The sequence below is a fragment of the Pollachius pollachius genome, assembly GCF_949987615.1.
Source record: "Pollachius pollachius genome assembly, chromosome: 19".
NCBI classification, from domain to species: Eukaryota; Metazoa; Chordata; class Actinopteri; order Gadiformes; family Gadidae; genus Pollachius; species Pollachius pollachius.
This window is the reverse complement of record NC_136952.1, coordinates 18,031,392-18,103,480: the sequence shown is the minus strand read 5'-3', so window position 1 is coordinate 18,103,480 and position 72,089 is coordinate 18,031,392. Positions and strand designations below refer to the sequence as shown.

General features: G+C 46.8%; 2 protein-coding genes across 2 annotated transcripts; both read right to left on the bottom strand.

Annotated features, from left to right (window-relative positions):
- Positions 1–4,660: 4,660 nt before the first annotated feature.
- Positions 4,661–17,593, bottom strand: mss51 (MSS51 mitochondrial translational activator; the record flags this gene model as incomplete). The annotated part of the gene is made up of 6 exons (XM_079756879.1): positions 4,661–4,847; positions 5,700–5,793; positions 12,774–13,340; positions 14,351–14,475; positions 16,112–16,261; positions 17,460–17,593. 6 exons carry the CDS (start codon positions 17,591–17,593, stop codon positions 4,661–4,663), a joined length of 1,257 nt encoding a protein of 418 aa, XP_079613005.1.
- Positions 17,594–20,751: 3,158 nt separating this feature from the next.
- On the bottom strand, positions 20,752–55,075 carry capn15 (calpain 15). Its single transcript, XM_079757015.1, has 12 exons — positions 54,746–55,075; positions 30,825–32,463; positions 27,486–27,694; positions 26,813–26,996; positions 26,497–26,720; positions 24,735–24,860; positions 24,155–24,307; positions 23,429–23,590; positions 22,458–22,687; positions 21,945–22,123; positions 21,442–21,620; positions 20,752–21,065 (listed from the first exon to the last, which is right to left on the bottom strand). Exons 2-12 carry the CDS (start codon positions 32,439–32,441, stop codon positions 20,888–20,890), a joined length of 3,441 nt encoding a protein of 1,146 aa, XP_079613141.1. The 5' UTR covers positions 32,442–32,463; positions 54,746–55,075; the 3' UTR covers positions 20,752–20,887.
- Between the last annotated feature and the right edge of the window lie 17,014 nt (positions 55,076–72,089).

Genomic DNA, 72,089 nt, shown 5'->3' with positions numbered 1-72,089 from the left:
CCGTGTACCTGGTCCCTGTCTCACCCACCTGATCACCAGCCTGGTGCCGTGCACCTGGTCCCTGTCTCACCCACCTGATCACCAGCCTGGTGCCGTGTACCTGGTCCCTGTCTCACCCACCTGATCACCAGCCTGGTGCCGTGTACCTGGTCTCTGTCTCACCCACCTGATCACCAGCCTGGTGTGCACCTGGTCCCTGTCTCACCCACCTGATCACCAGCCTGGTGCCGTGTACCTGGTCCCTGTCTCACCCACCTGACCACCAGCCTGAGGTTGTGTCCCTGGTCCCTGTCTCACCCACCTGATCACCAGCCTGGTGCCGTGTACCTGGTCCCTGTCTCACCCACCTGATCACCAGCCTGTTGTGTCCCTGGTCCCTGTCTCACCCACCTGATCACCAGCCTGGTGCCGTGTACCTGGTCCCTGTCTCACCCACCTGATCACCAGCCTGGTGTGTCCCTGGTCCCTGTCTCACCCACCTGATCACCAGCCTGGTGCCGTGTACCTGGTCCCTGTCTCACCCACCTGATCACCAGCCTGGTGCCGTGTACCTGGTCCCTGTCTCACCCACCTGATCACCAGCCTGAGGTTGTGTCCCTGGTCCCTGTCTCACCCACCTGTTCACCAGCCTGTTGTGTCCCTGGTCCCTGTCTCACCCACCTGATCACCAGCCTGGGGTTGTGCACCTGGTCCCTGTCTCACCCACCTGATCACCAGCCTGGTGTTGTGTCCCTGGTCCCTGTCTCACCCACCTGATCACCAGCCTGGTGTTGTGTCCCTGGTCCCTGTCTCACCCACCTGATCACCAGCCTGAGGTTGTGTCCCTGGTCCCTGTCTCACCCACCTGATCACCAGCCTGGTGTTGTGTCCCTGGTCCCTGTCTCACCCACCTGATCACCAGCCTGGTGTTGTTTCCCTGGTCCCTGTCTCACCCACCTGACCACCAGCCTGGGGTTGTGTCCCTGGTCCCTGTCTCACCCACCTGACCACCAGCCTGGGGGTGTGAACCTGGTCCCTGTCTCACCCACCTGTTCACCAGCCTGAGGTTGTGAACCTGGTCCCTGTCTCACCCACCTGATCACCAGCCTGAGGTTGTGAACCTGGTCCCTGTCTCACCCACCTGATCACCAGCCTGGGGTTGACAACTTGGTCCCTGTCTCACCCACCTGACCACCAGCCTGGGGTTGTGAACCTGGTCCCTGTCTCACCCACCTGACCACCAGCCTGGGGTTGTGCACCTGGTCCCTGTCTCACCCACCTGACCACCAGCCTGGGGTTGTGAACCTGGTCCATCTCATACCAAACTGATAAGGCTGGGCCATGTCCAAACCCTAGTACGGTTCAAATGCACAAACCCTTCAGCACAAAACCCCTACAGCCGTTTGAAACTGGATCCTGTGGCACCCCTCGACCAGGCCCTGTTCTATAGCCGGTTCAGACTGGATCCGGTGGGACTGCTCTACCAGGCCCTGTTCTTCAGCCGGTTCAGACTGGATCCAGTTGGACTGCTCTACCAGGCCCTGTTCTACAGCCGGTTCAGACCGGATCCTGTGGGACCGCTCCAGTATGGACTGGACTGAGCCTGTTGATTGCTGGTTGCTGCATGGAACACTGGAAATGGAGTGGCTCAAATCAATATAAGTCCCTATGACGGGAGCAGGTTAAAGGATCACATGGTCCATCCCACGGTGTCATTTAAAAGGGGAAACCCATTGTGTGCATGGTATTTGTATGAATGTAATCTATAACTTGTATCTGGCCAGCCAGGGTCCTCTGAGAATAGTGAACAGAACCCAGGAGAACCCACTTCATGTAGGATTGATGTCTCAGAACCCAGTCCTTCAATTGTTTCCTTAATCTCTGATGATTAAGGACTATATCCTGGTCATTGTATGATTTAGTAGAGTATGTTTGAAAGATATAACCCTGCATTAATTTTTTATTGAATAATAATATTTTGTTTTTGTTTTTTATTACCAAACAACTCTGGGACAAAAATATGATTGACGATCACACAGCAGAATAATAATCAAGCAAAATCCTGCTGGTTCAAATGACCCATGCAGTTTGTAACCATGTTAATTAACATTTTAATATATAATAACCCTATGTGTTTGGGTTAACATTTAATATGGTCCGCTGGAGCCTTTCTGCTTGCCTCCGTGGCAAGTCCCTCTGCTCGACGGTCGCCGGGAAATTGGAGGAACTGGAACCTCATTGGTTTGGGAATTTATCTCAAAGCAACTGGCATAGGAACTGAGAACACCTTTAATCCTCTTACCTCTGAGGGTCTTTTGGAGTCAACTCTTTGACCAGCCCAGGCGGAGACGCTGGATTAGTTCCCGCCGGGTGCTGGGACGGATGGATATAACAACCTGTAGCTTTTCTTCTGAATAGTTCTGTTCCACATCCAGACACTTTTCGGGCAAAGCAGGAATGGGAGACGTCACTAGTCAAAAAGCGTTTCAGTCTATGGTCAAAACAGAGCAGTCATTAGACACCCCTAGGTCAAATAAGGTTTTCTGTGCATAGGTCGCCAATTTTTTTATATGGACACACTTTTAACTTTTTTATTTTTCAGGTCAAGTCGTGATTCTGCCATGGAAGTGGAATCTGTCGATCAGATTGTAGCTTTGTTTAATATGAAAGTTCAAGGTCACGGTTCGGAGATTAAGTTTAATTTCTTAATTGAAGGTCACTAATGAATTAGCTAATAGGATTACGAGATGACGCTCCATCGATATTCTACCTTACTTAGCCTATTTTCCCAGGTGAATTGGTGTCATGCAGTGGTGTGACTAGGCTGTTTTATTCGGGGCTAAGGCCCCGGATATTATTTAATTAGCCCTGAATATAGTCTTAGGGTAAAAAAATAAAGTAAAACATAATAATTCAATATTTATTGGTGTATTTACTGGTATCTATGGAATGCATTAATTCAATTCAATATAGGAGTGATGAAATGATTGTAGTCACTAATGGTAGTTAGTTATTTAGAAAGAAACATGGGGATTCCAGGGACATCTCAAAATGAAGTAGCTTAGTCCTTCTAGATAGTGCTTCTGGCAAGAGAATAAACTGTTTAAAAAGATAACCAGACTGTTTACCACCCCAAATGAATTAACCTATCCTATCCGCAGTCAGTTCCATATATATATATATATACCGGTATATAAATAAGGTCTGTCTCACATTTTACTCTGAAATAATAAATATTTTAGATGTTGGGAAGTTGGGAATAAGCAGCACAGCAGTCAGGTAGCTATTTAAAGCTATGATAAACTGCATATTTAGTTTATTTAGGTAAAGAATTGTGAAAAAATTTGCATGAACAATTAAGCATACAATAAAATTGGGGATAAGCAGGACAGCAGTCAGGAAGCTATTTAAAGCTATAATAAACTGCGTATTTTGTTTATTTAGGTAAAGCATTATGAAAAAAATTGCATGCGCATTTTAACAATATCCATTTTCATTTGCCCTCTTGGCTGAGCCCCGGATGTTTATGAAACCTAGAAAGGCCCCTGGTGCTATGCATTGCTCTACCCCCTTCGTGTTTAATGCGTGCAGTTACACATTTCTCCCAATAGAGGACAGCATGAGGCTAAAGCAGACGGTAACAGAACTAGCGAGACTGCACCTCTATTGGTGGGTACGATTTATTTCAGCCCGAGTATCTCATCATGTTCTACCCTTTGAATATAGGTTTTAAATTGCCATTTTAGTACTTCACTAGGAAAAAAAAAAAAGATAAAGCGAAAATATTTCTGAAAAATACAGACTCATATAAACATCAAGGGCCGACAATAACAAACATATGCAGGGCCAATAATTGGTTTTGAATTGAATTAGGAAACACTTTCAGAGAGCACAGATTAGACTGAATACGTTCAGAGAAGTACTACCAAGAAGTATGAGGGATAACATTTGGCCCCAAACTGCAGAAGGGTAGGATGAGAGAATCCGTTATGTCCTGCAGAACCATGATGACCTCATTAAAACCAACCCAAGCAATGACATTAAATCAATGGTTCGTAGCGCCCACTTTGCTCCGCAGCCCTGGCTCTACATCATTGGTTCACAACCATCTCAGGGCTGGCCCGTTAGTATCCCAGCCACACATTCAAGGCACACCAACTCAAAGTTGCAAGGAATAATTATGAAAAATGTCACACACATTATTAATGGTATTAGTAATTTCCACGATAGGGTGGCAAAAAAATAATCATGGATTCAGGCTCATATTAATCAGACAAACAATTTTTTTCTTTCTCCAAAAATATAAATAAGAATATATATATATATATATATATATATATATATATATATATATATGAATAAACAATTAAGCAAATCCTAAATAATGCCAATTATATTTTAAATAGGAACTTTTTCTCGTACACAACCGGCCTGGTCGGGAGCTTCTGTTCTGGAGGACAGCAGCAAAGCTTCTAACCCTGATGCTGCCATTTTCTGCTAGCTGTGGGCAGGCCCTGATAGCAGAGGAAGGCCCCCGCAGGCCCTGGTAGCAGAGGAAGGCCCCCGCAGGCCCTGGTAGCAGAGGAAGGCCCCCGCAGGCCCTGGTAGCAGAGGAAGGCCCCCGCAGGCCCTGATAGCAGAGGAAGCGGGAGTTGCAGTCGATTCAGGTCCTGATGTTCTGCTAGCTGGTGGCAGACCCCAGCAGGCCCTGGTAGCAGAGGAAGCTGGAGTTGCAGTAGACCAGGGGCTTGTTGGGACTGGACTGGACCATCTCAGGCTTGTGGGAGCTGAAGGGGTTGGGTCCGCTGGCCAGGACCTTGATCTCCATGTCATGGAGGATACCGAGCGAAGCCTGGAGCTCTGCATCGCTGGGTAGACAACAGACACTGAGACAAGGGTCTGGTGGTGGAGTGAGGTGTGTTATGTGTTGTGGAGTAGTGTGTGGTGTTGTATTATTGTGTGTTGTGCTGTTGTATTATGGTGTGTTGTGCTGTTGTATCATGGTCAATGACGGATTACCGCATGGGCATAGTGGGCACATTTCCAGGGCCCTGGCCAATGTGTGTGTGTGGGGGGGGGGGGGGGGGTTGATATATATATAAATATATTTATTTATTTTATTATAAAAAATTCAAATGGCCCAGTCTTTGGTCATAAAAGGATTTGAATTATTTTGATTAGCAAAATAAATATATCACATTTAAAAAAAGGCGTGACAATGTCGTAGTTCTTGGTCAACGGTCAATTTCACAGTGAAAATGGAGAAACGTGTGCTAAGCGGGTCGGCATAGCGTAAACGAAAGAAAGAAAAAGACACTAAAGATACTGCCCTGGTACAACAAATACCGTCCATCTCAAAAAAAATGAACTTGTTAATTTGTTAAAGGAAGTCATTAGGTGCTTTTAAAGTCATGATGTTAACCTGACAGATTCCATGTTCTGCTGTTAAGACGTTGACTGGCACTATGCCTGCAGCCGCGGGGTTAGATGATCTCTCTCTCTCTCTCTCTCTCTCTCTCTCTCTCTCTCTCTCTCTCTCTCTCTCTCTCTCTCTCCCTCTCTCTCTCTCGCTCTCTCTCTCTCTGTATTTTGTATGTATATGTTGTATTATGGTGTGTTCTGCTGTTGTATTATGTGGTGTTGTATTATTGTATGTTGTGATGTTGTGTTGTGGTATGTTGGGTGTGTTGTGTTGCAGCATACTGGGTCTAGGGACTGACCTGAACATGCTGAAGAAAGTAGGGATGTTGTAATCGCTCAGGAGTAGCAGAGTGGGCATCCAGCCCTCTAGAAGACCAGGGTTGGCATGGAAACCTGGATGGAAACCACCACACAACAGGTAGAAGAGTTGCTTAATAGTGTTGATTAGTCACTGTGGGTCTCTTTGCCAGTGCTTGTATTTATGATGTGTAGTTCTATTTTTGGATAGGTGTGGGTAAGGTATGGCAGCAGTCACTTTTAGATAGGCCACGTAGACAACAACTTTAATAATCCCCTGGAGAGGAAATTCCTTCATTACAACAGCCCAGCAGCAGTGGAAAACACAGGATAAGATACAATACAATAACCATACAAAGGACTGATGAAAACAAAAATAGATGCTAAAGTAAATGCCAAAGTAAAGACCAACAGAACAAACACGGCAAACAGAACAGACGGTATAAACAATATCAATTATAAATAATAAAATGGTAACAGTACATCACAGTATATTAAAGTGTATAAGAAGGCACTTTTAATCAAAGGAACTTACACTGAACATGCCATTTGGCAGGTAGGGGTTAGACGGAGACTGGTCATTAAGGAGCAGGTAGGGGTTAGACAGTGAACATAGAGACAGGTCATTAAGGAGCAGGTAGGGGTTAGACAGTGAACACAGAGACAGGTCATTAAGGAGCAGGTAGGGGTTAGACAGTGAACACAGAGACAGGTCATTAAGGAGAAGGTAGAGGTAAGACAGTGAATACAGAGACAGGTCATTAAGGAGCAGGTAGGGGTTAGACAGTGAACACAGAGACAGGTCATTAGGGAGCAGGTAGGGGTTAGACAGTACAGAGACAGGTCATTAAGGAGCAGGTAGGGGTTAGAAAGTGAATACAGAGACAGGTCATTAAGGAGCAGGTAGGGGTTAGACAGTGAATACAGAGACAGGTCATTAAGGAGCAGGTAGGGGTTAGACAGTGAATACAGAGACAGGTCATTAAGGAGCAGGTAGGGGTTAGACAGTACAGAGACAGGTCATTAAGGAGCAGGTAGGGGTTAGACAGTGAATACAGAGACAGGTCATTAAGGGGGCAGGTAGGGGTTAGACAGTGAATACAGAGACAGGTCATTAAGGAGCAGGTAGGGGTTAGACAGTGAACACAGAGACAGGTCATTAAGGAGCAGGTAAGGGTTAGACAGTGAATACAGAGACAGGTCATTAAGGAGCAGGTAGGGGTTAGACAGTGAACACAGAGACAGGTCATTAAGGAGCAGGTAGGGGTTAGACAGTGAATACAGAGACATGGGTGGGAAAATTTTACTATACCCTTAGAAGGATTATAACTTCTAGATATGTATTCTATGTGAATGAGATATGCATTGAAAAACACAGAGTGGAATGGACAAGGGTATTCACAAAGGTGAAAGGATGAGGGAAGCTGGGTGAAGGGTATCAACGAAGGTGAAAGGGTGAGGCTGGGTGAAAGGGTATCCACCAATATGTGACAAAGGAAAAGGAAATGGAGCAGGGGCAGGCCCGGAACCCAAGATGACACAAGTTGTATCACCCGGAGAGATCCCAGCTTTGTTCAGATAGACAAAGCATCTGTGCTCAGGGACAGGTTACCCCCTTACCCCAAGAGTCTGTACAGTTGTCAGGGCGAGCAGTCAGGCTCTCTGTATATTAAGCTTCCCTGGACGCTTAGCTGCTAGCTGAGACACTGCTGATCCGAGCAGCACTGGCTAGCTCCTCTAGCACTTGGCTAGCCTCCTCCCGGAGCTATTTAAAGCACTGCATGGCTACCTGATCTGCTGCATGCACCTTGGTGCATTGGATTTCTAGCACATCAGCCCTTACCTCAGGGGCTGTTTATGTCATATATTAATTTGTATGGGATGGTGGTACTAATTGATGCAATACACTTGCAGAATTGTATTGTACAATGTACAAAGACAGAATGTAGAGGTGCCCGATATGTTTTACATAAGTAACTCAAAATAAGTGATAGGACCTACCATAATCCTTCTTACTTAGGAAGGTTCCCAAATGGCTGAAATGAAACGGAAGTACCTTAATGGCAGTCATGATAAGTGCTGTTTGAATTCCCTTAATGCTAAGGAGATTTGCCTTTCTTATCTCCTTTAGAATTAGGTACACTGGATCATCCTTTACCAAAGGAAAGGCGATAAGGCCATCCCACAATTGCATGCCACAGGAGCATTTAAAGTGACTCACCATTCATCCATTCACAAAAACAGTTAATCCTTGTTTCAAACCCTGTGGAATTGTTTTAGAGCGAATATGCCTGGGGCATAGGGTTGCCAATTGTCCCTTATTAGCCGGGCTGTCCCGTAAGACTCCGATGCAGCCTATGCAGCAGATAATGCCAATGCCCACTTTGGAAGACACCATTCCATTTACAGTTATCGAGCAGTGCCAACAACCCATTCTCAAAGCTTATTGCCCAGCTCATATGGTTCCAATCGCCTGCAGGCACGCCTGCAATCAGCTGTCAGTGGAATTCGACTGTGTGCATTTTCTGCCTTTGTGTACATTGAATGGTGTGAAATTCTGGGTCATGTTCAAGTCAGCTCTTACGTCAATCTTCAATCCTCTGGAGTCCATCGTCACTGAAGAGGATTTTTGAGGATGAAGAAAAAGCTGGAGCTGCTGAGATTATCTGTGCTTTTTTTTTTTTCTGTCACCACAATGCTTGTGTTTTTGACCAACTCATAAAAAGCTACAAGACCCAAGGCTCTGCATCACAGATGTCAAGGAGGGAGGCCAAGGGGCTCCCCGGTAGAGCGCATACCATTCCGGCTTAGTCCTGATCGCAGCGACCCAGGTTCCATTCCTGCACGTGGTATTTGCTGCATGTCCTCCCCTCTCTCTCCCATTCCTTCCTGTCTATCTCACTCTATCATAAAGCATCAAAAATGAAAGTTCAAAATAAAGAACCTTCAACAGAAACAGAACAGCTCTTTTGGATAACAGGCCGAGTGGCTAATGGACAGACTGTGTCGGTACAGGGTTAGCCACAAATGGAATGGTGAACCTGAGAGCAATGGGCTGCCATGAGGAGCTCTCCTTCACTGAATTGGAGCAGGTGGTGGCTGCCCTCTGAAATACTGAGACAGAGGTATTGGTTCAACTCTAAGAATAGTTGTGTTCTTGTCAGGAGGAAATACCGAAAGCCAGACAGGATCCCTCAAAATCCACCAGTGAGAGGTGGGTGTCAGTTTTGTAAAACAATGCCAACTTGATCTACATATTCAGTATTGTCTTATTTGTCCTCAGCGTTCTCCAATATCTTTGTAGAGCGGATTTCTCTCTGATGACCATTAAATGGTCGGACTTAAGAAACATGCAGCACAGATCTCCTCGCCAAAACTCCTGACTCATCTGGGAGGTACTTCCTATGAAAAAAATGCAACATGTAGTACAACATGTAGTACGTCCATAACAGCAGGTTCCTAACTAAGACTGTGCTTAACTACAGTAGGCAGGGCTGTTTCAAGCTATCTGCGCGCCTTATGTCAAGTGTTGTTTCGGGGCCCCTATTTTGTGGATGCATGATTCAGGGTTTCCAAACCCTCTAAGGTGGTCCAATGGCATTCATTTAACATTTAAATGCATAAATCTGGTGCACATCATGAGGAAGAGAGGCAAGATCTGTGAAAAACATTAATTTCTCTCAAATTCAAGCTAAACAACTCAAGTTGACCACAGCAATTTAAACATACAGAAAGGAAAGAAAACACTTAACACTTAGAACACTTTAAATTGGAAACACTGGGGCTCCCCTACAGCAAGAAGTTCTTGAAAAGTTGCAGGATTTACCGAATCTGCATTGTAACATCTCACAAATGTGCATAAATTAGACAGATGCTGTATTTTCCTTAAAATGTTTTTTTCAAAATGTTAGGAACAAAATTGTTAAGGAATCAAAAATAAAGGCATCATTGCAACTGATTATTACTAAATACATAAAAATATCTCTTATCCACAAAAAAAACTGAATAAGTTATTTTGTTACATTACAGAATGAACATAAATGAACATAAATAATGACAGTATAATCTATATAATAGTTCAAATTATAAAAAAAACATAACAAACCAATAATATACATGTTTGTTATGTTATATATATGTTTTGGCTAATGTTGAACTATATACATGTAACGCTAACCCCCCTTCATGACCATTTTGGGTCTGTTACTTGTGATTCAGCAGGTTGTGGCTAGTATCCCCTCGCTAGCAAAGATCTGTATGACCACAGTCAATAATGTAGTCGTACGATAGCTGCTTGCCGATCTCCTGATTGATGCTGATTATAGCGATCCTGTCCCAGGAATGACCCTCTGATAGGTTTTAATGAGCTTTAGTTGAAAAGCTTCTCTCTGCTGAGGTCACGGTCATAGGGAGAGTGCAGGCATTCCCAGGGCCATCCACAGATCGGTTACAGTTCCTTCAGCTGCTTTTTGTGGATGAAGGAGAGACGCTCCAGTGCAGTCATGTCACCGAAGGCGGGCTTGGCAAGTTGCTGATTTCAAGAGCCAGTTCCTTTCAATCAATGTCATCTTCGTCTCCAGTGCTGAAAGTGCTGCATTGATCGTTGCAATTTCTAGCCTCCTCATGGCATCTCAGATAGGCTTCATAGGCAAAGTATTTCCTTGTGCTTCTCAACCATTTCTATTTAAGCCTCCACATTAATCTCCTAATATACATCTTTAGCAGAGTCCTGAGCTGCAGCAAAGCCTGTGTCTCTATATCTTGTCAGTGAGGTTTTTTACCTTCATGATGAGGTCAACTGCCACATCAAGCAGCATTGTGGCAGACTACAGGAGCATGCTCACATGGTTTACTTGGTTGAGGAAATCATACTATACCACTGTGCAAATGTGAAGGCGGTATGACCCAAGCTCCTCTGCCAAAGCTTGAGCTTCAACCTTGGTCAGGGCATTTGCTGCTTTCACATGGTCCACAAGATTGCCCAAGATTTAAGATTCTGTACATTGCCAAACTGGCTGATGGCACTGCAGACCCTTTTGCTGCATCAGCCACCACCAGCTTCAATGTATGTTCCCCACATGGAACATACAATGTGCAAGGATGTTTCTCCAGCAGCCTTCCTTGAACACCTTGATTACTCATAACTCTAAAAAGTTCATTTAGTCTAACTTGATATATTAACTTGTATGTTCATGTAAACAGACTAGTATTAATTTGTTTGTACCTGACATGTTTCGACTACTTCCTGCAGTCTTCTTCAGAACCGTCAGCTGTCACTTCTGAAGAATACTGAACACTAGTCTGTTTACATGAACATACAAGTTACCATGGTTCCTCCACTTCATTCGTCAAAAGTTGTCAAAAATAATATACAGCTCCTCAAGCCGGTTCAGAGTCAAATATGATACTGTAAACCGAGACCTGTTGTTTGGGAAGCCACACATACTAGAAAGTGTTCCTCGATTTCCAGATTGAATTTCTTTCTTAAATTAAAAAACCGAAAATTCCTACATCTACTGCCCTATAGGACATATTGTGTGTTCGAGATGCCTCGTACACCACACGCAAAAGTTGCTCTGTGACATAATTTCCTGGCTTGTAGCACTAATAGCGTTCATGTTTGTCTTTGTGAATCATTTGCCGGTCATTGTTATTGTTAGCTACATTAGCCTTGTATTGCACGCACAGCAAGGCCGTGCAATGCATAAATTGGTGGCCGTATTAAAGCAGCATTGTAATCAAGTGTGTAAGAGAATTTAAAATCAACACTAAAATTACCAACGTGGTACAAATACAAAAAAAATAGATTTCTTTATGGACGCAGCCATCTATGTTTACCGAGTGGTACGGTCAACCTCACTGAACTCGGTTGACTCTCAGAACCCAAGTGGGACCGACCAAAAGTGGGCATTCCTCTTCGAAATGCCGCAAGAAAGCTGGGAGATTTCCCACTTTGCAACTTGTGCAGATGGTGTACGAGAGGACATTAGTCATTGTACAATGGAAAACAAAATGTTAATCTTTTTTTAATTATTTAAAAATTTAAATATGATAAAAATGACACAAATACTGAGCCTAATGTGGCTAAATTACCTTAAAGAAAGTCAGATTGAGTTGAAGTTCATACCATTCACACTGCATCATAAGGACATGCTATGATGAGGATAGCAAGTCTCAAGGAATTTGAGAAATATTTTGAAAAAATCTGAAGAGGTGAAATTTAGGCGAAAACAAGAAATTAATGAGGCTGGATGAAAGGGATGAAAGAATGAAGCAATTTCCCAGTTTGAAAATGAGTTGAACTAAATGGGCTTAATGTATCTTAATGTGTCTTAATTTATCTTAATGTGGCTTAATGGCCTTTAACTGATTCAAAGAAATCTGAAAATAAATAGTTAATTTCATCGGAACAAGCCAAAATAACAGCTTAATTTGAGTAAAGGACCTAAAGCCAAGGCAGATTGAGATGGAATTCCTACCTTTCGCACTGCACCACGAGGACATGCTCTGAGGAGATGGCATGAAGTCAATCCCAATCTGACTTCGCTTTAGGTTCTTTAATCCATTATTTTGTTCTATCCAGGTGGGGACGATAAAAACCCGATTCTTTACTTATGAGGTCACCCAACCCATAAAACCAGACACCCCATTAACCAGATCAAAGTTCAAAATGTCAACCAGGTCTAAGTTCAAATTCTCATGAATCATAGGTCAGTGACTCTGGACAGAAGGTGGTAAACCCTCATGTGGTTCAATCCTGACACAAGGTTTATTCTCTCCTGCCATCCCAGCCTATGTCTGAGGCCTGGTAGCCCTGAATCAATACCACCGAGTCTGTATTCAGTGATCCGCTCATTTTTAGAAACGCTGTCTGTCAGAGGCTACTGACGACTACACGGCCACCAGACAGGAAACAGATGTTGTAAACCGGCCCCAACACGCTACCTCCTCGGAAACAGAGCGCCGCATGTAACAGGAAGTGCCCAAATCTGGTGAACCTATTTACCAGCATGGATCAGCTTGCCACATGCTGCTGATTAGCATTAATGTCAGGGTAGCCGGGTGAGTCTACGTACCGGGATGGAAGCCGATCACCAGGTCCGGTCTGGCCGCCTTCTCCGTCTCCACCAGCTCCTCCCAGAACTTGTGGTAGAGGCCCTTGAAGGCGCTGATGTAGACCCTCTCCTCAGGGCCGAACGCCCTGAGCGGGGGCCTGATGACGGGGCCCTCCACCACCTCCGGCCCCACCAGCACCACCTCCACCCCCTGGTGTCCGGGGAAGGCGCGGTTCAGCTCGTCGTAGTCCGTCAGACGGGCCCCCATGGTCTCGTTCAGAGAGGCCCCTGCCAGGTGGATGGTCAGGGGCTTGTCGCGGGGGTCCAGGCCGAAGCGCTGCAGGGCGGCCACCACGGTCAGCACCCGGGAGAGGAACTCGCTCTGGACGCGCCACACCGAGTCCCGCAGGTCGGCGGCGTCGGGCCGCGGCCGGTCCACGTTGCTCCACAGGGTGTCCATGTTGGGGGAGATGAGGACTCCGTCCAGGGCTGCGTTGAAGCCCCCCTGCAGGGCCAGCCAGGCCTCCCAGCTCCCCACCTCCGCCACCGGCCGGCTCCACTGTGGCTCCGTGGGGACGGGGAGGTCTCCTGGGGGGACACAGGGTCGGGGCTCACACAACATGTCTGGTTTTGGATAAATGTTTATAGATACAGATATGTAGATTTATATATATAAATAAATATATTTGGGTGCATATATAAAGATATATTAGTGTATATATATACATATATATATATATATATATATACACATATATCTATAGAGATATTTGACTGTTTGTCTAATCAAGGTTGCCTCGATTAGACTGCAACTATTTGGCATTGAACCCAGAACCTTTCAGCTTGGAATCAAACTCCCTACCTACCTTCTACTATCCGCTGAGAGTCAAGGGTAAGAAATTAGGGTCAGGTCAGAGGTGAGGGTCAGGTCAGAGGGGAGGGTCAGGTCAGAGGTGAGGGTCAGGTCAGAGGTGAGGGTCAGGTCAGAGGGGAGGGTCAGGTCAGAGGGGAGGGTCAGGTCACAGGGGAGGGTCAGGTCACAGGGGAGGGTCAGGTCAGAGGTGAGGGTCAGGTCAGAGGGGAGGGGAGGGTCAGAGGGGAGGGTCAGGTCAGAGGGGAGGGTCAGGTCAGAGGGGAGGGTCAGGTCAGAGGTGAGGGTCAGGTCAGAGGGGAGGGTCAGGTCAGAGGGGAGGGTCAGGTCAGAGGGGAGGGTCAGGTCAGAGGGGAGGGTCAGGTCAGAGGGGAGGGTCAGATCACAGGGGAGGGTCAGGTCAGAGGGGAGGGTCAGGTCAGAGGGGAGGGTCAGGTCAGAGGGGAGGGTCAGGTCAGAGGGGAGGGTCAGGTCAGAGGGGAGGGGAGGGTCAGAGGGGAGGGTCAGGTCAGAGGTGAGGGTCAGGTCAGAGGTGAGGGTCAGGTCAGAGGTGAGGGTCAGGTCAGAGGGGAGGGTCAGGTCACAGGGGAGGGTCAGGTCAGAGGTGAGGGTCAGGTCACAGGGGAGGGTCAGGTCAGAGGGGAGGGGAGGGTCAGAGGGGAGGGTCAGGTCAGAGGGGAGGGTCAGGTCACAGGGGAGGGTCAGGTCAGAGGGGAGTGTCTCTCACCAGTGAACATCAGCCACTCCACCAGGCGGTCGATGGCCACCAGGCGAAGCTTCTTGCAGGCCTTCTTGTGGTCAGGCCAGTCCTCCTTCTGACACGCCTTGCTGCAGTAGTACACATTCAGACACCTGGGAGGGGAAAGGAGGGGAGAGAAGAGATAGGAAGGGAGAGGACGGGAGCGGGAGGAAGAGAAAGGCCAAGAGAAAAAGCTAGTCAGATCTCTACCAAAATCATTGTCTTTTTTGGCATAAGGAGAGCCTTTTATGAGGTCTGACTAAAATCTGCTATTATAAAGGGTCATCCGCAGGTCTGCAGATGAACTCTGAACACCCCAGCCACTCAACTGCCTCCGCCGGTCAAGAGCAGTGACTCACCGCTTTCAAAGTAAGAGCCAATTGGCAAAAGAGACGAGCCCCATGAGTGAGCTGGCTGCCGCGCGACCTGTGAGTGGCCGCTGAGGTGTGGAGCTTCTGTGCTGCTAATCACATGCCGCCGCTGGAAGGGGCCCGAGTGATTAGCAGCACAGAACGTGGAGCGTTCTGTCTCAGCACCGTGCCAAGATACAAATAGAGGATTACGCCATCGCCCTCTGCCTTCCTGTGTGACCTTCTCAGCTAGTGATGCATCACTCCTCACCTGCTCTCTCCTGACCTGCTCACCATACATGAAGAGAGGAAATAAACCAAACATGGTACATGGTATGGGGTGCATGGCTGACTATCTGTGTGTGTGTGTGTGTGTGTGTGTATGTGTGTGTGTGTGTGTGTGTGTGGTCTGTGAGGGGTGCATGGTGTACCCATCTATATAGGATGATATGTGGTCATAGACCACAAAGCGTGTATTAGTAACTCAATCCAGAGGTATGTCGGGGGAAAGGCCTGGTCTATGGCTCCAGGTTTTAGGAAAGGGGTTCCGAAAATGTTTAATGCCGTGACACATTATCTACCACAAATAGTGAGCTATTAATAATAACAATAAATAAGATTTATATAGCGCTTTTCCAGGACTCAAAGTCGCTTGTAAAACATATTCTATTGAAGTGGTGCATCAATAAAGTCAATAAATCTTGCTCCATCAATGCAGTTCTGGTTCCAGTTGTGCTTCTATTTAAAAACAGTGAAGAGGAAATATAAGGTAGGTAGGATTTGGGACACTGCTCTAGATAGAGCGATGTTAGGGATGGAAACCTGGCTAGCATATCCATGAGAGAGCTGGCCGGGATGCTGTCCAACACTCGCATGCTGTTGTTTTTACTGAGGCTCCAAGGACATGGCACCTTTTCAAACAGATGCCATGACATTTAACAGCAAACAGGCCACATTTATCCTGAGAGAATGCTGGACCAGAGGAGACCGGCGGGCAAAGCTCACCGTCAATGGGATGGTTCCTACTGATGCAGGATGGCCCTCATCAACTGTTTCTTACTTACTTGATTGTAGAACAAAATAGAGAAAAATTCATCACATGTGATGAAAAGTTCCTGCTCAGGTGGGACACATCTTTCCAAGTGTAGGAACCCCTGGTCTAGAGGTCAGGGTGTTGACCAGTCAAAAGGTTTGCAGTCTACCTGTCCTCTACCTCAAGCGAGATTCCCTTACTCATCCCTACCTTTGCCTTAAGAATGACACGTATCTGACAACAAATCCCATTTAGTGATTGACTCTAGATAGAATTTCAAGAGTCAGTAGTAAAGTTCTCAACACTATGCCCCAGCAACACTACCCATGTCGTGGAGGATAAACCGGCCCTAACCCGTGGACTTACTTCCCACAGCGTTTGAGGGTCTCTGCTCCAGACAGGTTGTGGGGCAGTTTGCTGCAGCCGGTGCAGAACTTAAAGGTCTCTTCCATCTTCTGGAACATCTCCTTGTAGTTCTTGAAGGAGATTCCTTTGGTCTTTCCCTCAACAGCAGCCCTGCAGGCAGCCAAAAAGACATATTGAATGCTGCATCAGTAGAGTGTATGTAATTGACCACAAAAGCAGTTCTTTGCATCTTGAGGGAGGAAAAACTGAGCTCTTCAAGTCCGTAGAGCAGATGTTATCGTTGGTCATCAAGTGTTTTGGGAAGTTTTGTTTATCAAGACAATCATTCAACACATTATTGCGGCTTTACATGTTTTTGAAGCGTGAATGCAATCAATAAAGTTAAAGGCAGACGAAAAACATAATGAAATTCTCCTAAAATAATCAACATGGAGGTCATAGACATACAATAAGTGGCACAAACACTGATTTTATGTGGGGGCACAGGATGTCTTGGGAGTGGGATAGAGACTGGTCTATACATCTATATGAATCAGGGCATTAAGGTTCACTAAAATTAGTAGAAAATATACTCTAAATCTAGCCCTACAGGAAGTGATGTAATCAGGTGACCTAGGGGTCAGGGACACAGCTTCTCGCTCCGAACAGCAACCTGGGCGGGCTCACTTTGGCCCGACCTCAGAGAATTTCTTACAGAAAGAAGGTTTGGGGCCGGTTGTTTGACAGAGCCCCTCATGAGCGGTGCCCGTTTAACCCTCTGGCTGTACCGAGCCGGTCTGGGCCGCTGCGCTGACTGGGATAGTGCAATCTGGGATATTGATTCCTGGGACCCAGGGGAACGTGTGTATGAATCTTTGCAGCATTCCTCATCTTGAAAGGTCATAAAAGGGTGTTTTGACCTCCGACCTTAGAGTAGAGGAATAACACAGCGTCGGTTTCAACTTCCCCATTCCCGGTGGGATGGAGTAGAAACTTGGGCCTTAAGGTGTGTTAAGACAGCCGGTCTGTGGACATCTAGTTTATATACGGGTCTGAAGGGGCCACGCCCCTTATGAGGAATAAAAACGTTCCTGTGCATTTCGCTAGTTATGGGTTAGTTTTCTATAGGATAAAGGTATTTTTCTTAGATATGCGCGTTGGATCGGTCGAGTGGAGGGTTTGATTGTTAAGATCCTGTATTGGTCAGATGTAGGTGTTCTTATTGGTCTATTTTGTGAAGATGATCGGATTGGTAGGTCCTCTTCTAACAGGTCTATTGTGAAAAGGTGTTAAGGAGTGTTTAAGGTCTTGGTCGTAAAGGTTTTAGGAGCGGCCTTCCTGTCACAGTTAGTGGGGTCTGATGTTGTACCTGTACTCTCCATAGTCTTTCATGTTGAGCTGGTCCAGGATGACCCCTCCCAGCCCGGGAACGTTGGATTCCAGTGCATTAAATCCCGTCTGGTTAGAGAAGACGCTGCCATGAGCTGGGCTCTGCGCTGCCATGCTGGGTGGTTTCTGTATTTCTACTGTCAAAGAAAAAAGATAATTGAGTGGTTGTTGTTTTTTTAACCTCAAAGGTTTTCTAATCTGACACACCTCAAAGAACTTAGAAGTAAGATGTATATGGTTCCCTGGACCCCTTGAATACAATAATTATCATAACTTCATTAGTAGTTCATACAATTGTTTTGAGTAAATTAGCATTTGACACCTTGAGTCTACAATATTCAACTTTTTCACAATATTCACATTTTCTGAAATACTGAATTTTGGGTTTTCATGAGCTGGAAGCCATAGTAATCTAAATCAAAACAAATAAAGGCTTGAAATATTTCAGGTTGGGTGTAATGAATCTATGTAATATGAGATTCACTTTATTAATGAAATTATCAAAATTAATAAACTTCTCCACAATATTCAAGTTTAGTAGTCCTTCAAGAATCAGTACATTTAATCCTTATTTTCCCCTTCCTAAAATAAGAGCAGTTTTAAGCCGACACTAAGCGAGCTGTGGCATGTGTCGCTGCGTTCTCAGTTACGCTGCATGTGAGCCTCAGAATGTGATGGTGATGAAACCCTAGCTGGCCCCGGCTCCGACCAGCCTCCCATGACTGTGTGGTGATCTCCATTCCTAGGGATACGACCCTAAGGAGGCCTCATCTCACTGGGCCTCTCCCCCGCCCTGGACCCTGCCCTGTGCGCTTCACAGCTGATATTCGGAGGGCTTTAAAAAGGGCTGGTTTAGCACGCAGAGAGAAGGCAGAGGTCTGACTGACGAGATCTCCAGCATTACTCTACTGCCTCTCTAGCCAAACTACCCAGTGAGACACCAGCCAGGCAGGCTGTCAAAGAAGCAGACAGAAAGACAGGCAGGCATACAAAGAGATAAAATAACAGAAATCTACAGAAGAAGAGAGGAAAATACAAACGGTACCTTGAGGTGCAGAAGGCGTTCTAGAATACTCCAATCTTAAAACAGGTCCCCTCGGTCTGTATCACTCTCTCACTCTCTGGGTCTCCCTCTTGCTCTCTGTCTGTCTGTCTGCCACTCTTCTACCCCCCGTCTCTCGCCTCCCACTCCCCAATGGTGTGACTTGGAGTGTGGGAGGTGTTTTGGGAGACTGCGGCCAATGAGGTCAGTGCAGGACCCCCCTCCCTCCCTAGCATCAGGGGGGTCTGCAGGGTCAGGGTCTGACAGGGTCTGTCCTGACGGGACACCTCATCACATACCTAATCTAGTACAAGGATTTCATCTTAATTATCTCCCCAATGCATCGTGGGAGAAACTGGCATGGAACATTTTCCGGGATGTGAAACATGGTCATTGAACGAGGGGGAAACTATTATTAACTATTATAATATTTACACCCAATACTATGCTACCCACAATGTAATCCAAAAATCTTAAATAAATACAATCATTTGGATGTGTCACGCATTATGTATACCATGTTTTAAATGAAAACAAAACATTTAATCTTTTAATTAAAAAAGAAACTTTATTTGGTCCAGGGGAACCTGAGAAAATCAAACATACAAGTTTTTACACAGATTCATATGACCCCCCCCCCACAAATCCTCAGAAAAGATCAATAAAATAATCTATATTTATATATGTAACATTCTATTCCAAGTTTGAGTTTCAAGTTTTTAATTTCACTTATTATTCAACATCTTTTTTTTATCCCAGGGAAATCAAAGTAGTCCACAGTCCGTCTCCTGTAGATTCTGGGTTCAGAGTCTGTTTACTTTACAAGAGAAGAGAACCCAATTCGTTGACAACCGCTTCACAAGGATGTCCACAGGCTTGCTACTGCCTCCGTCACCAGTAGGGAGCGCCAGAGACGGCAAGAAAACAGGACACATGACAAAGTATTGTACCGACACCAGAAAGACAAATCAAAGAGTGATCAAAACGTAGGATTAGAACAAAATAGATAAAAGAACATGTGAATGTAGAATCAATTCGATTTTAGTGTTTAATAACAGGTTTTTAGTTTGAATTATTTTTAATTAAAAGCTTGCCTCTCTCTGGGCAAATCTTACAATAAGCCCACAGCACCGAGAAGAGTCACATCCGCTTACATTCCTGATATCTTCCTTTAACCCACAGCAGCTTCAGTGTTCAACCAACAGAGCGACAGACAGGATCCCTAACCCAATCGCTATATTCACCCCTAAATCATCATTTATATATAAAATAATTTGTACAAATAAATTAAAAGCTGGGGCCAATGCAGCAAGGTTAAAACAGCCGTTGATGGCCATTCATCCATAAACCACCACTCTCTCATCTCTCTCCGCACTACAGTGGTGTCGGTCTGAGGGAAACACTCGCCCGTCAAAGCTCCACCAAAACACTCACACCGCTGCCTCCAACCTGGACTTAAAGGGTTTGTGCGCCGCTTCATGTTTATGATCTGTGGTAGTCTGCAACTCTTTGCTCTATGGGACCAATAACCTATAAGAACTGATCACTTCCCCCACCTATGAATGACTTAAATCAAATCCTGGAGTGGACCAGTCACTAGTGGACTGGAGTTAGATGGTGTTGGGACGGTGGGTCTGTGCAGAGCACCCCACCCCCTCCCTCAAAATGCTGGGGCCTGCTGATGAGTTTGGTATTAAGCTAGGAGAGAGACGCAAAGAGAGAGAAAGACGCAAAAAGAGAGAGAGAGACGCAGAGAGAGAGAGACAGAGAGATGCAGAGAGACACAGAGAGAGAGACGGAGAGAGAGACAGACAGACGCAGAGAGAGAGAGCGATAGATAGAGAGAGAGTATCTTGACCACACTATACAGATAATGGCTTTTTCTCGTGACCTGAAGTGAACTCTGGAAGAGGTGGGAAACGTTTGAAACCACAAACAAACAAACAGTGGACATGTTTAAGTACCGTCGTGTTCCTCCGGAAAACACCAGTGCAGCTTCTGGGACGGGGTGGGAGGGTTCAAGTGTACAAGCGAGGATGCTGATTGGCTCGTTAGGCTCAGTAGTGAGAGCGCATCCTCAACAATCCCCTGGCAGGGAATCCAGAGTGCTGTTTCCCCGTGCACGCCCCTCGACCCTCGTGCACGCCCACAGGCAAGTGCGCTCAAGAGTCTTTTGGGGGCGTGGCGGAAAATAGGTAAAACAATTATTATGATCCCAACTTCCTGTTGATCCAGGAAGTCGACCCCTCCCCCATGGCACATCCCCACAGCAAGACCCGGTGACCCCCAGTGTGTGTGTGTGTGTGTGTGTGTGTGAGGCGGGGGGTCGGAGGTCGTTGAGGTCACAGGTCGGGGGGGGGGGGGGGTCATAGCGGCCGGGGCCGGTGCAGGCCGTCGATGTCGGGGGTGAGCTGGGGGCTGTGCGTGGCCTTGGTGGTGGTCCAGTCCCCCAGGGAGGCCTGTGCCGCCTTGCGGTGCGCCAGCCGGTGGGTGATGGAGAAGCCCGCGTTGCCCTCCAGCTGGGACAGCACCACCAGCACCTGCCTGCAGGGGGCGACAGAGCAGCGCCGCCTTTAACGGTGTGGGACCCCACCAGGGGGGCCGCGGCTGGGACAGGAGACCCGGGGAGGTCCTTGTGAGGCTAGGGCCCTTAAGGGTGCAGCTCATCGTCTCCTGTGCCTTTTCAGTAGTGTCTGACAGGGAACTGAGTAACCCGTGTGTGTGAATGTGTAGTCAAGTCTTCCTAAACACTCGGCTCTGTACACGTCTTCTGTTTTACTTTGTACCCTTTACACCGAACGCCATGCTGTCCAACTTAATCGAACCAAGGAAAGATTAACATGTGTACCGTTTAGTGGAAACGTCTTTCTGTGCGTGCGTGCATGTGTGTGGGGATGAGTGTGTGTGTGTGCGTGCGTACCTGTGTAGAGGCGGGACACTGTCGATGGTCTTGAGGCTGCAGCGCGTGGAGACCACGTTGAAGCTGTCTGTACAGTCACATGACACGTGCAGGAAGTACTTGGGGTGGCGATTCTCCACCACCACGATAAGCCCCGCCCACCCGTGGGTCAGGTAGTAGCAGGTCATTCCCTCACGGCCCTGAACACAGACACACACGGTCACACAACGCAGATACATAGACGGCTACACAGGGGACGGACAGACGGCTAGACAGACAGACAGACAGACAGACAGACAGACAGACAGACAGACAGACAGACAGACAGAGAACAGACAGATGGCTGGACAGACACACAGACAGACAGAAAGACAGATAGCTAGCCAGACATACAGATGGATGGACAGCCTGAGAGACAGCCTGAGAGACAGCCTGAGAGACAGACAGACAGACAGACAGACAGACAGACAGACAGACAGACAGACAGACAGACAGACAGACAGACGGTGTGTGTGTGCTCGTACCTCGTGTCTCTCCCCCTTGTTCTCGGTGAGCAGGATGATGGCGTCGGCCAGGGTGGTGGGCGTCACCTCCACCTGCTCAACCATCACCTGCCGGGAGCTGTACACCGCCAGGATGTGAGCCGGGTAGTCCTGGCCACGCCACGCCCCCCCGCTGCTGCTGCTCGCTGTGGGGCTGGACACTGCGCGCACACACACACACACACACACACACACACACGAATATACACATTTATATACAGACACACAAAAACATATATACACACGCACACAAACGTTTACACGCGCACACACACATTTATATCGAAGAACGCAATATTTAACAAATACACAAACGCACCAGACAAGCATTACACACACGTGTGTCTGTACATACAAACACACAAATGTACTGTATAGTCATACACATAAAGACACACGCAAACTCTGCCTACAAATCTCCATACATGCATACAAGAGGATAGTATTATGCAGAAGTGACAATATACCCATATTTGGGTGTGGGCGGGGCCTCACCAGGAGTGGGCGGTCCTATAGAGGCGTTCATCTGCCAGTGGTTGAAGGCACAGCAGACCACGGCGTACTCCCCGGGCTCAAGCATCACGTCGCAGCCCACAAACTTCTTGACCGCTCGCTTGCTGTGGGCTAGCAGCCGGCCTAGCGTTAGCCTGTTGGCGCCGCCGAACGAGGCGCGGAACACCATGATGCACAGGTCCAGCAGGTGGCTGTCTGCTGTGTCCGAGCGCCTGGGGTGGGGGGGGGGGGGGGGGGGCTGGGTTAGCGCGCTATGTAGCCGCTAAAGTAGCATCTGGGAGCAGGCAACGTAGCGGCTAGTTTAACAGACGGTGCACATGCTAGCTGAGCAGCTAGTTCTCTTAGTGCTCTGCATGAATAAGACAAATCAATGAAGAACTTAAAAATAAATACAAGCTTACAAAGTAACTCATTATCAAAATATGAATTAAATAAGGATGTGGGCTATATATTCAGAAAGATGTATGTAGAAGACTTGGACCCCTGTGGTTCCCCTCCCTCCCCGTTGGTCCAGCCCTGATCACCTTAAACTGGTCTCCAAGTCTCCTTCCATCCACATCATTCACAGAACTAGTGCGCTTACCTCCGGACTCAAGACTAACCTGCTCAGAGTTCACCTGGACTCTGCATAGCCCCCCTCTCCCACACACTTATTGTATGTTGTTCCCCCTTACACAGAAAAATAGCACTTAGCATTGTGTAGCATTTAATCCTTGCTATCTTTGTTGTATACGGGAAATGGGTTAACCTTTCCCCGATTGTTAGCGTTTTGCACTTGGTTCTATGAATATCTTTAGTGTACCAACAGCGATATATTGCTGTCTCTCCTTCTTCGGACAAATGTACTTATTGTAAGTCGCTTTGGATAAAAGCGTCTGCTAAATGCCCTGAATGTAAAATGTAGTGTAAACGGATGTTGAATGTTCTCCAGTCTGGAGGTGTGGGGGGATCACCTGCTGCCCTCCTGGAACAGGGCCAGCTCCAGGGCGGTCCTCTCCAGCACGGTGAGGGCGGTGACGGTGATGGGCCCGCTGGCCCGGCTGGGGAAGCATCCCTGCAGCCGCACCTCCTGCCAGTCCGAGTGGATCTTGCAGATGTCCACCGAGTCAAAGTACCTGCAGCGGGAAAACAACAGGGCTCATGTTGACGTTCACATGGACCAACATGTGGACCTGGGTTATCCTAAAGCCACTCCCAGGTCAGGCTGAGGACCCTCAGAACATACCGTCTAAAAGGCAAGACGTGTCATCACGTCTGGTCTTTTTTTCACAAGTGAAAGACAGAGGGACAGAGAGACAGAGAGAGAAGGAGAGAGAGAGAGAGAGAGAGAGAGAGAGAGTGGGAGACAGAGAGATATATTTAAGGCAACATGGTCTACTACACTACCAAGGGGTCTTAGAACATCTCAAACCCAAAAAACCGTCAGTCTCCTTGACAACAGATTCCTCCACAACGAAGCACCTCAAAAACAAGCCTCCCTGACAACAAGCCTTCTTCATAACCCATTTACTAAAGCTTTAGACAGACAGCGAGACAAGCCCAGTGACAGACAGACAGACAGGCGGATAGGCAGAGAGATAGAGTGACGGACAGGCTGACAGAAACATACACAGACAGACAAACATGCAGAGAAAGACACACACACAAAAACACGTGAACAGACAGACGGGTAGACCTACTTGATGAAGTCAGAGTACTCCATCCAGAAAACTCCCTCGCTGCTGCCGTGAGCCATCAGCTCGTTGCGAAGGTGCTGCGGCCAATCAGACCACTCGTCCGACCAGCTCCCGTTCCACGAGAACCGCCCCCATGGGTTACGTAACCGTAGCAACCTGCAAGAGCCAGAGAGATGGAGAGAAGGGGGGAAAAGGGAGAGAGACGAGGGAGGACAGAAGGAGTCAGGAAGGAAGAAAGCACGTGGTCAGGTGTTTTAAAATAACAAAGTATTCCAAGTGACGCATTGTGTGCACGTCCAATGTGCTGAAATAATGTTTACTCTAATCATTCTTTATCAAATGTGTTCATGTAATGTTTACTCTAATATTTTTCTATCAAATGTGTTGATGTAATGATTAACTCTAATCATTCTTTATCAAATGGGTTGGTGTAATGTCCAAGTCTTATCAACGTTTATCAAATGCCGACATTTCTAAATAGTGTAATGTATCACTTTATAAAACACACTAAACAATCCAGACACCAAGATGACGGCCAGGTCACGTGACCTGGGTGTGTGCGGGGGACGTTGGGGCCGGTCACCTGTATCCCTGGACGTCCCGTACGTCCAGGATGGAGTAGGCATGTCGCGGGCGCAGTCCGCTGGACTCGTAGACGACATCGTCCACCTTCATGTTGCCCCCTCCGCACGACGCGCCCATCAGGAACCTGACACACACACACGCACGCACACACACACACACACACACACACTTTGTTTAAAGGTTGGAACATAACTTGATCACTTTAGGAAAGCACAAAGGGAGGGGTAGAAGGGAGAGGGAATAGGTCAGCATCTCCGTGCGTCGTAATGCACATTAAAGCATCCGAGTGATTCTCAGTGAGTCTAATTTAGACGACTTCAAGTTTGTGATCGGGTCTTTACTGCCGGAGCTATTTACTCGGGGGGAAAAGGCCCTTTCTTTTCATTTTAGCACAAGTCTGTTTCAGCTTCCACCATTGTACACATATTAAAAGTCAGTGTAAGCTGCATTTTTTATCCAGTCTATGTGTGTCCACATGGTAGCTCCTCTGGCCACAGCGTTTTACCTGCTTCTGACTGTGGTACAGCTTCTGTGATACACTTCCAGACAGTGAATCCTGTTGGATTCTGTTTGAGTTGGGTTACTTTGTAATGCCCCTAACGTGTAGAAATATTGACCAAACGATGGCTCTATTGAGTAGTATCTGTTGAATATCCAAGATCTTTCTTAAAAGTGAAAATACATGATCAAACTATATGAAGTGCTATTGAGATGTGTTGTTACTGAATCCACCATCCAGGCGGTGCTCTACATTACGCTGAGGTTCATAACTGGAACACTGTTGCCCGGGGAAATATCTAGCGGGCAGCCACCGGGTGCTGGCTACAGACCTGTTTCAGTCCACCATATGGAACAGAGACGAACTAACGGCTGATATGTCCTGCCTTTACCAAAACACTTCAACATAATATAATATATTATTATATTCAGATCATTCATATTACACTAGAATATGTATGGAATTTTGTGGTTTGCTTGAGGAGTCATCGTTTACTCGAGTACAGTTGGCACCACTCATTTACTCCATTCAATAAATAGAACTAGGAAGGCCAAAGCCATCGGTGACTGACAGCCATCCGCCATCGGTGACTGACAGCCGTCCACCATCGGTGACTGACAGCCGCCCGCTATAGGTGACTGACAGCCGCCCGTCATCTGTGCGTGACAACCGTCCGTCATCTGTGAATGACAGCCGTCCGTCATCTGTGAGTGAAAGCCGTCCGTCATCTGTGCGTGACAGCCGTCCGTCACGTATCGGACACGTCCTCACGTGGCATTGAAAGGGCGGGACAAAAGTTGAATCCTATCTTTATGCAAATTATAGCATTCGGCCATGTGATTGGACAATTGACATTCGGAGTTCTATTGGAACCAACAGCCTCCTGTTGATCTTAAGCACTGCCACCGACCACCTGCTGAACTCCCACAAGCAGCCACCAGAGGAACGTGGGTCACGCCACACCCTGTGAGACTTTATCTGGACAGACCGGTCCTGAGACCACTGACATTTAAGACCGCTCTCCACTAATTTCTGACCAATCAGGGCACCTCTTCCCGGATTGGTCAGGGGAACCCAGCTTGGCAGTCATTCACATGCAGGCACACCGCGTTACCATAGCTCCACCACAGGGGCAGGAAGCAACATTGAGGGAGGGAGACGTTCTGTTCGCTCTTCAACTGATCTTACCAACAGCATCTTTAAGGGGCTCAAATACAAGGTTCAAACTCAAGTCTGTCTCAGGTCAAGCCTGCCCCCTCACCCAGCCTCCTTGGAGCTCAGCATTTTGGCCCAGATGAGGTCAGTGTCGATGGCCTCCTCGCGGGGGTTGGTGGAGCTGACCTGCAGCATGAGGGAGTCGCAGGGGGCCCCGGTCAGCGTGGCCAGGCCCTCGATGGCCCTCCCCGCCTGCAGGGCGTAGTACGACCCGTGGAGCTTGGCCAGCGCCTTCTCGATCAGAGCCACCCACAGCTGCTTCCTCTGGGCCTGCGGGACACACCCGTCACTCCACTGGTCGGGCTACCGGTGCACTGGTGTAACTGGTTATACTGCGGTACCGCTGTGTGCTGCCCGCCTACCTGAGAGAAGAGCAGGTAGCCGTAGTCGTCGCAGGGCAGCATGTCGTCCACCAGGACGGTGGTCCAGGTGCCGTCCTTGCACAGCCTCACCTGGTAGGCCCCCTGGGGACACAGGCTCCGCGTGATCATGACCCGCTCCACCAGCTCAGGGCGCTCTGCCAGCACCGCCAGGGCACTCAGGAACCTGGAGGGAGGGGGGGGGGGGGCAGAGAGGAGGGAGAGCTTACACACACACGGACATCCAGAGAGGACGGAAAACTTACACACACACACGTAAGGACATGCAGAGAGGAGGGAGAGCTTACACACACACACGGACATCCAGAGAGGATGTGGGGGGAGAGAGAGAGAGCGGGTGAGGGAAAGAGAGGGAAGGGAGAGATAGGGAATGGGTGAGGGAGAGAGGGAGGGGGAAGAGGAGAGATCCACCTCGCCCACCTCCTCCCTATCTACACACCCCACTGGGCTCCTCGCTCCCTCCCACCAGGTGAGAACACTGGGGAGGGCCCTCTGGGGGAGGGGCCCTCTGGGGGAGGGGCCCTCTGGGGTAGGGGCCCTGTAGTGCAGGGGCCGGAAGGGCGATGGACCAGTCTCCCTGACCCCATTCACTGAAGACCCCTCCGGCCCCCGAGGCACAGCTCAAGCCGCGTCTCGTTGAAGTGTGTGTCCTCACCAGCAGTTTCCCAGCAGGCCTTGCAGGATATCGGAGGGGCGCGGCGTCCGGAACACAGACCACTTCACTCCTCTGTCTTTGAAGTTGCTGCAGTTGATCTCGTGTGGGCGGAGCCACTTTTTGATTCGCTGCTGGACGCTGTCACTCTCAGGGAAGCCCACTGAGCTCGGACCGGGGGGGAAGCTGTCGTCCACAAAGTTCACCACGTTCTGGAGGAGAGACAGAGGGACGATATGAATATGAAGGACACACACACACACACACACACACACACACACACACACACACACACACACACACACACACACACACACACACACACACACACACACACACACACACACACACACACACACACACACAGGGAGCATGCTAGCAGTTAGCCAGCCCAGCTTAGAGGATCCAGCCAGTCTCTGGGCCTCATCACACTGTGCCTCAGTGCCCCTGGCACCGGGAGCCAACATGGCCGCCGCTGGCCTGGGCAGATCCACTAAAGAGGGCATTTAAGGGATCAAGATACGCTATCCGACACCCAGAGCTGCCCTGGAACCGCTTGGAGCAGAACCACCAGGCCCTGGTCCGGGTGTCGGACTGGACCCGGTCCAGGACAGCGAGGGGAGGCAGATTGATCATTGTACCCATGAATAAATAAACAGGACCCCTGTATGAAGGAACCTAATCCTGTGTCCTTGGCACACACAGAGCTACCAGTGCCAGGCTAACAGGACTCCGGACTACACACTGGCTAGCCATTGCAGGGTGGTGCTCTCGGACTTCTTAAGTCCCCTGGTGCCAACTGGACCACTACGTTTGCAATAGGTTGGAGATCATTCATTCATGTTCATCTCTACAGACCTCCCTGCTTTTTGCCCTCCATTCATTTCTCTATGTCTTGCCATTTCTTTCTTTATAGTCTTTACAAATGGCTCTCTATCTCCCTCTCTCTACAGTCTGTGCGAATGTCTCTCTCCCGCTCTCTCTCGCTGGAAGAAGTCGATGTTGGTTGTCTTCGCTACAGCAGGGACGATAATTGCCGCAGCTCTCAGGCTAAAAATACAGCAGCCTCAAGTTCACCTCACACACACACACACACACACACACACACACGCACACACACGCACGCACGCAATGATGCTGTGGTGCTACCCTGCGGGTGTGTTTATGAGGAGGGGGAAAGAGGGGTCTCTCTCTCTCTCTCTCTCTCTCTCTCTCTCTCTCTCTCTCTCTCTCTCTCTCTCTCTCTCTCTCTCTCTCTCTCTCTCTCTCTCTCTCTCTCTCTCTCTCTCTCTCTCTCTCTCTCTCTCTCTCTCTCTCTCTCTCTCTCTCTCTCTCTCTCTCTCTCTCTCCCCCCCCCAGCCTAGATATTGATAAGCGATGCTGGGGGATCATCCAGGTTCGTCGCTCGTCGTATAGTGTAAACGCACTGTGAATTCTAATCCATGGGATGAGTACTATAAAGTGCCATACCGTCAGTAATGGATTATGGAGGTGAAGGTGCGTCTATAGATCTACAAACTTAGCATTTTACAATACTTCTGCAATAGGAAGGAGCAGTGTAGTGTGTGAATGTATATTTTCATATGTGTGTATATATATATACACACAAACTATAAATTACATAGGAGAGCATCATCTTTACTATAACCATCCTGGGATCAAATCTTCCAGTCATGTTCTGAGAACCAATCAGGGGTCAGTAGACGACGGGGAAAGGCTGTGAAGAGTAACTTGAGCACGACGCCACAGAAACACTGCTACTAATACCGCTCTGCTAATATGAAGGATGCCATCTATTTTTCAGCCGAGCGGCAGAGAGTGACAGACCACTGGGTTGCCAAGGGCAACAGTAGAACCGGCCCCAAACTGCCGAGAGTCAGGCCAATGAGAAGCCTTAACAAGACAAGGTGACCTCCCTGACCCCGCCCCCTGACCAGCTTCCAGCGCTGACGCGGTCTGACGCCGTGGGTCTCCTCGTGGGTGAAAGGTCCTCACAGAGATCACTGGATCAATCTATAGCTAAATATAAGCCTTTCATTAACGCCGTCTCTCTTTAGCCTTCGAACTGCTGAGAGAAAGATCATCGTTTTTGACCTGAATTATAATCATTCGACTATTTTTTTAAGCTGCACTTAATGAAAGTTTTCCTTCGGATCAGATGAGATGTCATCAGGTGTGCCCGAGGCAGTGAGGTGTGGAGTCCACACAGGGTCATCTTCAGCTGAGGACGCTGTCAACACCACCGACTGCTGCTCCTCCTGGGTGTGGGACACGTTCTTCCTATGGGTTCACCTTCCTGCTCTCAAAACAACTCGCAGGCTAAGAGAAGCTCCAGGTGGGGATTATGGCTAACACAGGCTATGCTAACTAAAGCAAACATCCGTAAACAGCTTTTCTTGGCAGGCTGTCGTACACAGACAGGCCGAGAGGGCGGGCGAACCGCCAACCTCTTCACACAAACCGGCTACGACGCCTTAAGCATGCGTGTGAGGACACATTGTACAACATTCTCAGGGTGATGTAATTCTAGAATGAATATGCCGTTGCAGGTGTGCCATTACCCTGCAGGTGTGCAGTATTTGGAAGGTTCTTTTTACAAAATGTGTGCGCTAAGGAATAGTTGGAAGAGCCAACTGCTTTTCCAACGGCAAGATACTTTGTTTGTTTGACTTCTTCTTTTTGTTGTTGTCCCCAGGTTCTGTGTTGTGAAAAGTTCTTCCTTACCAGCCAAACCAAAAAACGATTTCCCCTCGCTATTGGATCCTGGTTGCATCATGTATCAAAGTTCCTGGCCTCACCACTACACTATCATAGGCTCAAGGAGGCTAAAGGGAGGAAGTCAGGCAGCAACGTTCTGTTTCTGTTCACAGTCTGCTACCAAATGTGGGGGGAAAGCTAAGGATCTGTATTCTGTCTTATAAAAACATTATGATTTATGACACGATATTAGCCATTTACCGACTATGGAGTCAGTAGACATAGTTAATAGTACTGCTGATCCCAGGCTTAACCATCAAAGAAAGAGTTCAGAAGCCTGGCGCCATATCACTCTCGTGGGACTTCAAAAACTGGGAATCCGTCATACTATTAAACCCTTAGGCTCACGATATTCCCCAAGATCGATCATCTCCAAGAAACATGACTTAACTCACGTGAGTGAACACCTCCTCCCCTCGTCTCATGGAGACCCTCTCCCACCAAGCCCATCGGGGCAGTGGTCCCGGCTTGGAGAGGGTCATGTGCCAAACCTTCATCTTCAGAACGGGCCCATGAGCACACAACACGCATCACACCGGGGGAAAGGCAACGCCTTCAAAGAGCCGTTGCCTTGACGCCCCTTACCTCCTGACAGAAGCTGACGATGTTCTCCCAGAGCTCTTTGGCCTCGCCCTCGTCGTTGCGGCGCCGCGCCTCCACGTGCATGCTCTCCCGCCTCTTCAGCGGCTTGGCCACCTTGCGCAGCGTCAGGTACTGCTGCGGCGTGTGGCACGCCACACAGTTCTTGGCGGGGCCGGCGTTCAGCAGCGTGCAGGCCGGACACGCCCACTGCCCCGCCTTCTCCAGAGAGGAGGAGGAGGAGGAGGAGGAGGAGGAGGAGGCAGGGGGGAAGGCGCGGGCCTGTTTCCTTGCCTTGTGCCCAGAGGTGGAGGACGAGGGGGCGCTGGAGCAGGAACAGGCGGAGCCGCCGGCCCCCGTCGGGGGCCCGTGGAGGGGGCAGCAGCGCGGGGCCCCGGCCTCGCGGTCCACGAAGCCGTGCAGCTTGGAGGAGCCGCAGGCCGAGCACTGAGCCGCCCCCGTGGGGTTGTGGAGGGTGCACTTGGAGCAGGCCCAGGTGCTGAAGTCCGGGCTGGAGGGGCTGGCCGGGGTGAAGCGCACCGCCTCGCAGCCCACCAGGTCGATGAGGTCCGCGCCCCCCCGAGAGCCGCGGCACCCCTCGCACTTGGACGCCCCGCCGGGGTTGGGCAGCGCGCAGCCGGGGCACTTCCAGGTGGAGGACGAAGAGGAGGAGGAGGAGGAGGAGGGGTGGGGGGGGGCTGTGGGCTGCTGGGGGAGGGGGTCTCCCTCCTCCAGCACGCTGAGCCGCTTGCCCGGGTAGGGGGGCTCCTGGGGCTGGGCCTGGTGTTTGGGTTTGGTCCTCAGCTGGGGGCAGGGCTGGGGGGCCGCGGGGGCGCCTAAGGGGGAGGTGGGGCTGGGGGAGCCGCCGGGGTTGGGGGGCCGCCCGCTGGGGGGCACCTCCCTGCGGCTGCGCGGCACGGGGTTGTTCTGGAGGGAGGAGAAGGGGGCGAAGGGGGAGGCGAGGGCCGGGGGCGGGGCCTCCGCCGCGTCACAGGGCGGCGGCGGCGGCGGCGGCGGCGGCGGCGGCGGCGGCGAGTCGTCCGTGAGGTCCACGAGCGGCGGGGCGGCGGCGGGCGGGACGGGGAACCCCAGCAGCAGGGGGGCGTGCACCTCCGGGACCACCAGGGCCTCGGGGGGGATCTTGGGCAGCGAGAGCTTGCGGGGGCCGCCGCACGCCGAGCACGACAGCGCCACCGCCGTGTTGTGCAGCGTGCAGCGCGGACACGCCCACCCGGCGCCCTCGGGCCGCCGGGGCCCCGCCTCCCGCTCGGGGGGCGGGGCCTGCTGGCCGCAGGGCTCCAGCAGGACGGGGGCGTGGCCGGAGGGCTCCACCGCCGCCGGGGGCGGCGCGCCGTTCACCACCGCCGTGGGGGCGGGGGGCGAGGGGGAGGAGCTGACGGGGGCGGAGCCGCACACGGAGCACGCCCCGGAGCCCGGGGGGTTCTTCAGGGTGCAGCGGGGGCAGGCCCAGCGCGGCTCCTCGCCGCTGCTCAGCCGCAGGATGTGGTTGAGGTCGGGCTTCTGGCGCGGCGCCTCGCAGATGGAGCAGCGGGGGGCTCCGCCCGCGTTGAGGAAGGTGCAGCGGCCGCAGGACCACTCGCCGCCCTGCACCACCGTCGCCATGGAGCCCGGGGAATGGGAGTGGCTAGAGGAGAGGGGGGCGGGGTTACTAAACATTATCTCCCTCCCTTTAGAAGGCATCGATAGGTGCTGACATTTGTTAATATACAGAAATACAAATGCATATATAATAGACATATATTTGATATCATATATGTATAGTCCTCATTTAAAAAAACATGAACTCTTTCCACCATAGAAAAGGTGCAGGTTTTTGATGTTGCATACCACCCTTATGAACAAGAACAGAGCTGAGCCTGCTGGCCCAACTTTAAAGATTAATTTAAAGATATTTAACTAATTTTAATGTAATGTTAATATCCTGTGACTAACCCCTTAATACCGACTTCACCGATTTTACAAGCAAGAAATCATTTAGAAAACGACTACATCTCAATTGTGAGCCCAGACCCCAGTGAAGGAAGGACAGACGATGTGATTTGACAGACAGAATGGAGACACACAAAACTAGAGAACAATGAAGGAACTGGAGACAAACGCACCCCACGGGGAGAATCAAGAGAGCATTACAGAGAGCGAGAGAGAGTGAGCGCAAGAGCGAGTGAGAGGGAGAGAGAGACACAGCAAGAGAGAGCGAGAGAAAGCGAGAGAGAGCGAGAGAGAGAGCGAGACAGAGAGTGAGACGGAGCGAAAGAGAGAGCGAGACAGAGCGAGAGAGAGAGCGAAAGAGAGCGAAAGAGAGAGCGAGAGAGACAGAGCCAGAGAGAGGGCGAGACAGAGCGGGAGAGAGAGAGATTAGTGAGTGCAGGGAGTTCAGGTCTGCCTCCTGGGTTTACGAGGGCAGTACAGTCAGGGACTAGAGGAGGAGCAGAGGGGAGAGAAGAGCAGGGTGGGGGAGAGGAGAGAGAGGAGATAAGTGGAGGGGGGGATGTTAGAGGAGAGAAGAGGAAACAAGAGAGGTCGGAAGAGAGAGGAGAAGGGAACATTAGAGGAGGAACCAGAAAGACACCAGAGGAGGAGAGGAAAGGAGGCTTGAGAGTTGAGACTACAGCAGGTCAAATAGAGGTTGCATCAATCAAAACCTAAGACAGCTCTTCTAAAAAATGATGACAAATTTACATTATTAATCATTCCCATAAATTCACAATGATTTCAAAGTACCAAAATACATAAAAATAAATTTAAAAAAGGGAAGGACTTTCTTTGCCGGAGCTCTCTTGCCCATTCCTACAACTCATCAGCCAATGGTAACGAGGCCAAGACAACTGTGACAACTGGATCTGCAAACACAGGGTTTCTGTTCTGCAGAGCAGACTGGCAGCTAACCCTTAGCCCTCCCATATATCTGTTCAAACCACCCCTTTCTCTAAGAGATTACCAAAAAATAAACTATTACTAGACTATAACTAGCTAACTAACAAGCTAGCTCAGCCAACAAAAATACTTGCTACCTATCTAACTTAGTAGCTACCAAACAACCTACCTACCAAACTAGTAAGCCAACTAACTCATTAAGAAGCCAACTACCTAGCTTTCTAGCCAATTAGCTAGATATTTAGTAAGTCAACTAGCTAGCTACCCAAATAGCTCGACTGCTTGCTTGTTGGCTACCTAACTAGCTAGGGAGACAACAAACCAGCTAGCCAACTAACTAGCCGGTTAGCGAACCAACACTGTGCATCAGTGCAGAAATCTTTTAATGCTGAATCAACCCAAGGGCTACAGAAAGGTGTCACACACACACCTCTGGGTCCTAAGCTCCACTTTGTATCCCCGTGCTGTGCTTGCTGCCTACAGACTTTATGCCCAGATAATTGCCCTTAGTTCAATTCCGTTAAACCCTTTCTAAACTGGCCCGGCACAAGGACCCTGGAGAGAACTCTCCAAGACCTCCTCTACTCCTCTGTCCTCCCCCTGAGAGGTGAGGGGGGGGCGAGAGAGAGCATGAGAGCGAACTAGTCTTAATGTGATGTTGCGTGTTGTGTGTCTCTTTGTGTGGCAAGTCATTAGGGAGGGCTTTGCTAGCGCATCGGATACAGCCAATCATGGAATTACATGGCCAACAAAATGAGGCAGGGCTTTCTCTGTCCCTGCTTGACCCTGTACTACCCCCTCCGTCAGCCCTCCCGGGCAGGGCAGGGCAGGGCAGGGCAGGGCAGGGCAGGGCAGGGCAGGGCAGGGTTGGAGAGGAGTTCACCTACACTCATCCATATCTTTTTTTCTTTTTCAGTTAGCACAATCACGTGTCATCAGTGGGGATGACACGCGTCATCAGTGGGGATTGCAACTGGCAAGACTGGCAGCCAGTTCTATTAAAGCAATACGTTAACATATTATTTGATGGGGGTTTAGGATGTGTTGAATATTGGTTCTTATATTTGATTGGATGCACCTAAGCTAAATTACTTTTTTTATCTAGTATTAAACATAAAGAAAGTCTTTTATTATTCATAGCTGCAGAGAATATCAATTTCTATGTTGATGACTCACTGCAGGAATTCCCATGGTACCCATCTGAACTGGCCTCGAAACCCAGGCCAGAAGGAATGTAATGGTGGCAGGAAACCAGTTTGCTTCAGTATGCTCAACACTGGACCAGTGCCAATGGTACAGGAACCAGTCACTTTGTGTTTTGAGTCTGAACATTTGACAATGAAATAGGGTCTGGTCATAGAAATAACATCTCAAAACATCCTTTATATTACAATGTGCACCGTCAGACCAGCAGACAGACAGAAAGGGAATATTAGGGCTAGATAATGGTAGGGGTGGGAAAAATAATCGATTCTTCGATGCATCGCGATTCTCTCTAGAACGATTCCGCCTCGATGCAGATAAATTAATAATCGGAATTTTAATAATAAAAAAGAAAATGTTTCTATGTTTTTATTATTTGCTCGCCTGCTTCAACATTCTGTTCACCAGAGAGGGATTTTTGTAATTGTAAAATTATTTCAATTATCTTCAGTGTGTATTGGCCAATCTGATTTGTCTTGAAACGATTGCGATTCAGGCTACGCATAGCATGCACGAAACTCACGGCCAGACACAAGAACTCCTTCTAATTCAAGAGCAGCTTTTTCTTTAATGCCATAGAAAAGAAAGATTAGAAAGTAAAGAAAACTGCACCCTATTTTTTACATGCTTCCATATTGTGCTGTAATGCAAGCTGCAATGAGTATGGCATTGTTCATAGAAAGTCATATTTGTGACAAAAGCTTTTTCTCTAATAAAAAATTTGATACGGTAATTCATCTGTGATGTCTTTAATGATCATCACAAAAGTAGGAAGTGATTAGCAAACTCTGAGTAGCAAACTCAGATGTATACAACTTTTGAAAATCACGCATGGAAATGTACATAAAAAAATATTGTTGCATCAAGATGCATCGATAATTGTTTTAGAATCTAATCGTTAACCTCATAATCGGAATCGAATCGTGAGGTGCCAAGAGATTCCCACCCCTAGATAATGGCATGCTCTCAGAAGTCTGGAAGCCTTCATACATAAACTGGAATTTTTGGCATGTGATTACAGTTTACGAGTTAGAGATGTTGGAAGGACATCTTTTCTGTTTCGTTTGTTCTTCCTGCAACCGTGCTCGAGTCATCCAGTTCTGGGAATGTGAGTGGAGCCAACCCCGAGAACACACTGAGCTCCACCATATCAAATCATCTCTCATTAATTCTTAATGTTCTGTTTTCACAAGGAAGACATCCTCACTGAGAACCACACCAGCTGTTGTTGACGCATCTTTCCGGGGATAACACTGATAAATCTTTGGCAGATGAACCATGTTTACCTGATCCACACAAGCACTGCTTACACTGGTGAGCGAATCCATATGCATACAAACCTTGCCACATGCCACCTAGCATGGCTCAGCTTACGTCGGTACACCAAGAGTTTAGCCGTGAACCGACCTGCGAGCACATGCCACCTAGCATGGCTAAGCATAAGCTGCTACGCCCAGGGATCAGCCAGGGAAGAAATAACACCATACATCAACAGGGCTCAGCAGAGCAGTGGTTGAGGGAGTACGGGGTCGGTCCAAACCCATCCAGAAAGTTCACAACCCCATCTTGTTAGGTCATGTAGAGATACAGACACAGATGTATATCGTTAGACGTAGGCTATTTATTTAGAGAGGGAGATAGATGGTGAGTGATAGCTGCAGAGATAGATAGGAAAGATTAATAAGGTATAAATTAAAGTATAGATAGTTACCAGGGTCCAAATTAATACATGCCACCAGCGATTGGCAGATCAATCTAACCATTTGGCATTTGGTTACATGCAGGCTTACATATAAAAACCAATGGTTGGCCAGTAAATGTTTCCCTTCAGGCAGGTAAAAAGACTAAAATCTAATTTGGATCCTGAGAAAGACAGATGGCGATGGCTAGTGACAGGTGTCAGGCAAAAACGTGAGTCTACCTGGGGGTGAAAAGGTCTGTGCCATTCCTCTCTACAGTACACATTTACCCATCCACCGGTCAATGTCCCTGACATGATGTGACAGCCGAGCACGCAGGAAGCTGAGATCTGCCTGTACATCTACAACATCCTACCCGTCATCATCATCCAAGTTATCCCACCTTCATTGCAGAGGGGAGGACAACCAGTCTGTTCAACTTAACCCCAAAACACACCCAAACGAGGACCTGCCCGCTGGCACCTGGCCAGGCTGGTGCCCATACACAACAGCCTCGTACTACCCTCCTAAACTGGACAGGGCCCCTTCCTTCTCTGCACCAGAGTGGCACTGCATCAGTCTGGCCGCGAGCCGGTGGAAAGCCTTTTTCAAACACAATCATAGAACTAACCAAGGGGAGGGAATTGTGCGAAAGTGTCACAATCTATGGAGCAATGGAAAACGATTAATCTGAGATAGACTAACGATGTTAAAAGATTAACATAAATCTGCACAGAAGGGTTTTCTCAGAAAATACATTTTTGCTTTACTTCCAAACGGATTCGGTGAAGCGAGTTGGTTATTCAATATGATTGGCTCGAGTTTTTTGAGCAACGTAAGACAGCAAGCATATTTTGGGAATCAATTGCTGCCCGGCCAAGGCCAGACTGATCATTGCAAAACGCTAACTGGACGATCTTGTTAGGCCAACAGTTCACTGACTGAACGCTTCATAATGAGGTGTAGATATGTCAATTAGGATGAGCATGGCTCAGGCTTGGCTGGAGGTTGGCGCGGGGGCTGCCGGATTATCTTCAAGTTCGCAGTGCTAGTGACAGTGGCATGGGTCCTGGTTCCCATCGCCGATGCCATACTGCAGTCTGAGGGAAGGGCTGCATAATGAGTTGCGTTAGCGGCTGGTGTACCCAGACGTTTAATGGTGGTAGTTGGACTCGCAGGTGTGAGCCATTAGGTTTGGACAAGGTAGTATTACTGTATACCAGGGTATTTAGAAATCCTGAAGGTAGGATCTTCAATACAGTCAAAAATACAAATTCTCCACTTTCTATTAAACTTTTATCCAACATCTTAAGAAAATTTGTTTTTTATGTTGATATGCATTTAAGCCAGGTTTTGGAGTAGGTTATATAATGAAATGGTCCAAAAGATATTCCACAGATATACACCCTCTGAATACAGCCATCTGACACTGTGAACTAAGACTTGATCCTTGTATAAGTGTGTGTGTCTCGCTGTCTTTACCTGCCCAGGAGACGGGCAGCAGCACTCCTCTCTATAGAGCCATTGTTTGGTCAGTATTTCTACACAATCAGGGCATTGTAAAGTACTGTGCCCTTAATAGCCAAACTGAAACAAAATTCAACTGATTACGTCTCATCTTAGAAAGTGTCTTTTGCTAACTCGACAGTCAAGAGCAAGTAAAAAAAGTGTGGCCAGTGGCACTCCAGTGTGGGTTTAACGCACATGGACTGTAGACATATTGAACTGACTTTCGTACACAACTTCTCGTTGAAATTTGGACCGTGTAAACGATAGTTTTTTTAGTATTTCTTGCATCCCTAGTCTGCCACCACCATTCACCCACTGATGTGTCCGTAACCTCTGGGGGAACAAGTGTCATTGGTTCCTCAACCTAGGATCTATGACCCAGCAAAACTTGTTTAACAAGGCTGATTGACTATTAGCATGGTGTTAGCTATATTATAAAAACACACAGCATTGTCTAATATGCTAATTTACAAGATATGTCTGCATATCTAGCCCAGCCATCGGCCAACTACAGAAGTCGGCCATCAAGGTCCGCCGACATCAGCAAGCCATAAACCGACATCAGTCGATGACTGACGTTGACTGACTATGGCGTACGTCAGCCATTGACCGACGTCAGCCATAGTCAGTCAACGGCGGCCAACGTTAGCCGTTGGCTGAGGTGCGCCTGGCACACTGTGGGCCTCTAGAGGAGAGACTCAAGGGTACGGTTACAGGCTCCACCTGCCAGGGTGTCACCGGCCGATCAGGTAGCAGAGCTGGGGATCCCTCCACACTCCTCCGGCACTCGTGTTCCTTCTCAGAGGTAAACCCTGGTGGATAGCATTTCACTGCCCAGCTCGACTGGTTCATCATCAAGCCAAGTGGAATACAATGTAGTTGCATGGCCATTTATCATCGCTCAACCTCATAGAGGCTTCTCCGGGGCAATGGGCGCATGCTTTGGGGAGTCATGAAGCTTGACTTCATGCTTACTACATAATAACCCAATAAAACTTAATATAGAGGCCTACCATATCAGACGGTCATGACAGAAATCAGTGCCAAGAGAAAACAATAAATACAAGAGAACTTTTGCTCCATGAGATGTATTTCATGAGTTTTAATGAGTAGGCCACATGTAAAAAACCTAACTATTTAGACCAACAGTGGAACCGGCAGGTCGAGTGGTGCTCGTTTAATTCTGAAAAGCCAATGGTGTCCGAGCTGGGAAGAAAGGCATCCCGGTCGTGTTTCAACGGTTTTTGACGGCAAATACAATCAGTTTAACCAATCCCAAGCAGGAATATTTGTGAAAGTCACCATGGTAACTCTTTTGTAGGATATTTTATGTTTCTCACACACGTTTATCTTATTATTAGGGTAAGGGTTATAAAAGTTTACAATAATTTTACTTACTTTAGACTTCAAGACATCATTTTTTAATCCTTTTTAACTAAATGCTGCCAATTCTACACACTATACCTTAAATAACCGTGTGTTATGTTTGAAGTTGGTTCTCTTCTATGCTTAGTCTTATCATATGGATCCAAAACGCCCCTTACTTCAACTTGCTTTGGTTACCGTTTATGGTATTTATTTGTATTTGTATTTAATTTAAAGACGTGAATGCATGAATAGTTGATTATTTGATCGAGCTGGTGACTCTTAGAGTACTTGGAAGCGTCGGCTTTGGGTAAAGCTCTACCACATACCGCAATAGCAGTGATACAATCCTATTTCTACACATTTCATCACCAACATTTGACATCGTATTCAACCCATGGTCTCTTTTCTTCTCTCAAATAATTTAACATGTGAGCCTTGATGTTATAGCGGACATACCCTGCCCCTCCATACTCTCTTCTACACACTCCTCCCAATCAATAACCTCACTGCACTAACATCATTGTTCCACCAAATCTGGAAACGTAACCTTTGGGAAATAAAAGGGTTCAAAACAAGAACGTCCACGTGGTACGAGGTAAATGAGGCCAGACAAGCTGCATTTTATCCACACAAACAAATGTGTTGCCCTGCACTGTACAACTGAAAGCCCACACAAAGAACCTTTTCAAACATAAGTACACTTGACTCAAAGCAGCTGAGGGCCAGTCTTTATGTTGGGGGGAGGGAGGGGGAACACACATCTCCAAAGCAAGGACATAAGGAGCGCCTTGTTGTGAACGTCGTCATGTGTCCAAATGATGCAACCGCTGGGGCTCTGGGCTCCCCGGGTCCAGAGAGGAACGATTGTCAGCAGCGATGACTCAACGGTGGAGGGTTCCTGAATCTAGGCCAAACAGAAGAACACATGACCGCCAATCCAGGCTACCAAGGAGACTCAGAAAGGGAGAGCGAGTGAGACGGGAGAGGGACTCAGACAGAGAGAACAGGGACTCAGAAAGAGAGCCAGAGAGAGGGCCTGCTTCTAACCAATACTTCATAGTTGACTTACTGTAAGAAAATGTATGCATGTTCTGATGACATTAAGAATTTGGTCTAAATGTCCTTAATAATAGCAAATACTCATCACAAGATACAAGATAATCAATGCTGCTGCAGCCCCAGTGTGCACGTTGGTTCTGACCCCTAGATGTCCCCACAGACACTGCTATACCTGGTTCATATTACACCAGGGGTCCTGGGGGCTCTCTTGATGTGGGGGAACGTTGGGGAGGTGTGAACGTTTCACCGGAGTTAACGGCCAAGCTGGGTTACAGCGTGGCAGCCCACAGGAGAGAGGGACCAGGACGGAGAAAGGCTGGATGGAGAGGGCAATGCTAACGAGCTGACTGAGCATATGAAAACACAGTACCATCACAGCCCTGGTCAGGGGGCCTTATCAACTGGGATCACCAAACGTGCCCAGGTGTTGGTCATTTCATAGAAATCAATTTTAAATGAAAATATTTGTATTATTTCCTCAGAAGACTACATTTTGGGACTATTACAAGGTCTACACTTGTACTGCTGGGTTTGATGCTAGTCTATGCTGAGATGTTGCCTGATGCTGCCCAATGCTCCTCTCAGGCATGTGCTGTCACCCCCCGTTTGTCCTTAGAGAGATGCTCATTCTCAATTTTATGCTGATGGCACCGTTATACTGCTGTGTGTCACCTCTTGTGCAGGCCATCGAAGTCTTACAAAATGCTTTTGTGGTCCAAAATACCCTGGTTCAGCTGAAACTCTTTTTTAATGAAGATAGTACCAAGCTGGTGTTTACCAACTCCATAATAGAGGTATCCATTAGTCTTGAGGGCTTGCTTTTTAGGTAACTAGGGTGTTTTGATAATGCTGCTGCCTGTTTGGGCCAGGTCTTCCTGGAAAAAGATATTCTTGAATCTCAATGGGACTCGCCCGGTTAAATAAAAGATCAATCAAAACAAGTCAATGTTGTTGCTGCCGACAAGTTCAATGTCAGCTGGGCGTTCCCAGGTGAAGCAGGTGACTCAACAGATGATCTGATAACACCCAGTGTCATCAGTTAAAAAAAATACAATCGCACAATACTTTATTCCACAGATCGACAGTGGGGTACCCACTTCAAAAATATTCCTGACAGTAATGCATTTGATACATCATGCTGGGCAGAGCTGGCTATTGTGGTCTGATTTGGGGAGAACGGGCTGGTTTCAGAACAACAAACTACTCAAAAACCAGCGAGCAGAGAGCCATGCTGGAGGCTAAGTGTAGCCTCAGTGGGTCGGCCGGGGAAACAGGGGGGATTGGAATGCCCCCGTTTGTGTTGTAAAGGGTCCGTTTCATCCAAAAACAGAACCATCAGGTAGCCATAAATCCACCCTGCTGGTGCTCTGGTTTCTATTAAGGCTGCTTTATGTATGATTTGAGAGTTGTAAAGAGCGCAAAAGAAAGAGCTGCAAGATCAAATAAAGAAACACTTGCTCACTCTGCGCTCCCTGCCTACCTTTCTCTGCCATTCAGGGATGTTGCTTTTGCACACCTGTGCTTGCAAGATAGACTCCCCAAACCAGTCAGTGAAGAGATGTACACTCATACACTTAATATATTGTCCCAGCACATGTTACTGACACTCATTAATTACGCTGATGGCTGGCTTGGGCTTTTCTCACAAGACACCATGAAATTACATCCCTTACCTACAGCACCTTAAGAGCCACGCTCTGGTCAGCTCACCCCTATAACTGTTCTGTGTAGCTCTAAATATCACAGGTAGAGTGTTAGTTGCCTGACATTTACTAGGACTAGAATTCCAATGTGTGCCTTCAGCACTTCAGAATGCCAGAACCAGTGTTCAACAGACAACACATTTCCTAAAGGCTGGGTCACCACCGCAGAGCCGTCTGCTGACTATTCTCATGACACATTGCTAGGACATGCTATGACACATCACAGGCCTGTATGGACAGAGGGAGCTCCGCCTCCAGCACTCCCTGTTGCCATGGAAATGGTATCTCTAACAAGCCCAACGGTTTCCCTTGAACTCTCAGTACAATTCATTTCCTTTTAGTGCAGGCCGAAACTGGGAAGGAGAACCTGTGACTGAGACGCAATGTGGACACGAGTGATTTGAACTCTAGTTTAAGAAGCAATAGGTGGACGGAAATGGAATCAAATCAAACAGACGCATAAGAAAAGTACATTTTCTTCATTCCCTTTACATCCAAAAGCCAACACCTAATATCACATGAAGGGAAAATAATCTCTTGCAGAGTGTGTGGCCCTCATTAGGACCCAGGGGTCCGTTGTAACAAACAAGGCAGAGGCTAAAACACCGTCCCACCCAACAGAAACCCTGCTGAGGATAAGCTCACAGCTCCTGGTCGTTTCCAGATCTCATGCGGTCACATCTGGCCGGGCCTTGCCTGAACACGTTAGCTTCGCGCTGCAATGTGCGTGTCTGACAGCTCCAAAGAGCACGGCTAGAAGAGTGGTGCATGCATACACTGAGCGCACGCACGCAAACACACATGCACACACATTCATGTGCTTGCATGGGTGTGTGTCTGGGTGTCTGCCTGCATGCAGGAAAATGTCTGCATGTGTCTGACTGACCGACTGAGGGAGGGACGCACGGAGAGAAAGACAAGTTGCGATGTTGCCATGAGCCACCGTATGATTGGAGAAGGGGCAGTCGCTCTGTTGCCATGGTGACGGGAACGCAGAGGAAGAGGGCTTCCCGGAACAACAAACGACAATTTTGAAGCGGACCTCTACCGACAGAGGAAGCTCCGCCTCCAACACACCCTGTTGCTATGGAAACGCTATCTCTAACAAGCTCCAATGTTTTCCCTTGAAATCTCAACTACAAGTCTGTAAACAGGAGATTATGATTTGATACAGGACAGGTCTTGTACAGTAAAGAAACCTTTCATCACCGCAATGCCCTCCTAAGCCTGAGCGCGGAGCTAATCTGCTGTGGCTTTGAAAAGAATGCAAGTAAGGGTGTATCATCAGGATGTGCATGAGTCCAGAACTCCTGGAAGCAGCTTAGCTCCAGTAAGGGAGTATCATCACGGTGTGCATGAGTCCAGAACTCCTGGAAGCAGCTTAGCTCCGGTGGGAGTGGGAATGTTTTCGATAAGGCAGATATTTCAACTTCATAACCATCTATTCATGTAATTGTAGGAATAGTGGACACACATTGTTTATACTTTCATTACATTAACGAGAAATGAAGGCATTCATATCGGCCTTCACATGACCTGCTACCCCACCATGCATAAGTAAATAAAATGAAGAATGAGGAGGGCAGCCAATCAATCAAAGACCGGGTGGGGGAATGCATAGTGATGCCAAAATGGGAGCAGTGGCTGGGAGAGAGGATCAATACGGAGCTACAGCGAGGTCCACAGTGACTGGGCTGACGGGCTGAATGTACTCCGGCAGGTCGATAAACACACTGCCCACTTCCCGCTCGGAGGAGCGCCTCGTGGGGATAACACACTAAACACACACCACTGTCTCCGACACGCCTCTACACACATGACCCCTAAAGGACAAATACATCTTTTTTCATAAACCAGAATAACCACTAATCAGTTGCTGTTGAGAAGCTGGGCTGTGCAGCGGAAAACATGTTGGGTAGATTTCGCTTGAATGATTTGAGTGTTCTCCGCCTCACTCTTCAGCAGCTGCTGAAGGACTCAACGTCAAATGTAACTAGCTGTTGTAACTAATCCGAGCACAGAGAAGAGAGGAGCATTAGTCTGTGCGTCTTGGAGTGTGGTGAGACTGGTCTGTTGCCATGTGTCGGGAACAGCTCAGGAAGTCATAAGCTGACTCATGGCTCTGCCGACTCTAAAGGGTTAAAATTTCATCACATCCTGGACCCGGGTTTTTCACACAGAATTTTCAATTAACAGTAAACATTTTTACACTGCCAAAAATGCCCGTCTTATATCCACCTTTTTCCAGGCATGGTCCGCGCGTTTACACTGACCGAGGTAAAAAACCGGCATGATTTCACACCCCAATTTACCCTCTCGGACCCTTCACATATTGGGGGTGGAGGTGTGACTTGGATAGAGGTGTTGCTGCATCTCTACAACAGAGACAATGCAGCGATAAACATGGTAGTTCTAACTGGAGGGACGGCGAATTACAGGGGTTTCATGTATAGAGCTGCTGACCATCATGGGAGAGAAGGTGATGCAGTTGCATTTAACAAAGACAGGGAAAGATGGTGCGATCTACAAGAAAGGCTTTTGTCGGGATAAAAAACAAGTGGTCAGCAAAATAAATAAAATGTTAGCGTTTTTGCACTTGTAAATAGTTAATAGCATTTGTAGCCTACACTCAGACTCATATTCATAACAAAATAAAAACGTTTGGAGCATGCAAATTATTCTAATGTGGTCTACTCTCCGTGCATAGCCCCCCCTTCTCCCGTGAACCAAGAAAGCCGCCCCCTTGACGAAGGGGGTTTTTACCCAACCGGTTTTAAACAGGCAAGATATTGAAATTGCAGGGCGTGCCAAGCCGCAACCGTACCGGCTTGGCAGTGTTAAAATGCCTAGTGCCAAACGATCCAAACCAACCACTAAAAGACAGTGACAGTGTGAGAGAGAGACAGTGTGAGAGTGAGACAGTGTGTGTGAGAGAAAGACAGGGAGAGAGAGACAGACGGACAGAGAAATCTGAATCATAAAGGGCTTTCCTGAATGTCTTTCAGCGAGGTTGCACTCTGCCTGCACAGGCCTTTGTGCTGCTAACTCCTTAATGTGCACTTTCACTGTAACACAAGAGCCCGCTCAGAGAGCATTGCTGCCGTCCTATTTGACACTCTGAAGTCTCCCAAACTGCCCATGTCTCCCAGCCTCAAGGGACCGCCCTGATCCCAGTTCTGCTTCTTTCTGCAGATCAGTCTGGTCTCAATAGCGTTGGAAACCTTCCGAAACACGTTCAAATTAAAAAGGTACGAGCAGCGCTTGGAAAGCTTGTGTCAGCTCTTGACCAACCAGGAGCGCCGGTCTGCCAAAGAAGAACAAATAACGGCATGCCAAGAACGGTTTAGCAATCTATGGAGCAATCACAGCCGTTGATATTTCAAGTCGACTGAATAACCCTGATAAACAATATACACAAATCTGCATGTTCTCCTTTCTCAAAGGAGAATATGTTTTGGCTCTAGTTGCAGCCAGAGTCAGCAAGCTGAACAAGAGCATGATCATCACTCTGATTGGTTACAGTTTTTATTTTTTTACTAAGGCCGCGGCCATATTTGGAAATCAATCCCTCCCCAGCAATGGCCCTACTGATATTCACTGACCAAACCCTTCCAATAAAATGGGTTGGTAGGGAAGTGACCAGGAGACGAGGGTGAGGCTGGCTATCAGACTACAGGTGACAGCTGCTCCTGGTTTCACGCTACTATCGGCACACTTGTGTGTATCAGGAAGTTCAGTAGAACTCTACTCAGCCTTTACTCTCCATTCACAGAACCCCTGGTACCGGTTCTGAGCAGACCATTTCTACTGAACATCAGGGGGCGTGGCCCAATCTCACACAGAGCCAGGGGGCGTGCTCCCATCTCACACACACAGCCAGGCCAGGGGGCCGTGGTCCAGGCCAGGGGGGTGTGGCCCCAACTCCTACCTGCGCTCCCGGTGAGGAAGAGGATGGTGCTGCTGGCGGGTGATGAAGGTGGTTCCCCACAGAGGGCTGCTGTGGCTGGTCCGCAGCCAGCCCACCGGGGGAGGGGATGAGGAGGAGGAGGATGGGGAGGAGGGGGGCGGGTACCCCCCCGAACCACCTCCAAACCCGTGGTCCGACTCCGCCTCCGTCGTCAGCGACGACGCTGAGCTCCCCATCGCCAGGGTGGCGATGGCAAACTCCCGCCCAGGGCTGACCCCCTCTCAATGGGAGTCGGGGGGGGGGGTCCAAAAATAAGAAGAGCAGACGTACGAGACCAGCGGAGAGCTGGAGAACTGGAGAGGGGAAGGGCTAGGCCACAAGAACCCTCTACTCTCAGGACCCTTTCACTCCTGCTGAGATGAGTACCGTGGTGGCCTGAGATTTGGCTGAACGTCCCCACCCACCACCCAACGTTCAACGCAGGACACACACACACACACGCGCGCAAACTACAAAAGGACCAATCCAGAGAAAAGACAAATATCATCCAATGAAAACACGGCTTCAACGTTTGGGTTAGAACCCAAAACATCCACAGTGAAGCAGACCGGGTCCGTGTCGTCCAAGGCACGATCACGTGTCCACCAAAGCGAGAGTTCAGGGAGGCTGAAGGAGCTGCACTCACGAGTCCAGAGCCCGGACTGACTCTCTCAACAGGGGGAAGGCTCAGCACGCATCCAAAGGGCCCGAGGTTGCTCACAGGATGTTGGCAGACTAGGGGAACAGCGTTATTGACCGACCCGTGTCATCTTCCACAGATCCGCAGCTGCGGCGCAGGATTAACTGGAGATCTCCAGAGTAAAAAAAAAAAAAAGAGCCACACAGGGTATGCTGCACACCTGCGCTCAGACCACAACAACAAGCAGTGCAAGCCAAGGCTAGGGTCCGTTTTGTAGGGCTAGACGACTACAGCGTCTTACATGCGTTTAGATCTCCAAAATCCAACATCGAAACCCAAACATGAAATATTTGGAGATGATTCTTTTGACGGCCCAGCGCTGGGGCCCTCCCAGACCCAGCCGACAGCTCTACAAGTGATCCTGCTGCTCATGATGGAACTTCATCGTCGGTGCCAGGGTGCGAGCTGGGTCCCAAGAGGATCTGGGTGCCGGGTCTTTAGTCTGCGTGCGTAAGTCGGCGGGCGGCTCGGGGGGGGGGGCAGGAATCGGGAGCAAAAGCAGTTAACAGACAGCGTGTTCCACATGTACAGAAACAACACAACCCGTATAAATCCGTTCTGAAAGCGATATCCAGATGCAGACGAGGTTACAGCGGGAGGCCAGCCTAAGCTGTAGTCCCGCGGGGTCTGGGAGCGTAAATAACCACGCAGCACCGCTCACGTCATTCCACATCCATGGTGGATCACAGGGACTAACGCGCAGGTCTCACACATCGGATGTATTTACATTGAAGTAATGACAACGTGCACATATCGGGCGACTGGGGGATGAGGTAGGACGATCCGCTCTGCTACACCTGAGACAGGACGGCGGCGTGGACACAAGACGCGCCACAACACGGGGCTGGAACCACGAAAACCCCTAGGTCTTTCTTCCACCAACGCGACGGTGCACCTCCCATCACATCATAACCGCGGGACACAGTCCCCGGGACTGGGGACTCCAGCCTGCAGTGTGCTCGCGACCCCAGCAGCCGTCCGGTCGACGCGGAGCCCCGGCTGGTGATGAAGAGGAAGAGTCATCCTCGCCTACCGAGACCGACGGTCGCTCTGATGCGAATTACGAAACGCCTGTCCCCTCTAGAAACCCCGTTTATCCCCTCTTCTCGTCTCTGCCCGATGTAAGAGGTCGGAGAAGGATGTTTGTATTCCAGATTTCGTGTGCGGTGTGCCTCGTTTTCTCTTTACAGCGCTTACAGGGGTTTCAGTGATGCGCAGGCGCACTGGCGCGCCAGAGGGGTTTAAGGTTCAGCCTATCAGAATAAGTGGAGAGTCGACCTCTGGGGAACTCACCCACTTAAAGGAAATGGTTTTATTTCGGGATAAACTATAAAATCAATCGTAATAGCACCAGACAATATCATTATTATTGTTGTAATTGTTTCCCTCCTGTAGCTTTTTGTTCATAATTGGGTCAAAGTTTGTATAAGGATTGCAAAATGTGAAAAGGTAATTAAGGCGATATATGTTCTTGGGTAGAAGGTTATAACAGCTTTTAAATCAAGATGTCAGAGACTGAGGGGTTACAAAAGAACTGGATTACATAGATTACATACTTTTATAATATTACAAGCAGCTCTGACTTACGTGTGTGTGTGTGTGTGTGAGAGACAGCGACAAGAGGCAATGAAATTGCGAGAGAAACTGAGATCGAAAGATCCATCCCTTTGTCTCCTTGCGTCTCTCTTTCTCTGTCTCTTGTCACTCCGCCTCAAGGGACAGAGAGAGAGATAAGACAGCGAAAGAGAGTGAAAATGACAAAAATCCGATACTTTTTCCCGTTTTGCCGGGATGTGCTTCCTGCCCAATCTCCAGATGTTTGGTACATCTGGAGCCGCTGTTCCGGGCGTGGAATGCTGGAACAGCCCATCGTCCTGGGATGGAGAATGGATGAGGGTATCCTTATAGGAAGTGACTTGGCCACTCTTGCACTACATCATCAGACATCTCGCTGCTGTAGGACCACGTATAACAAATGGCTACAGAGTGGAAGTTTAGGAGGTATTAGCTACGTTGTCCTTACAATTTTTCTCAATCGTTTAAACACTTTTTCTGAAACTATAGCTCAATTTCTCAAAACTCAAGACTGATTTTTTTTCCAACAAACAGTAAACAAAACTATCAAATGAACATCAAAATACTATTTACATATGTTTTGGCTTCTTGAGGCCATGTTACATATTCAAATGTATAAAATTGTTTAGAAATAGCTTTCTTTTTTGAAGTTGAAATTATGTGGTAATAATAAGAATACATTTTATTTGTAGAGCACTTTACATTCGAAAATCTCAAAGTGCTTGAGAGTTTAACAGAAAAAAAGGGTTGTTAAAACATATAATAAATATACAGTAAAAGAGAAATTAGCAAAAGGCTTTTTTAAAAAGATTAGTCCTTTTTCTTTTTCTTTTTTCGGTTTTGTTTAAAAACAGCTGTACTGTAGTCTGAAGGGCCTTCAGGCGGTCAGGGAGGGCGTTCTTGGTACATATAGTATAAAGACTGTTGCCATATTGTAATACAATGCTGTGAATATACAGTGGGGCAAAAAAGTATTTAGTCAGCCACCAATTGTGCAAGTTCTCCCACTTAAAAAGACGAGAGAGGCCTGTAATTTTCATCATAGGTAAACCTCAGCTATGAGAGACAAAATGAAAATAAAAAATCCAGAAAATCACATTGTCTGATTTTTTAAGAAATTATTTGCAAATTATGGTGGAAAATAAGTATTTGGTCACCTACAAACCAGCAAGATTTCTGGCTGTCACAGACCTGTAACTTCTTCTTTAAGAGGCTCCTCTGTCCTCCACTCGTTACCTGTATTAATGGCACCTGTTTGAACTCCTTATCAGTATAAAAGACACCTGTCCACAACCTCAAACAGTCACACTCCAAACTCCACTATGGCCAAGACCAAAGAGCTGTCAAAGGACAACAGAAACACAATTGTAGACCTGCACCAGGCTGAGAAGTCTGAATCTGCAATAGGTAAGCAGCTTGGTGTGAAGAAATCAACTGTGGGAGCAATTATTAGGAAATGGAATACATACAAGACCACTGATAATCTCCCTCGATCTGGGGCTCCACGCAAGATCTCACCTTGTGGGGTCAAAATGATCACAAGAATGGTGAACAAAAATCCCAGAACCACACAGGGGGACCTAGTGAATGACCTCCAGAGAGCTGGGACCAAAGTAACAAAGGCTACCATCACTAACACACTACGCCGCCAGGGACTCAAATCCTGCAGTGCCAGACGTGTCCCCCTGCTAAAGCCAGTGCATGTCCGGGCCCGTTTGAAGTTTGCTAGAGAGCATTTGGATGATCCAGAACAGGATTGGGAGAATGTCATATGGTCAGATGAAACCAAAATATAACTATTTGGTAAAAACTCAACTCGTCGTGTTTGGAGGAGAAAGAATGCTGAGTTGCATCCAAAGAACACAATACCTACAGTGAAGCATGGGGGTGGAAACATCATGCTTTGGGGCTGTTTTTCTGCCAAGGGACCAGGACGTCTGATCCGTGTGACGGAAAGAATGAATGGGGCCATGTATCGTGAGATTTTGAGTGAAAACCTCCTTCCATCAGCAAGGGCACTGAAGATGAAACGTGGCTGGGTCATTCAGCATGACAATGACCCCAAACACACCGCCCGGGCAACGAAGGAGTGGCTTCGTAAGAAGCATTTCAAGGTCCTGGAGTGGCCTAGCCAGTCTCCAGATCTCAACCCCATAGAAAATCTTTGGAGGAAGTTGAAACTCTGTGTTGCCCAGCGAAGGCCCAAAAACATCACTGCTCTAGAGGAGATCTGCATGGAGGAATGGGCCAAAATACCAGCAGCAGTGTGTGAAAACCTTGTAAAGACTTACAGAAAACGTTTGACCTCTGTCATTGCCAACAAAGGGCATGTAACAAAGTATTGAGATGACCTTTTGTTATTGACCAAATACTTATTTTCCACCATAATTTGCAAATAAATGCTTTAAAAATCAGACAATGTGATTTTATAGCTGAGCTCATAGCTGAGGTATACCTATGATGAAAATTACAGGCCTCTCTCATCTTTTTAAGTGGGAGAACTTGCACAATTGGTGGCTGACTAAATACTTTTTTGCCCCACTGTATCATAAATATTGCATTGACACAATCGTACCAGAATAGGATACAAATATTTGTCTATCCAATGAGCTCCAATGGGCTAAACTCACAATCCCAGCTTCATATTGTACACCTATAGTTGATACTGCAAATTTGTTCGGAGAATGCACCAATGTTACCTATTTTGGCAAAACTCACGGTACAGTAGTTGCACTGATAAGTAAAATGAAAAACAATCCAGTAAGAAAATGCCATTCGGCCATTCTCCGTTGTGACAAACAAGCAGTTTTTTGAAATTTTCCCCTTAACTATGAACCGTACCGTACCGTACCATGACTTAAAAACAGAGGTACGTACTGAACCGTGACTTTTGTGTACCGTTACACCCCTAATATCTACAACACAGCAGAGCTCGCCTGAGGCCTCTTTTATGCTCTGACCCATGATTAAAGTGTTTTGCCAGTTGACTTTGAACAAGTGAGTTAGACTTATGGTAATTAGTTGTTGCGTTTTGAGCACCAAAATTATGAGATTTGTGCTTAGAGTTTTGCAAAGAATGTGATTTCGAATTTCTTTATCTCTAAAAAAATCTCTTCAAGTTTTCAGAATTGTGTGCATAGTTCCATTTTTTGTGTGTATACTATAGAGAAAAACTGTAATGATGCTGCAGCGGCTCTCAAAACGACCCAACGGTGCCTCTTTAATGAGTAACTGCTGGTGCTCAAGTGATCCAGAGAGACAGAGAAAGAGAGACAGAGAGAAAGAAAGAAATAAAGACAGAAACAAAGATTGAGAGAAACAAAAGGAGAGAGATAGACAAAGAGAGACCGACAGAGAGAGAGAGAGAGAGAGAGAGATAGAAAAAGACAGACAGACACACAGACACAGAGAGAGAGAAAGAGACATCCAGATAGAGACAGAGAGAGACCAACAGAGACAGACAGACAGACAGACAGACAGACAGACAGACAGACAGACAGACAGACAGACAGACAGAGATCGAGCGAGACAGAGGTATTGCAACATGATGGGGATTCCTTGCAGGACCTGTTGGTGTTCTTTAGAGTAGTGGGGCTAGCTTCACACCAGATCAATATCACTACAGCATGGCTAAGTCATAAGTTGTTAATGGGCGGGTTCTCCATCTCGACGTCTGCTCACTCTCCATATCCTCATTCCTTGTTTCTTGTTCTTAAACACCTCACATTCATTACCAAATCGAGGCCCATCTGTAATTCCATGTTTCCCCACACAGTAACTAACTAAAACTACTGCGCTGCAAGATGCTCTTTAAACTCCAATGTTTGCCCCAGATTAACTGGAAAAGGTCATGTGAGCTTAACTCACTCCACCATAGCAGAACTAAACTCACTGCTTATAACCACTATATCAGAACTAAACTCACTGCTTATCACCACTATATCAGAACTAAACTCACTGCTTATCACCACTATAGCAGAACTAAACTCACTGCTTATCCCCACTATAGCAGAACTAAACTCACTGCTTATCACCACTATATCAGAACTAAACTCACTGCTTATCCCCACTATAGCAGCACTAAACTCACTGCTTATCTCCACTATAGCAGCACTAAACTCAGTGCTTATCACCACTATATCAGAACTAAACTCACTGCTTATCACCACTATATCAGAACTAAACTCACTGCTTATCACCACTATAGCAGAACTAAACTCACTGCTTATCCCCACTATAGCAGAACTAAACTCACTGCTTATCACCACTATAGCAGCACTAAAGACACTGCTTATCACCACTATAGCAGCACTAAACTCACTGCTTATCACCACTATATCAGAACTAAACTCACTGCTTATCCCCACTATATCAGAACTAAACTCACTGCTTATCACCACTATATCGGAACTAAACTCACTGCTTATCACCACTATAGCAGCACTAAACTCACTGCTTATCACCACTATATCAGAACTAAACTCACTGCTTATCACCACTATATCAGAACTAAACTCACTGCTTATCACCACCATAGCAGAACTAAACTCACTGCTTATAACCACTATATCAGAACTAAACTCACTGCTTATCACCACTATATCAGAACTAAACTCACTGCTTATCACCACTATAGCAGAACTAAACTCACTGCTTATCCCCACTATAGCAGAACTAAACTCACTGCTTATCACCACTATATCAGAACTAAACTCACTGCTTATCCCCACTATAGCAGCACTAAACTCACTGCTTATCTCCACTATAGCAGCACTAAACTCAGTGCTTATCACCACTATATCAGAACTAAACTCACTGCTTATCACCACTATATCAGAACTAAACTCACTGCTTATCACCACTATAGCAGAACTAAACTCACTGCTTATCCCCACTATAGCAGAACTAAACTCACTGCTTATCACCACTATAGCAGCACTAAAGACACTGCTTATCACCACTATAGCAGCACTAAACTCACTGCTTATCACCACTATATCAGAACTAAACTCACTGCTTATCCCCACTATATCAGAACTAAACTCACTGCTTATCACCACTATATCGGAACTAAACTCACTGCTTATCACCACTATAGCAGCACTAAACTCACTGCTTATCACCACTATATCAGAACTAAACTCACTGCTTATCACCACTATATCAGAACTAAACTCACTGCTTATCACCACTATAGCAGAACTAAACTCACTGCTTATCACCACTATAGCAGAACTAAACTCACTGCTTATCACCACTATAGCAGCACTAAACTCACTGCTTATCACCACTATAGCAGAACTAAACTCACTGCTTATGACCACTATAGCAGAACTAAACTCACTGCTTATCACCACTATATCAGAACTAAACTCACTGCTTATCCCCACTATAGCATCACTAGACTCACTGCTTATCACCACTATAGCAGAACTAAACTCACTGCTTATCCACAGTATAGCAGAACTAAACTCACTGCTTATCCCCACTATGTCAGCACTAAAACAGGCCAGCTGAGCTACACTCACGGCACACTTTAATGACTGGTGTAAACTGAGCCAAGCCAATCAGATGCAGTAGATTACCAACTCGTTAAATATTAACAATAAAAAGAAAGAAGGATTTGAACTTGAGTTTGTCACTAAATACCTCAGAGTGCAACTGAAGACGTCGTTACAAATCGATTTTACACACACACACACATACACACCTGTTCTTCTTCCAGCTGCCTCTGAGCAAGGCAGCGGGCAAAAGACTTAGCAACTGTTAGAGATAGAAAGAGAGAGAAAGCCGCTTCATTCCAGTTCCGGGTTGAAGTGTTCTCGACCGACAGAGAGGGCTTGGTTTCATATCCCATTTCCACAACGAGCAGCAGGGATAGTGTTGGAGCAGACTGAACACTGAACTGTCAGAACAACTGCCACAACAACTTTCTCACAATCCCTCCTAATCCTTTCCCCCTACTAAGTATCAGGGCAGATCTGCCCCAGACCCCAGCAATGAAAACCCAATGAGCATCTCTCTCTCTCTCTCTCTCTCTCTCTCTCTCTCTCTCTCTCTCTCTCTCTCTCTCTCTCTCTCTCTCTCTCTCTCTCTCTCTCTCTCTCTCTCTCTCTCTCTCTCTCTCTCTCTCTCTCTCTCTCTCTCTCTCTCTCTCTCTCTCTCTCTCGTCCCCAGCAGACCGCGGGATTCGGACTCCGTAAACACAAAGACGCGTCTATTTCAACACCCCGATTAAAAGCTTTCGTTTCCAAAATAACTTCCTTCAATTCAGCTACAAGTGCTCTTACCTCCAAATGCTCTTCGGCTTGAAAAGCAAACGATAGACCCTTTTTAGAGTCGTAAACGCGGTTAACTTTTGCTGGCCATGGAGAACCCACCAAGTTGTTCCTGGATCGGACCCGGGACGGATGTTATCTCCGCGGGTTACCTCTGGTCCTTAACACAGCCGGCCCGTCCATGCTCCACACATCTGAGTTATGGACAGAGATCGCTCCATAAACGAACCAAACCATCGAGTACCGGCGAGAACTCGCAGATATACCTCAAAGAACACCTCAGGAAGGGGAATCTCCAGGAACGATAAGGATTTGGCGTACTCCTCTGGCGTAGAACCGGTAGAACCGGTAGCACCGGTTGACTGCGCGACGAACGTTTAGCGCAAGTCTGTCTGAGAATACTAACGGATAAGAACTCAGTTTCCCATCTCCGGGGACTACAAATCAAACCCGGATATCCGGCACCTCTCACGTCAAAATAATCACGTTATGAAACATGATGAATTAATAGATTAAGTCATCGTTTTATTTTTTATATAATTTGTTTTCGGAGTAGATATTTAAACCTGAGCAGGATCCGATAATGTCAAAAGAAAAATCCGATTGTTAAATTATGTGTGGCCAGAATCATAAAATAATGAGCAATATGCAGACCGTAAGTTTTTTGGTCTGGTCTCAATTTGAAAGCAGTAAAATTGTTTACCGTAAAATAAATATAAATTAATTTAAATTAATTCTAGACGAGTCCTAGTCTATTGATTATAGCCTATCCACGCTATCTAGTGGTTGTTGTTAGTATAACCTTTAACAATTAATCACTATCTCACACAAACAAACACACACATACACACACGCGCACACACACACACACATACACACACACACAAACACGTAATGAAATCTCATTTAAGATGTGGTAATGGACGGTTTGAAACTGTAGTTCAGATCAACAGGGCCTTATCCTTGAGGCCCCTGGAGCTACTGGTATGATTCTCCGCTCAGATATAGGTGCAGCAGCTCAAGGAAAGCTCAAGGAAAAAGGCTGTCCTGATGAATACTTTATGATCATTCCCTACAACTCACTCGCACTTTCGTTTTGCCCTACTTGCATTTCACTGTAATTAGAAGCGTTGTTATTAACTATTTGCTGCAAAGATATTATACTGTACATATATTTATAAATACATGTTGCTCAAACTGATTTTTGCACTCTAGCTAGACCCACCTACATTTCGTTGCATTGTAAACTTTTATTGTGTAATGAAAAATAAAGTCAATCTAATCTAATCTAATCATGATTCATGTACTGAAGTAAATTAATATTGATCCACAAGGGGGGTTGTTATTGCGCCCCTGGTGAAGGGGGTTGTATTCACCCCCCACATGGCATCTGGAAGGTTTGAGGAGAGGGTGGGGAGACAGCTAATGTCCTCCCTGATGCCAGGGTTAGCCCTTGGGTTTGAACTCAGAACCGTTCCGCATGGATTATTGTTCTGTTTGGTTGTGTTCTGTCCAGCGGTTGTTTTGTGCCAAACTTACATTTCCTGCACATCGCTCTTTAAATGTATTCAAAACCAAACCATCATAGAGTGCCACTCCCTATCCACACTGCTTTATTCATACATCATGTGGCATTAATTCACAGACTTTCCAGACCCTGCGTACCGTCAGTCGCTTTTATTAATCAGAAACTCTTTAAAAAAAAAAAGTGATTTTACACTAACCCAAACCGAACGGACTCCACATTAAACAAGGATATGTATTTTTAGATTATGAGTCTGAACATTATAAAATCTCTCTCTGTCCTCACACACACACACACATACACACACACACACACACACACACACACACGTATAACTAAACACTAGGATTACTATTATTACTACTATTTTAAAAAATATGACAAGAATACAGACTAAAAACTATTGATATCAAAGACAGTGGATTAATAATACAAATAAATAAATAAGCTATGGGAAAAGATGGAAATATGGACCAGCTACAGTGTGATATCTTCATTACATACAGTAGGTTATAAAAAAAAAACATCCCTGTTTCAGGCATCCGATTGGTCAAATGGAAGATGACTCCTCCTGTATTGACTCTGAAAACAGAAGATAGAACACATAGAATAGAACCAGGATTGACCTTCCTATTTCTACAGTTTGACCTCCCTACCCTCGCTACCATTACTTCCTAACCTGAGACTCATCCCTACTAAGAGAAATAACCGGCCATTGAAGTAGAGAACGAGGATACCAATGCGAGGTCAGGCTGCTCTAGTGGCCTTAACTGCTTTAGGAAACCCATGCCTCTTGCATCACTTCTCCCCCCGAATGATTTGATCCAGAGAAGCATAGAGCTTTAGTAATATTAATCATAATTATTATGAAGCAGTGCACTAATAACAAAAGGGCATACCTGTCCATGTTCTGTAGACGGGCAGAGCGAGGGCCGGGTGTGAGATCTCCACACACACCCGCAGACCCCTCCTGGCTTGGCGGGGGGGTGTCACGTCCACCCTGTTTATGTGCAGGCCCCCGGGCCCAACCTCTTCCTCGTCGCTCTCCTCGTCCTCCCCATGGCTCTCCTCTTCGGACAGCGTCTTGGTCCCCGCCCAGCTCTCCACATTGTTGTTGTTCTCTCCGTCCACCTTCTGGTCCATGTACTCAATGTCCTCTGTGTCGCCGGGGCTCACCGCAGTCTTACCGCCTGCCAGACAAGAGATCACAGCAAACTTTATTGGAGACCCCATTCGTGCAAAACAACGAGACAAAGTCCTTCTCAACTTCTCACGTTTAGTTTTGAAGGAAAAGCCAACCTCAAACTGTTTTGTTGCAAGATGCTGTTCAAAAGTGTACAGCTAAATGATCATCGAAATCGAAAAGATCTGTATTTGTAGATGATTTAAGAATTTGATTCAAAGGTTTGTTTGTTCAACGCAAAATCAAATAGCGTATCAGCTATTCTCAATCGCCTATTGGCAAGTGACCCCATTTTGAGGTATAAGGCCTGTACTAACCCAAACTCCAATTGTTGTGCATCGGTTCCCTTCTTACCTTTCAAACCAACAGCTGCCCCTCATATCAATGTGTAATGTAGATTAGTGTTTGTTTGCTCATAGCTACGGATCATTTGGGGGGGGGGGATCAGACGTTTGTCTTGCTTGTTTCTTTGACCTTCCTTCTCCTTTCTTGGCTTTTCTTTTTTCCATCCTTCCCTTGCTTCTTTCCCTTTCTCCTTAAGCATTCGCATGTTCATATTCTATATACACAGACTTTTACCGTTGAAAATGGTTGATAAAAAGGATTAACGTCAAACATCTTCAGCTGTTAAGCAAGAAATCCCCCCTCCCTCCCTCCCTCCCTCCCTCCCCCCCGTCTGAGGTTGAGCATCCCAGCGGACCCCTGCGCCCCATTGAAGCCCTAACCTCTGCTCAGAGCGCGTCCTCCACCAGGCCGTGTCCCGGGCGCCTCCCCTCCGGGGCTGGCCCGCTGCAGGGCACACACGCTGCGCAGCTCGCGCCGCCCGTCGTCCCCCATCTCTTCCGTCTCGCTGGAGGTCAGGGGCGAGAGGGTGGCGGCCCCGGCTGTCCAGAGCAGGCGCGCCCGCGGCTGACCCCCCCGCAGCAGCAGGGAGAAGACCCCCACGCCCTCGGTGCTCCAGCACACTGACACGGAGAGGGGGACGGAGGGAGGGGCTGGGGGAGGGAGGGAGGGGGAGAGATTAGGGAGTGGGTACAGGCTCACAACATAGCATTTCAGGTGAATGGGCTTATATAGCATAGCAAGCGTCAAACATAAAAGTTTGATAGGATTTGATCCGTGGCGCATTCAGGCAACGAAACCGCGCCACACAGAGACCAGAATACGCCAAGATCCCATTCAAATCTATGCTGCCAAGCTTTAAATTACGCTATGTATGCATCTATTGATACAAATTGAATGAACCAAACCAGGTTGCCGCTAAATTTAATTTCTACAAGAAACATTAAGAGTGGGATATCTGAAAAAAGAAAGTACAAATCTTTACATTTTAGACATAACTTGTAGGAGCAGAAGGTAACAGCTGAGCCTGACCCCATGGCATTTGTAGTATTTAATGCATGTTGGCTTACATGCTAACATGCTAGTATACTAGTGTACTGGCTGACATGCTAGCATTGAATGTGTACTGGCTGACATGCTAGTGAAGCGCCCCCCCTAGCGTATCTGGCTATAAATGGAGCGTGCTCCCCGAATTCCCAGAGTCAGTGTTTCTAAAAGTATTGACCGCAACACACTTGGGGCCCTATTTTAACTGTCTGAAACGCAAGTGAGAAGCGCCAAGCGCAAGTAGCTTTGTGGGCGGTTCTATGGCGATGTCGCTAGTTTACCGGCACAAAAATGACTCTTGCGCCCGACGCAAATCTAAAAAGGGTTGGTCTGAAGTGGCCTAATTACCCATAGGTGTGGTTTGGGCGTAACGTGCAATAAACCAATGAGAGTGCCAGCCCCCATCCCCTTTAAGAGACAAGAGCGCATTTGAATCTGACGAGTTGATATTTTGACAGCGCGTCTGCAGTCTCCGATGAGACAGATGCACATGAATTTCAAACTTCAAATGGCTCAGTTTATGGCCAAATAATATGGCCTAATTCACACATGGAATAAGGTTTTCTTCCACAACTTCAGAGTCCTCAAATAAATTTCGGCAAAGAAAACTTAACACACATATGATATGCGGTAACTGTGGTTCTATTTAATGATATACGCAGTACATTATAAACATAGTTTCTTATCAGTATTGTATGTATTATCGTTATCGACTTGTGTTCCTAATATGCATGTGTCCCCCCGTTAATATACATTGCCATGGACTGTATTATGCGTTACGTGTTTAGTTTGCGTGTGTTTAAGCAGATCGAAGCACACACGCACGCCCGCATTCATTCATTCTTTTTAACACTCACTGGTGGTCAAACAATGTTTTCTCACGATCAAATACTCATCAATCCTAAAAGTTGTGGGCATGTACACGATGTCTGTGTCAAGAAAATATGTGTTTGCTGTACAGTGTTTGCGGATGCATTGATTTAAAAGTACAACTTATTACCGCGGTATCAGCTGTTCTATCCCAAATAATTTACCAAGAATGTGTGGCTAGGTAGATGAGAGAAGCAAAGTGTATGCGCGAGGTGCACAAGCAACATTATGCATGCGCCCTTAAAATAGCATCTGAACAACGCGCCACTGACTTTAAACCAGGTAATACCTGGCAGGTATTTCCTGATTTGTGGCGCAAGCGGTTTCTGAAACTGCAAAATAGCACCAGGGAACGTTTGCGCCAGAACACGCCTCCTCCTTTCGCCGAACCGCCCCTTGGGGCGCAAGATCATTCCCTAATTTACCGACGCGTGGCGCAGGAGGGAAAAGAACGCTCTGCGCCAGTTGCAAACTAGCAACGACACACGCGCCAGTGATTAAGTCAATTGCGCCGGATGTAAGATAGGGCCTTTGGTGTTTTACAAGCTTTTTAAACGGCAGTGCCCAGCCTTATCACTCATGTCTTAACTTCTCCTCCGCGTGTCGTTCCCTCTTGTTTAACCCACGTTCCCTAAACGTGCGTCTTCCTGACCTCTCACCACAACTTCTGATTGGTCATTACTCCAATCATAACTATAAATGCATGAATTGTAACTAAGATTTTTTTTAACACATGTACATATTATTCCAAAAAAAAATAGCCTTCAAGAAAACATGTTTTCAACACAGGATTTCGGAAATGCCCAAAATCCCATAGGGCTACATCCTCTGCTTACTTAATGTCTAAATGTCCCCATAAGACATAAAACACTCATAACCTTACAACTATGTAGAGAAGTACACTTTTTAAACCTGAACTCGAAGTTTCTATCATGTTTTATCATCATCTAGTATTTTTTTTGATGATAATACCTATATCAACTAGGGTAAGTTGTATCTCACTCGCCTTTCCAGGTTCATCATAAGTCTCAATACTGGTTTTACTTGTCTTTTTTCAGTTGTTCTTGGTCTAAGTGCTCTATTTTCAGTTGTTCTTGGTCTAAGTACACTATTTTATTTTGTGTTAGAGCTCAATCTTTCCTTTGGTGCATGCATCCCTGATCCACTTGTAGAGCCAATCAGAGTGCAAGGCTGGGGATGATGGCGCCGACAGGACCCAGTGGCGGGAATAGCGGAGGAGTGGACTGGAGATGCAGATGGTGTTGTCACTAGTCATTAAATATTATTCTTGTAATTGTATGCGTTCAGATACCTAGGTGGCGTTGTCGCGTTGGTTCCCAGAATTCGGTGATTCTGAAACTATTGGAGAACTGAAATAAGATGGAGGGCCCTGACAGGCAAATTGTGTACTTCCTTCGCTGCATAAAGCCCTTTGACATGCTGTCCAACCACCTAAAAAACTCTTTCATGAAGGACAGCATGCCAGAAGAAAGGAATGCTGAGTTGCAGAGAGCCAAAGACTCTCAAAAAAAAATGACAGTGGGACTAACAGGAACTTTCATCATTGGTAGAGGATGAAGGATCATGCCAAGCACTGGCTGATCGCCTGAGAAGCAAGGGCTTCTTTGTTGTCAATGGGCCAACGGAGAAAGCCCCAGAAGCGGAGGTGAGCTTTTCAGGGAAAGGAAAGAAATCCTTGTCTGAGCAAGAGGCACTGCTGCAGACAACAAAATAATGGATGCAGGACGCTTGTCATAAGCTCCAAAGAGGCGAGCACTTGGTGACAGACTTGGTGACAGGATAGGCGTTAGCTGCGGTGTACCAATAGCGTTCAAAGATGGACGTGAGGCCTGTAAAATCAAAAAAAGAAGAGGAGAGGTGGTTTGAGGCCTACTTCACCCACATCAGACCACTAACTGAAGAGACTAAATCAAGCCACAGACGACAAGGGCTGTTTCTACCTGGGGAAATCGGGATGTCCTCTCACCAGTCCCAGCTACGATTTGGACCATCTCTGGAAGCACTGGAAGAACATCGGCAAGAGAGCGGGCCCTGGAGCAGACCTGTATGAACCAGCCACTGAGGTTGCAGAGACGACCTCGCAAGGCCAAAGTTCTGTGTCTGTGAAACGGCCAGCTGAAGACCGCTGGAAAGGTTTCCTGGAAGAGTTCCCCATAACTCTTGATGGCCATGCACGTTCCAGAGACGATAGGTTCAGTGCTGGATTTGTAGATGACTATTGATTCTATTTCAAGTGGAGGAGGTTGCAACTGGAAAAACGTGTGCAACATCTCTCGGCTTGCTCTGGCAAACACCCACCAACAGAGGCAAAATGAAGCCCTTTCTGCCAAGCAGAAGTGGGACACAAACCTCAGCCATCGAAGATGATGAAGCCATTCCCAAATCAGTCATTGACCGGATGTGGAAGGGGATAGACATTAAGGATTTTGGAGAACCAAAGGGCAAAAGGTGTAATTGCGACCATCTCAGAATCTGAGGGGAAGGCCACGGGCAGCTCATCTCAGAATCTGAGGGGAAAGCAATGATAGAGGAGCAGCAGGAGGCTATGAGCTACCTCTTCTTTATCAAGGGCAAGGGTGGTGCCAACTAGGGATGGGCATGATTAATCGACGATCGACTAATTGATCATTAAGAATTCTGTCGATGACGTACATTTTTAATCGATAAAATTAATGCTAAAAAATATCTTCACGAGGTGTGCTATTGGTACACTTGTAGTGTTGTTCAGCAGAGAAATAGTCCGCCAAAGACGTGCTGTTGCTTAGCAACCGGACATGCTGGATTTGATAAGTTACCGGACTACTTGCGGAGTCATAAGAAAGACAGGCAAAAAAATCAAATTTCCTTGACAGCGTTCAGGTGCATGTGCATAAAAGTACAGACGGACCAATTGCGAACTACTGCAAGTGCTGAGGCCACCTCTCTAAGTTAAAAAGTAGCCGCACCCACCCCAAACCGGACTACACCACCTCTTCTATCTCGCATGGAATTCTATTCCGATCAGAGAATTGTATTCCGATTGAGGCGTATATATGATAAATTTTCAGTTGCGTTTATGAGCACCGGCTTCTACCTGCAGGCTCCGTTGCTTTAGAGCGCAGTAGGGCATATCAAGTGTAACCATTGAACGGATCCGGTTTAACTGCCACATGAGTTGTTCATCTAATAATAAAGATCTCAATGAGGAAAACACATTGTGTTCTTGTATTTTCTTTGCATTTTGAATATAGCATATAAATAGTTAATTTTAATCTATAAAAATATTAATGATTAATCGAAAATTGATCGTTAATTCTCCCGACGATCGACTAAGACAATTTAATCTAATGACCAGCCCTAGTGCCAACCTCTTCAACAACACACAGACATTCCCCTGTCAGTGTCACTCTGACAAGGACACCATGAACCACTCTGGCAAGGCTATCAACATGAAGCCTGTGGTCTTCCAGTTGAACTATCCCGGAAGAGCCCCCATTTTATGTAGCACCCCCTTAGCGTATCTGGCTATTAGTGGAGTGCGCTATCCGAATTCGAATTTTGCGAGAGATCTCTCTCTAGTGTTTAATAATGCCCTAATGTAATTAATTCATACCTACTAACTTGTTAGCACTTAAACCTGTTCACATGAATAATATGAATGAATAACTAATAATACCTTTTAGTCTTTAACTTGAGGTTACGTTTGAATAAAGTGACTATATAGCTTAATTAAATAATCACTTTATGTATGCAGCTTAATTCAATGCTATTTAGGTAGCTTAATGCAACGAGTGAAATAGCAGGTAATCAATAATCACTATGCAATACTATCAGTGTAATTTCACTTACTGTAAACCCTTTACCTGTAAGTTTACTTATCCAACTGTATCAGTATCAAAACCCCAAACACATAGACAAATATTCAAGGGATCAACTTTAAACAATTTACTTGATTAAAAATATATTATATACAAAAACTACAGTTCAACGCAAATTACCCTTTAAAACATTCAATAGTTCAGTTTCCAAAATACCTAAAACTAAGCCGGCATATAACTAAATAACTTCTCAATTGCATGCAATGGATTGGTTACCCAAGTTGACAGTCACGTGGCAGGCCCGTAGCGTAGCTTGTCAATGTGGTTGTGGGGACCTTAAACAAATGGCCACTTCGCGCCAATCCGCAAAAAAGAACAACGAACGAACGTGCTCCACAGAACGCACATTTCTCAGACAATTATCGTGCTCCATAGAACGAAACGAGAGAGAGAGAAAAAGAGAATCTAGTTGTGGGCCAGCAGAGGCTGAATTTTAACCGAATTCGGCCCATAACCTTATTTTTTACATTGTTATTATATTATGAATATTTTAATATTGTCTGGTATACCTGAACCACACTTACACATTGGTGGAAGTGGATTTTCAACGGTCAGTTAGGCAGACCTTGTTCTAACGATTGAATAAAAGCTACATGGTCTAAATATTATAGGCTAACTAAATAATTGCATTGATATATATATAATATATATTTTAATATTGAAGTGTGTACTGGGTGTGTATTGACAACACAGTCTCACTCCGAGAACATATACCGACTGTTGGCAAGGGCACTTTAGAAGCGGTCGCTGACGGGAAAGGTACCCTCCGGCGTCGTCTGCAGACGGAGAGGGGGTTCAATTCACTACAATGTAATGCCATCCCCGGCGATGTCTGACGTTCAGAGCGGGCGCTCCAGCAGCCCGTTCACTCTTGTAGGCCTATTAACCCGACTACGGCTCTAAGACGCTGAGCATCTTTCCTATTGGATCGTTTTTTAGGATATTTATTTATTAATTTATTATATAGGCTGCGGAGACCACCAGACTTCCTCGAAGCAACGAGAATGGTCTATTAAATTCAAGATGGGTGTGCGAGAATAGGGATATAGTGCCATACCGGCAATATGAATTTCATTCAGGCTGGTCAATGGTCATGATACAGATCGTGTTATAACAATTATTGAATAAAAGCTATGGTCTACTAATAATATTATAACTAAATAATTGTATATTTCTATATATATATATATATATAATATATATTTTTATATTTAATTAATTAAATACAATAACGGCTTTAAACATGTGACATGCCTACGTTTTTTTTGCCTTTTCTTTTCAGCGTCACGTTAACTAGGGTCCACTGGTTAGGAAATAGACAAATATTCCAAGGTTTCCTTCAAAAGGCACCTTGGAATATGTTATTTTCCGCAGTTTATTAGTATTATTTAGGTTTTTTTAAAATCGCTGTCTGGTGGTTTGTTACGTCACTCTGAGAGACATGCATGGACAGATTTTATAGTGACACAGCCTATAACCTATTCTTGGAAGCAAAACACCAAGCTCATTGATTGAATGAGGCAGGGTTATTTGAAAAAATTAATTGAATATGTGTGAGAGGTCATTCCTCTTCTTGAGTGTGCTTCCTATTTATGTCTAGTGTACACCCCTACTGTCTACAATCACCTCCTCCCCTCCCCATATGGATTTGGAGAATTATTGCTACGTCCCAGTGGTGGTGGTATCCTATATATGAAAGAGGGCATTCAATTATGCTACAATGATAGATTAGGAGGCCGTAGCCCTAAAGGAAGTGATGAAATAGGTGACGAGGACATTAACAAGTAAGCTATAGACCTGGGGTCTCTTTTATATCAAAGGGGGTCTCAAAGGACGCATACCACTATCAACTTGTGGTCTACAGCCCTACAGGAAAGGCTCACACAGCATCATCAAATGCTCCATTGAAACATATTGGCAACAAGCCGTTGCTAGAAATTGATCTAAATTAGTTGACAAGTGATAGAAACTTGTCCATTAGACCTTCAACCAGGGTGCATCTTGGGATTACTCTGTGAAAATTATGGGCTCTGGGAAAAAGCCGGCCCTAATCCTATCCCTAACTCTAACCCTAACCTGAAACCTTAGACCCCCCCCCCCTCCCTGCCCTCGGGCTCTGACCGGGCCAAGTTTCGGTGTGGGGGTCCCAGTTAGGCCCTAGAATAAGGTGTTCAAATTTCAGGACGGTAGGACCTTTCTATCTCAAAAACTGTCTTTCCACCACATTCTGAACCACTAGGTATTGCGGGCAACACTTCTGAGAGGCTTTGTCCAAATAACAGTCCATTTGGGAAAAAAAAATTTCTCTAAGGGCTAGATCTCCAAATCTCGGATATGTCGTTCTCGGGACCCCGGGAAATGTGCGTATACATTTTGGCATCTATAGCTATCTCGAAAAGGCGGGAAAAGGGGCGTGACCTCCAACAGTAGAGTAAATGTACATTAGACAGAGGTTAGTTTCTAGTCCCCATTTTTTGTGGGATGGAGGTGTACATTAAGGTGTGTAAACAGAGCTGGCCTGTGGCCAAGTTCTTGAAGTCTGGGGTCAAAAGGTCAAAAGGAGCCGGCACCACGCCGCTTATGAGATAACAAAAAGTTAAAGTGCATTTCTCTCATAAATTTTTGTCATTATTAAAGAGAGGCCTGATTCTCAGATATGCATGTTGGATGACTAGGGTGTAGGTCTGGGAAGAACTTCAGGCCAAAATCTTGCAAGCGAGCCGCTGGGTGAGGTGCAACGAGATGGAGCACTTGCTGAGTCATTTCCTGTAGGGCTGGAGCAACAGGTTGATGATCGTATGCGTCCTTTGAGACCCCCTTTGATATATGAGACCCCAAGGTATAGCTTACTTGTAAATGTCCTCGACTCAGTCAGCTATTGCATCACTTCCTTTAGGGCTTCGGCCTCCTAATTGATGATTATAGTATAATTGAATGCCCTCTTTCATATATAGGATACCACCACCACTAGGACGTGGCAACAATTCTCCAAATCCATATGGGGAAGGGAGGGGGTGATTGTGGACAGTAGGGGTACACTAGACATAAATAGGAAGCACACTCAGGAGGAGGAATGACCTCTCACACATATTTAATTAATTGTTTCAAATAACCCTGCCTCGTTAAATCAATGAGCTTGGTGTTTTGCTTTCAAGAATAGGTTATAGACTGTGTCACTATAAAATCCGTCCATGCGCGTCTATCAGAGTGACGTAACAAGCAACCAGACAAAGATTAAAAAAAAAGGAGTCAAGTTAATTTAAAAAGTAACTTATTAATTACAAGTCTAAACTGCAGAAAATAGAAACATCCAAGGTGCCTTTTGAAGGAAACCTTGGAATATCAGTCTATTTCCTAACCAGCTGACCCTAGTTTACGACAAAAACAACACAATCAGTGATGCCATTAACGCGTCACTGGCCTCGGACCATTTTTTCAGTAACGAGTGTGTAAGACCAGTTGTTGACCGGGGTGGAAGACCAGTTGTTGATCGGGGGGATAACAATTGTTGACGGGGCGGAAGCAATTGTTGACAGGGCCAATACAGTTAGTATTGGCAAAACCGGTTGTAATTTTTTATTTTGAGACGGCAGAGGGTGTTGTCGCTGCCATTGGCGTCAGTTTGGTTTGAAATGTGGTGGGGACAGAGATGCAATCTGGAGTGCTTTTTCAGAAGTGCTGGGTACATTGAGGATGCACCTTATTTTTCTTTAGCGCAGGTCATGAAAGGTTCTGAAAGACGGGATACCCATGTAGCTTACTAATATAAAATTTATACAAAAAAATGATGTCTGACACGTTTTATGAAGAAAGCGTTTTCAAAAAGCATTGGACATGATGACCCACTATGTTCTGCTCCATGACGCACTCAATGTTGACGTGACATGGCATGAGCTATACCAACATAAACAAAGAGGAGCTTATTACCTACGTGTTTAAGTTCAGAAGGGGCAAACGTGTAGCTACACATAGCACTACAAAAAGATTGAAAAAGCTAAAAATAATTATAGATGAACGCTATATATCACATCATGAGCTGGCTGTTCTCAATTCACAACACACATCCATCCAATCTACAGGGCATTCTGACCGAAACCCATGCACTCCCCCCCCCCCCCCCCCCCCCCAACCACACAGACACAATTATTCCAGAATTCAAGCAAAGCGAATGACCAAAAGTCACTTTGAGTCAACAACAGACTGCCTCCACCGACTCCACTATCGTAATATCCACTAGTCTATACCCAACATCGTAAGAACGCAAACACTGGATAATTTAAATTAAGCTACTTGGAGGCTATGGCTAGTAGTACTATTTCAAGTTAAAACAGCTGACCACATGAGGGCAAAAAATGATCTTGCCAAAGTACCAGCAAATCTTAAGCAATAAATATAGCATCTTACCTTTATTAATGTGCCAGTGGTCTGCAGATGTATCCTGCGGGGTTGCCTGCATGCCTGCTGCCTAACCACATCCATTTAGTTCAACAGGTTTTCGCTCTGATACTGTCCATCCGTGGTACTAACGGTCTGGTGTTTTTTTCCTATGTATTCAGGCTAAAATTAATTGATGGTCTGATGCCTCTTCATTGCATACCAGCCATAGAGTATTGGTATTAATATCTCATTCATTGTCCAAGCCAGGCTGGCGCCTCATACAAAAAATAATCCACAACTACGGTGCTGCAGAGGGGGCATCTAGTCACGACTGAAAAAAGACGAGATAGCGATACAACCAGAGCCCGACATTCTCTCATCCTACCTAGTTAATTATACAGCATAATGTCAAAAAGGAGTGGACAGGACATCAGAGCTTTTTTTAAAGCTAAGCAGTTGAAGCTGACATGCACTGTAAGTGTGCTAGTGTCTTATGAGCTCAGCTAAATTAATATTATTCTAGAAATGTCATTCTTGAGTTTTTTTAGCTAGCTAGCCTCTACCAGCCCAACACACTGTTGGCTAGCATGCCTAGTGCTACCGGAGTGTTTTGCCCTATGTGCTTTAACGTTTAGCTTTCCTATTCAAATTAATTTTGAATTTATAACAGTACGGATGATTTATTTTATTTTCACTTCGATGACGTTTCGTTAGCAGTTTGCAGACTCCCCACTAGATGGTCGTCAATCATCCATATTATTTGTACCAAGTAACAACCATGGTACCAGGCAACCGCACACTTCAAACCAATATTTTGTCAAAAACCAATTACAATATTGATAACATATATACCACAACCAACATCATTTTTAATTTTTATTTAATTTTTTTTTATTTTATTTTTTTCTGGGGGGGACAAAATGAATCTTGCCGAAAACTGGTGGGGACGCGTCCCCGGCGTAATCGACGCCTATGGTCGCTGCTAAATGTAACTAATAAAGTAACTTGTAATCTAACTAAGTTACTTTTAAAATCAAGTAATCAGTTAATTAACTAAGTTAATATTTTAAGGAGTAACTAGTAATCAGTTTTTGAGGGGGTCTGCGGCAAAAATCGGTTGTTGTTTTGACCGATCCATAACTCCTTCCGAAGTCGAAAAAATCTCCTGATTGAAATCCATTGGTTTAATATTGAATTAATTACATATTAAAATAAAGGCTATATATTATATTTAAATATAAATATAACATTATTTAGTTATAATATTATAAGTAGACCATGTAGTTTTTATTCAATAGCAAGATCTGTTAGAGCGTGCACTGCGCAGCCCGCCCCCCCTTCTGAAGTCGAAAAGAAGGGGGGGCGGGCTTTTTTTTATATATATATATATATAGATAGATTTAATTTCCTGTATTCTGGTGCATTTTGGGGATGGCCACTACCTATTTACCAACTATTCATTCAGATTCATAGCCTACATCCTGACTTGCAGGGCCTGGACAAGCTTACATTGCATATACAGACCTACTTCATGGCCATTCCACCAGCCATTGCTATTTGACCCATTGTTGTTATTCTGATATTGAGACAAATCATGATCACTGTACTATAGCGTCCATTTTTTGTGAGTCTCAATGTCTACTTCAAATGCAGTTAGAAATATGGGACAGTTGCTTCATTTTGTTGATATGCTACAGGCCGAAAGACTTGTAGCATATCTTACAACTCTCTGCTAGTTAGCGATCTATCTCTTCTCTACATGTAGTTGTGTTGCGCGAGTGCTGCTGAGGGAGGTAGCCTATTTGATTGATTCGCTGAATTGTCCAATCATGTGGTGATAACAAAAAAGAAAAGCGATACCATTGGACTGGGAAGCACACTGGTGCGACCCAAGAGCGAATTTTCTTGCGCCAATGAAAAGCTGTCTCTGCTTGATAGACAGCAAAAAGTTAGCGAGCTTACGTCACCGTGGCCGGCGCCCCTGACCTGGAGGAGGGCTTTATTTCGAATGACCAATAACTAGCCTAGCCCAAATCATTGACGTTCAGACGCATTTAAATGGTTGCTGGCAGTGACAAGTATATCACACAATTAAACAAGGATAAACGCTATGTATTTTTGTTGATTTATTTTGTATTGATAATAGTTGATTAATAGTTGGCAGATATATTCAAGTGAATATTTCACGGAGGGGCGGCGCCCTAGCGCCCCCTATTGACCCACCGCGACTGCAATACTGGCTAGTGTCAGTATTAGCCTGCATACATTACGGACTAACATCCTAGTTTCACATGCCTACTGCAGCCCGTGTTGAATGTATACATGCTAGTATTAAATACGTACTGAGCAGGGCGTTCCTCCATCGTCTCTCGATGGGATGATCCAGGGAGCGATGCTCCACCCGGCAGATCACTCCTCCGCCTCCCCTTTCTCCTCCTGCTCTCTCCTTGGCCTCCTCCCTCCTCCTGGTGGGGTGCAGTATGGCCGTGGCGCGGTACAGTCGGGCCTGAGTCTGGACGGGCCCCCACAGCTCACCTCCCTGCACCACCTCCTCCTCCCGGTCGTCCTGCTCGCCCTCCCTCAGGCGGAGCCAGGTCACCGTGAGGTCGGGGGGGTAGAACCCCGTGATGTCACAGCCCAGGGTCGGGGGTTCCCCTGTCGTGGAAGCGGAGCTCACAATCTCCGCCACGCACGGCGTCCTGATGAAGCCTGACCGGGCCGGAGACAAGAATCAAGAGTCCTTACTCTCTCTCTTCCTACCCCCTCCCCTTCGTCCCTCCAACCCACCCTCCTCTCCCTCCTCCATCTCTCCCCTCCCTCCCCTCCGTCACTCCTCACCTCTGGTCTCGCGGGTGACCGGTAGTCGGAGGGCCACGTGGTGCACGGTCACCCAGACCTTGGTGTTCCCTCGCTCCAGCTCGCTGCGGGGGAGGCGGCACTGACTGGAGGCGGTGAAGAAGCCCTGCGGGTCGGGCCGCGGCGAGGACGAGGCCTGCGAGGCCACAGGGCTCAGCTCGCTGCCCTCGCAGAACCAGCGGAACGTGATGACGTCCGGGTGGAAGTGGGACGCGTGCACCGTCAAGGTGATGGTGTCTAGGAGGAGGAGGAGGGATCACATGTCAGATCAAAGAGGCCTGTCGACACAGAGGTCACTCACTCCCGGGGGTAACCAGGCGGTCGCTCAAACCATGTAAGCCATACGCCATATATATTTAGTAATATCAGAAAGGTATCAAACAACCATCCCCGACCAAAGAAGCCTACCCTGTGAGCAATCAAGTCACAAACCCACGAGAGCAACACCACGTCACTCAGTTTGTGGAGGCCCCTTGTGGAGGCCATCCTAGCAAGAAGAGATTAAATATGAAGACATACGTATCTTGGCCTTACCTGCGTCCTCAGTAACCTCCGCTAGCTGTATCTCGGACACTTCTGGAGCAGCTGGAATAGACAAGTTGATTCATCGGTTAGCATTTCCCAAGGGTCATAACAAGGATCATGGAGCCGTAGCAAAAGTAGCACAAATGTTTACCAACGATTGAATCCCGGCTATAACATTCAATTTAGGACAATAAGGTTAGCAAAGTGTTTAAATGCCATCAGTTTGTCCATGGCACTCTGTTTTAATTTATTTATCTAGGGATGTGGTACATTCATTGTGTCAAGGTTTTTTGGGATTGAAAATAACAGGGGAATAATAATAGGGGAGAAGAAAAGAAGGACACCTTATCATCTCTTACCCAGGACAGTGAACCTTTCGGACACTCTCTCCACCACCACCTTGTCCTTGCCCATGTAGGACACCTGGCATTTGAACACCGCCCCCTTATGAACGGAGATCTGCGGGACGAAGGTGAGCGATGACACCAGCTGCTGCCGGTTTCCAGTGGAGTGCAAGGGGCCCTGGTTGTGCAGCTTGTAGTACTCAGTCTGTCCTCCGGAGGGAAGCAGAGGTCCTTTCTCTGATACTGGGGAGGTGAGGGTTAGACCGTAGGGCAGGTGGATGGTGGTTAAGGTGTTATAGAGGCAGTTAAAGTTAGTCTTGGAGGTCCCTTTGGGGGCGTAGGGATTGTGATTAGAGTATGTTTTGTTAGTATTACGAGTAGAAGAGAAAACAAAGATTGTTCAAAGTGC

Bases quoted from the DNA above. Each gene is read 5' to 3' on its own strand.
- capn15 (XM_079757015.1), bottom strand. From the start codon at position 32,441: ATGGCGACGGTGGTGCAGGGCGGCGAGTGGTCCTGCGGCCGCTGCACC. The intron at 22,688-23,428 runs GTGATCCCCCCA...CCCCCACCCCAG, and splicing joins CTGTTCCAGGAGGGCAGCAG to GCGCTCGGACACAGCAGACA. The intron at 21,066-21,441 runs GTACGCACGCAC...CGCCCCCTGCAG, and splicing joins AGTGTCCCGCCTCTACACAG to GCAGGTGCTGGTGGTGCTGT.